Source organism: Ambystoma mexicanum, chromosome 9 (genome assembly GCF_040938575.1).
Source record: "Ambystoma mexicanum isolate Mex_15411 chromosome 9, UKY_AmexF1_1, whole genome shotgun sequence".
NCBI lineage: Eukaryota > Metazoa > Chordata > Amphibia > Caudata > Ambystomatidae > Ambystoma > Ambystoma mexicanum.
Window position 1 is genome coordinate 30,046,230 of NC_090931.1, and position 72,089 is coordinate 30,118,318.

Here is a 72,089-nt window from a genome sequence, read left to right on the forward strand (position 1 = left end):
AAACATGCATAATAACTAGTCCAGTTAGGAAGCTTGAATCATTTCTTTTCGAATGCACCAAGCACTATGCATAAATGTTGTCACGTTATGTAGAAAGGACACATGCTCTGCTTGCCGGACCAGGATCAAGGCCTGTTCTATGCAACGTGCATTAGTCGCATTAAGTAGAGATCTCAGCTATGTAGCCGAGGTATCCTGTGGCTGGTGCATAAAGACATGAAGTGAGCCGGCGTTTCATTTCCCAGGCCACAAGCTGGACAGTCATCAGTACCTTCAGTGTTCCATTTGCAAGTGCAAGGAGGCTGAATCGCAGCTTAACAAAGAGTGCGCGTGCAAAAAGCGGATCCATTTTGTCCAAATATGACTCAAACCCCAAAGATGGCTTCCCTGAGATAAAGGTTGGACCTGTGGACGATCTGCAACATGCATTCAACAAATTCCTTCCAGAGGTCTCGGCAGCCGAATTCCTCACCGCCATTCGACTTGTCTTTGTAATGGATGCAGGGTCATGCCACAAAGTGTCAAGGTTCAAAGGTTGCAGGTCTCCTTTTCCAGGGATGAACCAGGGCAGTTACGTCCCTCCATCTAGATTTAATACATGGGAAATTGATTCCCAATAAACAATTAGACTCGGACATGCCCAGACCCTGAGCCACCAAAGGACTGGTCTCAGATTTAAGTTGTCAACAATTGGTTTCAAGTCGAGTTCTAGAAAGAGGGTAGAATTGGGGCAGCTGGTAGGTAGACTGAGTACACTTTCAGGATGGCCTTTTCAGCCCTTGCAAGTTTCTTCAGATGTCTGATCCGTATATGGCAGCGGCTTTGACATGGGCTCTATAGACCACAAGGGTCGGGGCGAGGCTCCCCTACTGTGGATATCATGGCATCTCTTAACGCCCCCACAATGTTTTCCTTGAGTGATGTTTGATTTCTCTATTTGGAAGGTCCATTGGCACTACTAAGAAACCTAACCCTCAAATCATAAAATGTAACTTGCTCAAGGATATTACCATTAACTTCCACAGATATTCTTTGGGACTTTCCTTCGTTTTCTCAATATTAACCTCAAATTGCAGCGCTATGCATTTAACCAAAAACACGTTCAATGTCGCTCTCAGCCCTTCAGGTGACGTGGCTAAAATGACTGCGTCATTGGCAAAGAACAGAGCCGGCACAGATTCCCTTCCCATCTTCGGGTGGTCAGAGCATTGATACGCAATTATCATATTAATTCATCGACCTAAATAAAAATAACGGGGGGGGCGAGGATACAGCCATGGGAAAGACTCTGTGTTCTCACCTCCCAGGCCCCAGCGAACGGCTGCTGTATTGTACGCATAATGTTATTGTATAATGCCAAGCAAGTTGCTCAGCATCGCTCTCTTGGCCAGGGTCAGCCACAAGAGCTTCCTGGAACACCATTGAAGGCCATCCTGTGATAAACCAAAACAGCGGACAGGTTCATTTTTCTCAGGACGGTATATTTCTGGATCAACATAACGAGCCGAAAATCCTGGCCCACTGTGATTTTCCCATCGTGCAGGGGGTCAATGATGTCATTATCTGTGGCCCAGGATTCTAAATGTGCATGGATGGTGTTCACTGTCTACCGAAATGGGTCTGTAATTACCTGGGGCTCCCTAGCCCGCTTTTTGCTTTTTATAGATCAGGGCAATAGTAGCACTTTGCCAGGAGGGCGGTATATTGTTAGAGCAGTACAGCATTAAAAGAGTTCAACAATAAAGAGGCCCACATTGAGAGTTCATCTCAGTAAAGGTCTACGGGGATAATATCTGGGCCCGGGTCTTTCCCCGCCCCCAGCTGTACACACACAGGTCTTTCAACCTCCATGTGGCTCAGCTGTAAAGAACACATTGTAATGCACCCAGGTACTTGGTCCTCATTATAGATAATAAAGTCATGGGGCAAGAAGCAAAGCCCCGACAGGCAATTCATGTATTGTACATGATGATGAACTCTAATCTTAGTGTCATGTTCTTGTCATGGTGTTTCTTTCTAGAGTGTCCCTGTATGTGCCCCAGATCTGTCTACATTAATGCTCTCCATATGTATATTGTTTGCACTAACACATGTGTGTAGTCAGTCTTGTATAGTTAACTGTTGGTTCCAAGTTTGACATTAGTCAAGATTCTGATAGGCTTGGATTGATGGTTCTGCGGCCACTATCACCAGATTACACATCCTCTACTTCTTTGGTGCATGCTGCAGCCATCGCCTACGTGTACGTATGATTGCATGGAAATGTACCACAATGCCGCCCCCAGAATTCCGGCTGCAGCCATTGCCTACGTGTACGTATGATTGCATGGAAATGTACCACAATGTCGCCCCCAGAATTCCGGCTGCAGCCATCGCCTACGTGTACGTATTATTGCATGGAAATGTACCACAATGCCGCCCCCAGAATTCCGGCTGCAGCCATCGCCTACGTGTACGTATGATTGCATGGAAATGTACCACAATGTCGCCCCCAGAATTCCGGCTGCAGCCATTGCCTACGTGTACGTATGATTGCATGGAAATGTACCACAATGTCGCCCCCAGAATTCCGGCTGCAGCCATCGCCTACGTGTACGTATTATTGCATGGAAATGTACCACAATGCCGCCCCCAGAATTCCGGCTGCAGCCATCGCCTACGTGTACGTATTATTGCATGGAAATGTACCACAATGTCGCCCCCAGAATTCCGGCTGCAGCCATCGCCTACGTGTACGTATTATTGCATGGAAATGTACCACAATGTCGCCCCCAGAATTCCGGCTGCAGCCATTGCCTACGTGTACGTATTATTGCATGGAAATGTACCACAATGTCGCCCCCAGAATTCCGGCTGCAGCCATTGCCTACGTGTATGTATGATTGCATGGAAATGTACCACAATGTCGCCCCCAGAATTCCGGCTCCTGAAAATTCCAACTTTTATTTTCTGATCCTCCTTACACCACATATATATGTGTGGGGGGTATGGTATTTAATAGTAGTATGGGGAGAGGGATGCGAGGGGACTCCCCACGCATATGTATGTGGTGTAAGGGGGGTTGAAAATAAAACAAAAATATGCATTTTCGGCCGTCGGACTTCTGGGGGTCGCAGTGATCATATAGATCCTTATTACATCGCTATAGTAACAACAATTTTCTCAAACGTTTCTGTTTCAATCAGTACATTTTGTGATACATGGATGAGTTCATAAGACGTCTCCTGATCACTCATCGTATGGTGCTAGCAACATTCTAAACAGAACCCCTTGTAGGGACTTTTCATCAAAATCAATCTCATATGTGATGTCATCAGTGATGTCATCAATGATGCCATTTGTGATGTCATATTTGATATCCTGGGTGTTAGTCTTAGCAGTGCGTGACTTATGATTGCTTAGCTTACCATAACTGGCACATTCTCTGGTTTTTCGGTTTACCTGTAACCATAATGTCTCTTTAACAACGTTTTTCATTGAATATATGTTATATATATTATGCCTTCATGGTAGCGCAATAGTTAAGGTTAAGATTAATTCTTTATGCAGTTGTAATAAAATTAATTTTTACAATATATATGATATGACATTTATAACGCGCATGTACACAAGTGTTTCTAGGCGCGACAAGACAAGGAGGGGAAACAAAGGGAGGACAAAACAATGATCTTACTATGCCTTGTGTCATTCAGATCATGCAAGTGCAGGGAAGAGTCAGGAGGAGGGGAAGGGGGAAGTGCAGTTAACTCACAAGGGCAGCCAGCGGATGGCTCATAAGTGCAGAGAGAAAGGACTGTAGGGTTGTAGATACAGAGCCTTAAGAGCTGGGGGGACCCGGATGCACTACGAGGGCAACTGGACATGCAGGAGCCTGGGCCCGAGTTCAGAGGGTGATCAGATGACCAGCGCGTGGAGCAGTCAGGAACATCAGCAGGGGAGAGGGAGAGAGAAAGTGGAAGCGAAAAAGAAGTTCTCGAGTTGATTCCGGAACCAGAGGTGGCTCTGCTCAAGTTTGAGAGAGGCAGGGAGGCTGTTCCAGAGGGAGGCCACAGCCGAGGAGAGAGATCTGCCCCCAAATCTCTGCAAGGAGAAGCGTCTGACCCTCAGAGAGTTGGAGGTGGATGAGTGAAGAGGTCAAGAAGGAAGAGGTTTAGCAAGAGAACTTTGGAGGTACACAAGGCCCCAAAAAACATTGTGTATGATGGAGAGGGTCTTGAACTTGATCCTTGCAGCCATGGGAACCAGTGAAGAGATTTCAGAGCTGGAGAAATATGATCCCTGGGCTTTAGGCCAACGACAAGTCGCACCGTCCTGTTCTGGATAAGTTGTAAAGGTCGAAGAGTAGAGGCAGTCAGATTTAGAAAGAGGCTGTTGCAGTGGTCCAGCCTAGAGAGAACCAGCGCTCTAGAGATAGTGAGCTTCTGGGGAAAAGTGAGGAAAGGAGGAATACCTCTGAGGAGGTGCAGCTGGTAGTTCCACTTCTTAGAGACATCGGACATGTGATTAGAGAAGCAGAGGGTGGAGTCAAAAATGACACCAAGGTTCTTAGCCTCCAAGGAAGGAGCAGGCAGAGGGCCCAGAGTGGGTGGTCAGAGCGAGAGAGAGGAAAGGAGGGAGCAGGTGTACCGATGAGGAGGATCTCAGTCTTACTGGCATTAAGGAAGAGATCATTGGTGGCACACCATTCCTGGATAGCAGACAGACAGTCTGTCATGAGAGAAGGAGCAGAGGTGGCTGAGGGGAGCCTGAGAGAGAGCTGGGTGTCATCCGCATAACAGTGAAAATTGGAGCAGGCAGTCGTGATGTGGTAGGCAAGAGGTGCCAGGTAGTGATTGAAAAGCCAGCCAGGGAGAAAGTTTAGAGCCCTGTGGAACACCACAGGTAGAGAAGATAGATGCAAGAGAGGAAATACCCCACTTGGACCTGAGAGGGTTGGTCGGTGAGAAAGGAGATCAACCAGGCTACAGACTGATCAGTGATGCCCAGGTTATCACAGAGGTGATTGAGCAGGCTGGCCTGTTGACAGTATCAAAAGCAGAGGATAGATCAAGGAGAATGAGTACAGATGGAAGATCAGGGTCAAGATTAGACAGCAGGACTTCACGGGTGTTCAGGAGAGCAGTTTCTGTGCCTCTGGCAGCTCAGAAGCCAGACTGGTGGTCATGGAGACAACCAACAGATTCAGTATGCAGATTAAGCTGGGAGATGGCCAGCGTCTCCAGGAGTTTGCCAAGGAAAGGAGTGATGGAGATTGGGCGATAGTTACTTGGAGAGGGAGGGTCAGCAGAGGGCTTCTTAAGAAGGGGGTGCACAAGGGAGTGCTTGAGGGGAGAGGGGAAGGTTCCAGTGGCAAAGGAATGATTGCAGAAATTGGCCAAGGCTGGAGCAAGGGTGTCAATGTGGTCATTGATGGTTCTGGGTGAGCAGGGGAGAACCTGCTTTGATGAGATGTTCATAGATCGAACTTGGCTAGAAACATTGTTAGGGGTGAACAAGGGAAAGGAGGATAAAGGAGGAGGAGAGATGGCCACAGACGGGCAAGGAGTGGTAGAGGAGAAGGAAGAGGAGCTAGAGGAAGAGAGGGTGGACAGGATGTCCTGAGATGTAGTGGTGAAATGAGAGGCCAAGGCCATGCACAGGGTTTGGGAGGGAACATGAGAAGTAGAGACTGCAGCAGGATTGGCCAGCTCCTTGCAGATTTTGAAAGGTTCGACTGAGTTGGTAGATGCCGCAGGGACGCAGACTTGAATGTAGGCTCTCAGAGAGGATCGAGAGTCTGTACTACCTTTGGAGCAGGCGGCAGGCCAGTTTGTCAGGGGATGCGCCTGATGCCCTCCACTTCCTCTCAGCCACCGTGCACTTGCATTTAAGGGAGGCGAGGTCGGAGTCGTACCAAGATCTGTACTTGAATTTGGGCTTCAAGCGGATCCTCATGATAGAGCAAGGACATCCAGAGTGTTAGAGATAGAGAGATGAAGGTTAGAGAGGGCTGTGTCAGGGTGTGTGTCAGCCAAAGGTGCAGGAGAAGGAGAGAAAGTGGTGGAGAAAGCCTCAACTGACACACGCTTCATGGGTCGGATGACCGAGAAGGTAGATGGCAATGCTGGAGTCAGCTTAACCTGAGGGGTAGAGAAAGAGAGGTGGGAGGAAAGGAGAAAGTGGTCACTCGAAGAGAGAGGAGTGGTGGAAGGGTTAGGGAAGGGGAGGTCTGAGGAGATCAAAACATCCAGGGTGTGCCCTGCAGATTGAGTAGGGCCAGGAGGAAGAATAGGGAGAGAGAGAGAGTCACAGATGTTGCAAAAGACTCCGGAAGAAGGGCTAGTAGCATCCAGGTGGATGTTCAGGTCACTGAGGAAGAGTAGCTGAGAGGTAGAGGCAATGAGGGAGGAGGTGATGTCAACCCACTCAGAGAGGAAGAGGGCGACCATGCACTGATACTCTAGTGCTTGCATGAGTGAGTCTCTGTTGTGCATACGAGGCAATGATACTGAAGTGCTTCCTGGTGTGAGTCTCTTTTGTGCTCAGGCGGCACTGATACTCTAGTGCTTCCAGGTGTGAGTCTGTGATGTGATCAGGAGGCATTGATACTATAGTGCTTGCGGGTGTCAGTCTCTGTTGTGTGTAGGAGGCACTGATACTCAAGTGTTTCTTGGTGTGAGTCTCTGTTGTGCTCAGGAGGCACTGATACTCCAGTGCTTCCTGGTGTGAGTCTCTGTTGTACTCAGAAGGCACTGATATTCTAGTCCTTCCAGGTGTGAGTCTCTGCTGTGCTCAGGAGGCATTGATACTCCAGTGCTTCCAGGTGTGAATTTCTGCTACATGCACACGACATTGCTACTCAAGTGCTTCTTGATCTGGGTCTCCGTTACTTGTAGGAGGCACTGATACTCAAGTGCATCCAGGTGTGAGTCTCCGTTATGCGTAGGAGGAACTGATACTCAAGTACTTCCAGGTGTGAGTCTCTGTTACATGTAAGAGGCACTGATACTCCAAGTGCTTCCTGTTGTGAGTCCCTTTTGTGCTCTGGAGGCAATAATACTCCAGTGGTTTCAGGTGTGAGTCTCTGTTGTCCGTAGGAGGCATTGATACTGCAGTGCTTTCTTGTGTGAGTCTCTAATGTACTCTGGAGGCATTGATACTGTAGTGCTCTCAGGTATGAGTCTCTGTTACATGTAGGAGGCACTGATACTCCAGGTCTTCTTGTGTGAGGCTCTGCTATGTTCAGGAGGCATTGATATTCTAGTGTCTCCAGCTGTGAGTGTCTGTTATGCATAGGAGGCACAGATACTCAAGTGCTTCCTAGTGTGCATTTCTGTTGTGCGTAGGAGGCACTGACACTGCAGTACTTCCTGGACTGAGTCTCTGTTGTGCTCAGGAAGCATTGATACTCTAGTGCCACCAGGTGTGAGTCTCCTATGAGGAGGAAGCACTGATGTGTCAGTGCTCCCTGTTGTGAGCGAGTCTCTGTTGTATGTGGAAGACACTGATATTCTAGTGCTTCGAGGTGTGAGTCTCCGTTACATGTAGGAGGCCCTCATAGTCCAGTGTTTCCTGGGGTAAGTCTCTGTTGTGCTCATGAGACATTGATACCCTAGTGCTTCCAGGTGTGAGTCTCTGATACATGTAGGAGGCGCTGATACTCCAGTGCTTCCTGGTGTGGGTCTCTGTTGTTTGTAGGAGGCACTGATACTGCAGAGATTGCTGGTGTGAGTCTCTGTTCTGCTCAGGAGGTATTGATACTCTAGTGCATCCAGGTGTGAGTCTCTGTTACATGTAGGAGGCACTGATACTCCAGTGTTTACAGGTGTAAGTCACTGTTGTGCTCAGGAGACATTGATACACTAGTGCTTCCAGGTGTGAGTCTCTGTTATGTGTAGGAGGCACTGATACTCGAGGGCTTGCTGGTGTGAGTCTCAGTTGTGCTCAGGAGGCATTGATACTCCAGTGCTTCCAGGTGTGAGTCTAAGTCGTGCTCAGGAGGCATGAATACTCCAGGGCTTCCAGGTGTGAGTCACTGATACACACACAAGGCAAGGATGTTCAAGTGCTTCCAGGTGTGAGTCTCTGTTGTGTGTAGGAGGCACTGATACACCAGTGCTTCCTGGCGTGAGTCTCTATTGTGCGTAGGAGGCACTAACACTGCAGTGCTTACTGGTTTCAGTCTGTTTTGTGCTCAAGAGGCATTGATACTCTAGTGCTTCCAGGTGTGAGTCTCTGTTATGAGAAGGAGGAACTGATACTCAAGTGCTTCCAGGTGTGGGTCTCTGTTACACGTAGGTGGCACTGATGTGCAGTGCTTCCTGTTATGAGTTTCTGTTGTGCTCTGAAGGCATTGATACTCGGGTGCTTCCAGGTGTGAGTCTCTGTTGTGTGTAGGAGGCATTGATACACTAGTGTTTCCAGGTGTGTGTCTCTGTTACACATAGGAAACACTGATACTCCAGTGCTTTCTGGTGCGAGTCACTATTGTGTGGAGGAAACACTTATACTCCAGTGCTTTCAGGTATGATTATCTGTTACACGTAGGAGGCAGTGATACTCAAGTTCTTCCTGCTGTGAGGCTCTGTTGTGTTTAGGAGGCACTGACACTCTAGTGTCTCCAGCTGTCTCTGTTATGCATAGGAGCCACTCATACTGCACTGCTTCCCCATGTGAGTCTCTGTTGTGCGTAGGAGGGACTAATACTGAAATGCTTCCTGGTGTGAATTTCTGTTGTATGTACGAGGCGTTGACGCTGCAGTGCTTCCTGGTGTGAGTCTCTGTTGTGCTCAAGAAGCATTGCTACACTAGTGCTTCCTGGTGTGAGTCTCTGTTATGCGTAGGAAGAAGTGATGCTCCAGTGCTTCCTGTTGTGAGTCTCTGTTGTGTGTGGGAGACACTGACACTCTAGTTTTGAGGTGTGATTATCTGTTACACGTAGGAGGCACTGATACTCTAGTGCTTCCTGGGGTGAGTCTCTGTTGTACTTAGGAGGCAATGATACCATACTTGCCAACATTCTGTGACCAAAAATGATGTAGGATTTTTCAAGTTTCAAAAATAATACTTAGCATAACAATGACATCACAGGAAATTATAAAACATACATTGTTGGGACCACTGGAGCATTCTAAAATGCACAACCCATCAAGCAGCACAACATGGAAAGATGCTCACATTTTTAAAATGTATAATTGTGAATGGTAAATTAACACCCAATTCAATTACCAAACTTTACAGAAAATAATCACACAGAGCTGGTAGGCCACGTTTGCCACTGCTCTGTAGCAGCAGCCCGGGCAGTACATATGTATTCCTGCAGTGCAGGTTCAACACTGAACAATATGGAGACTGATACCCACCTCAGTCTGATAGGCAGATGCTGTGTGAGGGTGGTACGCTCTGCCACTTGCCTTCACTGGTGGTTCATCTAAGGTCTGTCCCGGCAAGAGTGCAGGGCAGAGTCATGTAGCTGTTAGGTCAGTGGAGTGATCTGAGCCATCACTCAAATGTATCACCCGCCCACCGCACAGACAGATTCATTGCCTTAAAGTCACATAAATTACCTGCCACTGTAAAAAGCAGTAGTATCTGACACCCAAATCTGTAGGCGGTAGCACTGTTTAAAAAGCAGTAGCCTACTGCCTAAATCAGTAGGGTTGGCAAGTATGTGATACTCTTGTGCCTTGAGGTGTGAGTCTCTCTTACGCATAGGAGGTACTGATACTCCAGTGCTTCCTGATGTGAGTGTCTGTTGTGTCTAGGAGGCAATGATAATCCAGTGATTCCTGGTGTGAGTCTCGGTTGTGCTCAGGAGGCATTGATACTCTAGTGCTTCCAGTTGTGAGTCTCTCTTACATGTAGGAGGCACTGATACTGCAGTGTTTCCAGGTGTGAGTTTCTTTTGTGTGTAGGAGGCACTGATAATCCAATGCTTCCTGGTGTGAGTCTCTGTTGTGTGTAGGAGGCAGTGATACTCTAGCGCTTCCTGGTGTGAGTCTCTGCTGTGCTCAGGAGGCATTAGTACCCCAGTGCTTCCAGGTATGAGTCTCTGTTGTGCTCAGGAGGCACTGGTGCTCTAGTGCATAGAGACAGTAATGCTGCAGTGCTTCCTATTTGAATCTCTTGTGTGCTCAAGAGGCATTGATACTCTTATGCTTCCAGGTGTGAGTCTCAGGTACATTTAGGAGGCACTGATTCTCAAGTGCTTCCAGGCATGAGTCTCTGTTATGCGTAAGAGGAACTGATACTCAAGTGCTTTGAGGTGTGATTCTCTGTTACACGTAGGAGGCACTGATACTCCAGTGCTTCCTGGTGTGAGTCTCTGTTGTGTGTAGGATGCACTAATACTGCAGTGCTTCCTGGTGTAGGTCACTGTTGTGCTCAGGAGACATTGATACTCAAGTGCTTCCAGGTGTGAGTCTCTTTTGTGTGAAGGAGGCACGATACTCCAGTGTTTCCAGGTGTGAGTCTCTTTTGTATGTAGGAGGAACTGATAATTCAGTGCTTCCTGGTGTGAGTCTCTGTTGTGTGTAGGAGGCATTAATACTCTATTGCTTCCAGGTGCGAGTGTCTGTTACGAGTAGGAGGCACTGATTCTCAAGTGCTTCCAGGTGTGAGTCTCTGTTACGCGTAGGAGGAACTGATACTGGAGTTCTTCCTATCGTGAGTCTCTGTTGTGCTCTGGAGGCATTGATACTCTAGTGCTTCCAGGTGTGAGTCTCTGTTACATGTAGGGGGCACTGATACTCCAGTGCTTACAGGTGTGAATTTCTATTTTGCATAGGAGGTTATGACACTGCAGTGCTTCCTGGTGTGAGTCTCTGTTGTTCTCAGGAGGCATTGATACTCTAGTGCCTCCAGGTGTGAGTCTCTGTTGTGCTCAGGAGGCATTGATACTCTAGTGCCTCCAGGTGGGAGTCTCTGTTATACGTAGGAAGCACTGATACTCCAGTGCTTCCTAGTGTGAGTCTTTGTTGTGTATGGGTGACACTGATACTCCAATGCATCCTGATGTGAGTCTCTGTTGTGTGTAGGAGGCACTAATTCTGCAGTGCTTCCTGGTGTAATTTGTTGTTGTTCTCAGGAGACATTGATACTCTAGTGCTTCCATCTGTGAGTCTCCTATACACGTTGGAGTCACTGATTCTCCAGTGCTTCCAGGTGTGAGTCTCTGTTGTGCCTAAGAGGCACTGGCACTCTAGTGCATCCATGTGTGAGTCTCTGTTACGTGTAGGAGGCACTGATGCTCCAGTGTTTCCAGGTTTCAGTCTCTGTTGTGTCTAGGAGGCACTGATACTCCAGTGCTTCCTTGTGTTAGTCCCTGTTCTGCATAGGAGGCACTAATACTTCCTGGTATGAGTCACTGTTATGCTCAGAAGGCATTGATACTCTAGTGCTTCATGGTGTGAGTCCCTTATACATGTAGGGGCACTGATACTCCAGTGCTTACAGGTGTGAATTTCTGTTTTGCGTAGGAGGTTCTGACACTGCAGTGCTTCCTGGTGTGAGTCTCTGTTGTGCTCAGGAGGCATTGATACTCTAGTGCCTCCAGGTGTGAGTCTCTGTTATGCGTAGGAAGCATACTCCAGTGCTTCCTAGTGTGAGTCTTTGTTGTGTATGGGTGACACTGATACTCTAGTGCTTCAAGATGTGAGTCTCTGTTACACGTAGGAGGCACTGATACTCCAGTGCTTCCTGGGGTGAGTCTCTGTTGTGCTCTCGAGGCAATGATACTCTAGTGCCTCCAGGTGTGAGTCTCTCTTACGCATAGGAGGCACTGATACTCCAGTGCTTCCTGATGTGAGTCTCTGTTGTGTGAAGGAGGCACTAATTCTTCAGTGCTTCCTGGTGTAAATCACTGTTATGCTCAGGAGACATTGATACTCCAGTGTTTACAGGTGTGAGTCTCTGTTGTGTGTAGGAGGAACTGAGACTCCAGTGCTTCCTGGTGTGGTTCTCTGTTGTGTGTAGGAGGCACTAATACTGCAGTGCTTCCTGGTGTAATTTGTTGTTGTTCTCAGGAGACATTGATACTCTAGTGCTTCCATCTGTGAGTCTCCTATACACGTTGGAGTCACTGATACTCCAGTGTTTCCAGGTGTGAGTCTCTGTTGCACCTAAGAGGCACTGGCACTCTAGTGCATCCATGTGTGAGTCTCTGTTACGTGTAGGAGCCACTGATGCTCCAGTGTTTCCAGGTTTCAGTCTCTGTTGTGTCTAGGAGGCACTGATAATCCAGTGCTTCCTAGTGTGAGTCTCTGCTGTGCTCATGAGTTATTGATATTCCAATGCTTCCAGGTGTGAGTCTCTGTTGTGCCTAGGAGGCACTGATACTCAAGTGCTTCCTGTTGTGAGAGCAGGTTCGACGGCTGAGTGTGCAGATACCTGGCTAGTTGTCGCAGTGAGTGCTAGCTGAGCGTTCTTCATTTTAAGTGACCATAGCTGTGGTGTTGTTGCGTATTTCTCAGATTGGCTTCTAGAGAGTTCGGGAGCATCTGGGACGTGCACGCACCATCCCCCGCGTATTTTCCTGGGGTAATGAGCACTTTTTTAGCAGTGCTTTGCAGGCCTGCACTCCCATTGGGAGTAATTACATCCTTGCTGTGTCCGCAGCGCGGAGGTAGCGCTCCTTGTTAGAGTTGGGAAGCGCTGTGTCTCATTAGCGTTGGGATCCAGTTGCCCCCGGTGGGATGCAGCCTTCAGCGCAGGGGCTGCTTGGTAACTTGTGATAATGTTTCCTTGTCTGCCGCCATCACTTTGAGCCGCTTCCAGGATTATGCAGCCAATTCAACGACTCCCAGAAGGCCCTGCTCCGGAAAGGAGGCAGACGAACGACCCGTCTCTGCAGGGAATTCATGCCTTTTGCTCTCTGCTGAAAAGCCTAGTGACAAGCCAAGGGCATAACTCAGTCGGAGGCAAATGGCCGCTGCCTGACAGAGGCCCCAGGCGCCATGAGGCCTAGTTCAGAGCGGCTGCATGGCTGGGTATGACTTCCGTTTCACCTTAGTGCCTTTACCCTACACACGTCCTCCTCACGCCAACAAAGGCAAGCCGTCGCATTTATACATACACTGCCTGCAAATAGCCCTGGAAACTGCATAAAGACACATCAGAGGGGAGGCAGGCTGAGGGGAGAGGCCAAGATGGAGCAAGAGAGGGGGGAGACCCGCAAAGGGAAACGCGTGCAGCCTGAGAATAAGGAGACGGAAGATATGGGTTTTCCTGGGATTTAAACCGTGCTCCCCTTTCACTCTGCACTCTGCTTTTGGTGAAAGGGAGGGGGCCGGGTTGGTTATTGAGGAGAGACTGAAATTCAAGAGAGCTGTGTTGCTGCGTTCATGCATGCAGACCGGAAGTACCCTGAGCGTTCCTAGAGCATGATTTAAACACTGCAAGAGAATGAAAACTTGTAAAGATAATGCAAAAAGGAGAACTTAATGGGACATCATACTTTAAAAGTATGGGGAAAAGAGCCTAGTTGAATATAAATCAGACCTTATGGTGGGTTGGTAACTTGCTTTAGTAGTAACATGAGCAAAGCATCTTGAATATATATGTAAGTGACAGTTGTCTTCACTGTCTTGGGCACACACTAGTCTCTGGCAAGCTTATGAGTCTGGTAAATTGGGGAGCTGCTTTTCTCCTGTTTAAGGCGGAGTGCCGGGAGCTGCTTGATGCTCCGCTGCTCTCTATCTGTCTCAGTCCCGCAGGCTTCCGTCAGGCTCCGCGCTTCACGTAGAGCAAGTCTTGCGAGAATTCAGCAGTGCCCAGTGTCGTCAGTGCGTTCTACAGGTGGTTACATGAATGGGCAGAAGCTTGGGGGCAACCTCATATAAATCACCCCCTGGAGAGCAGTAGGATGCCCCTGCCCTTGAAATGAGACAGGGTACTTAAAATGCATCAAATGTAGAGGCACCACAGGAGGTGGAAATGGTGGACCCGCCTGGCCGCCCGATCTCTGCTCTTTTGAAAACAATGAAACGATCTAAGAGGGATAAACCAATGGGGGCCAGCAGGTGAATTCAGGGAAACCAATCAACTAATTTAATACATAACCCAAGAATTCAATGCCAGAAGTGCTGCGGGTGAGTCTTTCACAGTCTTCTACATAGAAGGTCATGGCTAAGCTTTGGTCAATTTGGAGTCTGTGGCAAGTGGAGAGTAGCAGGTTGAGAAGGAGCCGAAGAACGGGCAAAGTAAAGATGACTCCATAGCGAGCGGATGGCCTATGAGGGACTGATATTGATCGGAGGATTGATACCGATCACTACTTGAATGCATCGTGTCACTGAGCAATCATGTCGAAGAACTTGGAAAGAGAGTATGCCTTAGAGATGGCACAAAGATTGTTAACTGGCACTGACCAGCAAAAATGTCCTTGAGGTGAACTCCGCCGCCAACTACCTTCAGATGACGGACATTGTCCAAGCTTGCCAAGATTTTATCAAAGCAGCGCTTGAAATTAGCAGGCCACTGCGCATCTGTCCCTAACACCACACTAGGCTTATAGAACGCCCACAACATGCCCACAACACATATAACATGTGTAACAACAGCCGCCGTCAACGACAACAATACCATGGCTACCATGGCTCCACCTTGCTCTTGCCATTCAGCGTCCTCAATATTAAGCTATCACACGCCCACAGCTCAGAGTCATACAAGCCAAACTTACCCCGTGCCTATATTGCCTCCCTCTACCTACTTCCTACCTGTGCTAGTCCTAGCAGGCATCCCCGCCTGCTCCCCAGCCTCATCTGCACCATGCCTTGCCTGCTCTCCAGCACCCAAACCCATCTCTCCGGCTATAAAGCGGCCGCCGCACAGTTCACCACACCAGTCAATCCTGGCCCCACACTACACCAACCCAGACCTCGCTCTTCTCCCATGCCACCAGCAGACTCCTCTGTCAGCCTCTGTCAGCCTCTGTTGGCCTCCGAGCCATCATCATGCCAAACAGTATGCTCTGCCAAGCAATGGCCACTTTGATACATACTGGTTCAGACCGACACTAACATCTTGTAATCCATACCCATTCACCAGCCATCCCCACAGAGACCTTGCCTTGTGACACTCGAATTCACAACTCCTTTCTAAGCTATCGCAGTTCAGCCCCTTGCCCTCCTCAACTCCACACGTCATCATGCATCATTCAAAGAACTAACTCAAACCCTGACCCAATTCCCTTAGCCTGCTATCCACCTCCTCATTCTCGTGCATCATGATCAATGCCAGATATTTTGTTGCCCACGCCACTGAAATCCATGGTCTGGCTGTGAGGATTTCGACCATACGTGAGCGTGCGATCGCCTGGTCTTTTTTGAAATTTTAAATGAAATTGAATGATGGTAGATCAACCTCTGGAAAATATGTGGGGCTAATCCGCACACATTTGCCTATGCTCGCTGCATGACATATGCATAGACACGTGTACTCTAGGTGGACACAGCCTACAGGCGCAGCCCCCCCTGTCATATTTAGTTGGGATCTGACAGGTGAAGTACATGATGCATCTCCAGAAGGGAGAGGGTCACCTTGCCCCTGCCATGGCCAGCCTAATTAACTAAAAACGGCTCCATGGATCTGCCCTGTCCTTTATTTAGCCATGTAGCTGGTGGCATAATTTGCATACTAATCAGGGTTTAATTCAAACAGGCCCACATGGGGCCTGGCTGCAGAGGCTAACAAAGGAGACAGGAAACCATAACACCTTTCATAAACACTGTGTCAACCTGAAGCCAGCTCCCACACTCAGTATCGATTGACAGTGAAATGTCATGTCTGAGAATGTGTGTTTACAGTAGTCATCCCTGTAAGGGGACCTCATTCAGAAGGTAATGTAAGAAGCCTGAAGGTGTCCCTCTAGCTAGTTTCCGGGGATCAGTCATCCAGGTGGCTAGGACATGGCCATCACTATTGGTTCCAGTTCCTGTGGGTGGACCAGTGAGGGAGGATCACATGTATGGGGGTCCTTGGGAAGTGGGAGAGGGACACTGATGGGTGAAAAGTGGAATTCCCCTTCTTGCAACACATTTTCACAACACAAAAGACAATGGACTAACACCAGAGCCATTTACCTGACATGTCCCAATACAAGGGTCAGGCAAAGTCAGGCAACCAACCAGAATCACACACACCTGATGGCCCTTCCCCACAGGCATAAAAGGTGGAGCACGAGAGCACAGGATGAGCAAGGCAGACCGTACCATGTGAGAGCTAACTCAGAACGGCAGTTCAAGAGGAGGAGAATGACAGCGCATACCAAGGGCGTTACAAGGAGAGGAGCGACCTTGCCTTTTACGACCAAGGCCCGTGAAACCTCAGCAGAAAGAATCATAAGACCGCAAACAATAACCAGCATGTGTTGCAGCAGATGTCTACAGTACACAAGACCCTCCTCCACTGATAACCAATCCAGGGAAGGACGCTGGTCTTGGTGCTACCAACCTTGACTCAGAGGATAAAGAAAGCCAAGCGGTTCATCGCAGCTGGTGAGTCGAGGGGAGAATCGATAAGAAACCAAACTGTGCTGAATGAAAAGTAGCAAGTGGCTAATTTGAACTTTGGAAGATTTGAAAGACACTATTGAGAAAAGAGGGGGAAAACCCGCAACAGAGGCGTCCGGCACCACGTGGGTGCTCACGCAAGAAACTCTGTAGAGACTACTGCAACCAGAAGTCCTTGGGAAGAGGGGAAGAGAGGTCAAACTGGTCATACATGGGTCTTGTAAAATCCTCTGTACCGTTGAAAGTCTTTGACCGACAGATTATTGAGAAAGCTAAGGGAAATGAATCCTGCAAGGTGAACATTAGTACATGAACAGTGTGTTGACAGGAGTGAACCTGAAGGAGGGAAGCCAGAATTTGAAAAGGAGTCCAAACCCCGAAGAGGGAGATCCAGGGGTGGAAAGTCACCACCCAAAGTTCATTGAGAAAAGAACTGTTTGATTGATTTGTTGAATACAACTTGTGAGGGGTCTGCGTCCAGAAGAGGGGGACCCAGGGATGAAGCCCTCACTAAAGTATATGTGGAACAGAACTTTGTATTTGTTTGTTGAATGAATCAGACCCTCGAAGGCAAGAGACTTTTTATTGGAAAGAGACTTAACCATCGAAGAACCTGATAGCTGGTACAGAACTGTCGACTCCTGCTGGGAAGGCTCGAGCGTGTGCTGTACTCAGGAGATCCCACCTTGTCCTGTGCTAAAAACATGGGGAAGGAAGACCCCTGGCAATCACATTATTTGGAACACTTCTTTCTTTATTGAAACCTTATCCCACATTCTTTCTGTAATTAGTTGTAAGGAATTGGCAATATGTTTTTCTCTAGCATAGGCCCCTTTAATCTGACAAAACGCCACAAGGACTGCACTGCCTTATTTTTCATTTAATGGTCGAAGCTTGCTCCCATCTTAAATTTAGGTTTAGATTAGGTGTTTTTCCACCCTGCTTTTTCAGTTTAATAAACACCCTTGAACTGTGATCGCTTGTGTCTGTCTTTACTGTTGCCACTAGGAGTTCCTTACATATGGAGTCAGTGGTGGGATGTGACTCAATTGAAACTAATTGGGGAAACCTACCATTTCAAAAGCTTAAGTCAGAGAGCCGCTAGCCCTTACTTTGCCACCAAGGAATCAATTGTGTTTGATATCTGTAGCAGTGGAGAAGCTATTATTCCTTTTGGGAAAAGAGGAATGATTCCTACAGACTTGGTTATGATACCCCCTCCAGGGGTTACATTCGACTGGCACCAAAATCTGCCTTTTCGTGGAAGTTCGTTATAGATGTCTTAGCAGGCGTTATTGATCCCGACTTTTGGGGAGATGTGAAGGTTCTCTTACGTCATGGTGAGATCCCATTTGAGGAACGTCGGGGAGATCAAATTGCCCACGGAATTTTGGAAAGAACTCTATTTCCTCAGTTTAAAGAAAGAGAACCAGATCAAATGGAAAGAGGTAACTTGGGCGTTGGGGAAGCTGAAAAATTGATCAACATTGATGAAAAGAAGGGAGAGGAGCCCACCATCTATCCCGACCTAGCCTTCACCCAGCGAAACGATCCAGCCCTTGCTGAAGCATTTTTACATGCACTTCTGGAAGAAGAAGGCTTAGAGAAGTGGAGTCCCTTTTTCTTTCTAAGACAAGGATTATTTTACAGAAGAGAAACCTCCACAGAAGGCATGGTAAAAACACAATTAGTGATACCCAAAAGCCACCTAAAGGTTGTACTGGCAATTGCGCATTCCCATCTTGCTGCAGGGCATTTAGGACTATCTAAGACACAGGTGCATATTAGTGGTAAGTTTTACTAGTCAGATATCCACACCAATGTAAAGAATGTCATCCAGACGTGTGAAATATGTAGACCAGCACGCATATCCCAACACCTGCCCCTCTGAACGCATTGCTGATCATAGAAATCCCCTTTTGGAGAATTGGTATGGACATAATTCGACTGCTTGAAACATCCAGATTAGGTAATAAATATGTTCTGGTGATCGTGGATTATGCAACCCGATATCCTGAGGCATTCCCAATGCAAAATAATACGGCCCAGGACATCCTTAAACATCTTCGACCGTATTTCTCCAGGGTAGGTTTTTCCAAGGAAATACTAAGGGATCAGCATTCGAAATGTTATGAGTAAGCTGATGGCCGTAGTCAAAGAGCTACTCCGCATTACCACATTGCAAACTTCTGTGTACCATTCCCAGACCAATGACTTGGTCAAAAAATTCAATAATACCCTAAAACTAATTCTACAAAAACTGGTAGACAAGGACAGGAAATACTGGGACCGAACGATCCCATGGGAACTATTTGCAGTGAGGAAAATCCCCCAAGCTTCCACAGGCTTCTCTCCCTTTGAGTTGCTCTACGGAAGAGAGCTGAGAGATGTCCTGGACACGCTCCGGGAAATCTGGAAGAACACGAGGAGGCCCCTATTCCCATCTCGCAAACTGCCACCCGAATGCGAGAACATATGAAATTGGTCCCAGACTTAGTTTGTACTCATATGGAAAAAACCCAGAGCCAACAAAAGACCACTTATGACAAAAACGTGAATTTAAGATCATTCTCCATAGGACAGAAAGTACTGGCCTCTTACCAACCTCAGAGAATAAGCTTGTCTCCAAATGGCATAGACCTTATGAAATAGTAGAAAGAACGCAAACCTGTACTTATAGAGTAGCCCAACCGGTTAGAAAATAGAAAATCCGAATTTCCATTAGAGGACTTGTTTCATCGTTTACCTAATGCCTATGTCCTCCTAGAGGTGACTTTAACTCGTCCTGCCTTAATATTTCCAATGCCACAAGGGCACCACCTCTATCTAAATATCAAAACCTGTTAAAGCAGAGAGGACACTTGTGGTGTGAATATCTTGATAATTGGGAAATGCAAGTGGTTGACATGCGTTCAGGCACCCATGGTGGTACTTGGCAACACAGCAGGTCACACTCCTATATTGATTACTTCTTTGTGTCTGACTAAATGCTTGGACTTTGTAAATTGGTCACAGTTGAAAATTTGAATATAGGGTATCACAAGGCTATTACATTAAACATAAATAGATCTCTTAACATGCATCAAATAGAACCTGCACTTGTGATGACAGAAGTTGATCGGCACAATATTTCTGTCAAATAGAACCCCAGGCTCTATTGAGTTTTAACCTACAGAGTAAGCAGGGAGATTATGTGTCCTGATGATCTAAATTCTAGCAAGGCAGATGGGCAATATATAGAAGCATGGGATGCTTCAGTAATAAAATTTCATGTGAATCAACTTGCAAACATAGAAAAAGATAAACTTAAAGTCCATACTCACTTGCATAATAAGGAAGTGGCAAGTCTCAAGTGTGGTAAAAATAAACTGATCAGGTATCTGAAACATCAAAGTCTCTCAAATTGGCAATACAAAAACTTCAAAAAGCGCATATGTCAATCCCATAGAACATCAAAGTCTCTCAAATTGGCAATACAAAAACTTCAAAAAGCGCATATGTCAATCCCATATAACATCAAAGTCTCTCAAATTGGCAATACAAAAACTTCAAAAAGCGCATATGTCAATCCCATAGAAATAAACTAAAAATCCTCAAACAACACCTACATAATATAGATAACCAAATAATGATTGCCAATTTGTGCAAAAACAACTCCAAAAATGTATGGGCAGTCTTCGGAGAAGCCACTAGTACAACAAATGTTTTCAATACATCGATAACGGCCATAGAATGGCACCAATTTAACGACCAAAAATACCAGCTACCTCCAAATTTTAGAGATGTGGAATTTAATATTGCAAACTTAGCTCCCTTAACGAAGTGCCCTTGGAAGAATGAAGGGATACATAGGGCAATCAAAAAGCTCAAGTATTTAAAGCGGCTGGCCCGGATTGCATTCTTGCATGCATCCTAAAAGCAGACCCTACATTCTGGTCTCCCTACTTAAAATAAAATGTTAGCATATTTTTCAAACTAACAGTATTCCGGAATCCTGGCTTAGTGCTATTATAATTCCTATTTGTAAAAAAGGGGACCCCAACGTGCAGGACAACTACTGGCATATAGCACTAACGGATGCAGTCTCTAAGGTCTTCTCTATTCTAATTCTGATTGAACTTGAGCAATTTATTAGGAGTATCAACATACTATTGTGATTCCAAATTGGCTTTCGCAAGTTTATGCATCGATCTTAGCTCACATATTAGAGAACTCTAAGCAAGTAAATGCAGGTTCCATCTACATGGCATCGTTGGATGTGTCTTTTGCATTCGACAGTTATTAGAAACTGTTGGGCCGCCTAATAGTAATGTTACACCAAAGTACTAACTTTCAAGTCTGTATCACTCAAGAGGGTGCTCTTACTAACCCCATACCTACATCTACGGGGTGAAACAGGGGTGAAACCTAGCTGCAACATTATTCAATTTGTATCTCTGCGATCTGGATAGCATATGGCAGCAACACAACACATTTGCGCTTAGACTTCGCCCACTCCGAGTTCATTGGATGGGCTTCGCAGATGATCTCATTTTTTTTTACCAGACCCCATTTGGGCTACAGAATAAACTATACCAATTTGATGTCTATGCTTCCAAATACAACCTACTATTAAATACCATCAAATCAAACATAATAATTTTTGCTAATAGAAAAAGGACAAAAATTTGTAAATGGACTATTGCAGACACACACATTGAAAGAGCCATAACATTGAAATATCTTGGATACACAATCTCAAGCACCTCTGTGAGCACGTGGGAATCAAATATCAAACAGAAAATGGGGCCAGTTCTATCACAGCTCAAAATTATAAGAAGCAAATACTGTAAATATTCCCTGATGCCAGGGCTTGAATTTTATTTATTAAAAGTCGAACCCATTATATTGTATGGGCTAGACTTCTATTTGTTGAACATAGACAGATAATGGACAGAGTACAAGGGAAAGCATGGTGACAGGTATTGGGCCTATCATTGGCCATCCCTAATTCCAACATAAGGCATGAGCTAGGGACAAGCTCATTATCGTTTAAATTTCATTGGCGAAAGCTTAATAATTACGCCAAAATGCTGAATCCCCAGCGCAATTCAATGTATCAGGACCTGGCTTACATGCTTAAGGAGGGCCATCCCAAATCCATTGTGAGGTTTGAAATGTGGATGACAAACCTACTAACAAAAATACATGTAACCCCAGGAGATCTAGTCTCCGGCTTGACATACATTAAAAACAAAAACATTTTGAACTACATTGGTTAGTCATGGGTGAGGCCAACAACACCTACAAAACGTATAGCGAACATGCGAAATTCGCTAAAAAAAAGAAACCACGCGCAAAATATCTTATATGCTTGCAATGCGATAAAGCTTGTGACTTATACCTCCGATTTCGCTTGAACCAATTTCATACCCAGGAGCATTCCCACAACTGGCAAAAACACCCAGAGAAAGGGAACATGGGTGGATGACGATTCTGTATAGAAAACGACAATCAGGAAACTCTGAAACACTTAGGTCTTTTCTGTCCAAAATGCGAACTGAACAGAATGAATTCAATTGGCAAACCGAGCATTGGTGAAACGACCCAATCAAGAGAATGGTTATGGTTAAGGTTAATGTGCGGTGAGAACATCTCCCTGATACTAGCACTGACCATGTTACTCAGACAAATACATGAAGCACTTGCAGCATTTACAGATGGCTAATGAAACAAAACAATAATCCCAATTACTAAATAATGGCTGGCCTCTGGTAAATACATTGAATGTGATGAATGTTTACTAAAACAACTTGGTCAGTAACCAAGAAGGAAGTATAAATCAATAATTTTGAAGAAAGGTAACGATAAATTGACTCCATTTTGTGCTTGCCCAACGTGCGGAGAACACGCTTCTGCTTTACATATTGTTAATTGCATTACGAATAACGAAAATATAAAGAACTAAGGTAGAATCAATATACTCGTTTGATTAATTTAAAATGTAATATACACAACTGCACACTGTCAGGCTTCGGGTCGATGGCCCCTCTAGTATTCGTCTCTTCCTCCCCCTCCTCCTCACCTATGTGGTCGCTCCAGTCTGGACTGATGGATCTCCGGGTCCAGTAGTCTTTTCCTCTCTTTGTAGGTCGACCGCGTCTCCCACGAGACGAAGCCACAGCGGAGGCCAGGTAAAGACACCGCGCTGGGACTCCGGTCCCGGGAGGGACAACTAGGGGAAAAAGCCGCAAGCGGCAGAAAAAACCCCTGCTGCAGGCACCGAAGCCCTGATGGAAGCTGATCTCCGTGGGAAGTTGCTCGAGAGGAAATACCGGCTACAGGATGCAAAGCCGACCGGGAGAGGAGAGAGGTAAGCAATGCTGGCAAGGCGCCGAGGGGCACGGCAGGAGGAAGGGAAGCAGAGTACAAGAGAGAAAACCAGAAAAGAGGAGGCTGAGCAGAACTAGAGAGAAGGAGAGTGTTCACAACAGCGGCAGCGAAGAGAACAGCTGACGGAAAGGGTTGCAACGCGAAGCGCTGAAAGAAGGCGGGGACTAAATAGGAAGCATGAGCCAAGGGAAAAGACTATGCGCTCGGCTATGGTAAACCCGGGTCCTTGGCCAGAGACGCCAGGAAGGAACGCGGCGCGTGACACATACTAGCACACTGAATAAGAGGGAGGTTCTGACATTTGTAAATTTTAGTTGACATTGGATAAATGTATGTAGTAGGTACCTCGTAAAATGTAATATACTCAAAATGAAACGAAGCAGTCACAATGTGGTAGCGAAATCTAGTGTTATCACTATACAGAAGACTCAATCTAACTATATTAGTGAATATGTTGTTTTGCACTGATATGCACTGAACACATGAATGTTATTGACTTGGCTTGGATACCATCATGTTGTACCTTTCCATTAAATTATATGTGTTAGACAATGTAATCATTTTAGATCTATACTTTTAAAATGTATATTTATAAGTTTTGTGAAGATTCTATCTAATTGTTTGGAAATGTTTTTGTATAAACCAAGAACAAATAAAATAAAAAAGAAAAAGAAAAAAGAAAATCCAATCATATCATGTAAACTTCTTGATAGAGTGGAAAGAGAACCTGTCGGCCACCCTTGCCAAAGTACTAGCCTGTCTGGTTCCCGAAGATATAGATAACTTCCGAGTTATCCACTCAACACCAACAAGATCTAAAAGATCTTTCCCAATGTATTCTCCGAAAAACCAGAAAGAGTAAAAGGTACATACCACCATATTAGAACACCGAAAGGTAAAGTGGTTCACTTAAAACCATATCGACTTCCGGAAGCCCATAAACAGATGGTGATCGAGGAAGTCAACAAAATGTTGAAAGCTGACATCATTGAGCCCTACTCAAGTCCATGGTCCTGTCCTATCGTATTGGTCACTAAACCTGACCGTTCCTGGAGTTCGGTATAGACTGCTGTGAAGTTAATGTCATATCCGATTTTGATGCCTATCCCATGCCATGCATTGACAATCTCATTGATAAACTCGGAGCAGCCACCTTTCTATCGACCCTAGACCTAACTAAGGGGTACTGGCAAGTTCCCGTATATGGACCAGGTAAGGAAAAGACAGTGTTTTCCACACAGCTAGGATTATTCCAATTTAAAGTTCTTCCTTTTCTGTCTACACAGTGCACCAGCCACCTTCCAATGCCTCATGGATCAAATCCTGCAACCCTATTCTGATTTCTGTGGGGCTTACATTGACGATATCGTCATTTATAGTAAAACTTGGGAGGACTATCTCTTCCATCTTTATACCATCATGAAAGTTCTCAGAAACGCTGGCCTAACTGCTAACCCAGCAAAGTGCAGATTGGCCCAATCAGCCATAAAATATCTTGGCTTCTTCGTAGGGAAAGGGAATGTACAACCCCAACATGAGAAGGTAAAAGCCGTCATAGATACACTAACTCCCAAGATCAAAAGAGACTTTAGAGCTTTCCTCGGGTTAATGGGATATTACTGAAAGGTTTATCTCTAACCGTTTGGACAAAGCAGCCGGCTGAAAGATAAACTTAAGAATGCCGAACCGCAGAAACTTCATTGGAATGACGAAGATGAGATATGTTATAACACCTTGAAGCAGACGCTGTGTCAGACCCCAATCCTAAAGGTAGTTAACATCTCTAAAGAGTTTGTCTTACAGACAGATGCCTGCCTTACAGGGTTAGGAGCCATCTTGTCCCAGGTTTGTGATGGATTGGAACATCCCATACTATTCTCCAGTCGCAAGCTTTTCTCAAGTAAACAAAATTACTCTGTGTTGGAATTGGAGATCCAGGCCATCATGTGGGTCATTATCCATTTAGGTACTACCTATTGAAATTAAAGTTCACACTTGTTACAGACTACTCACCCCTAGTTTGGATTAGCCAAAGCACAGACTCCATCCCTCAGGTTATGCAATGGTTTCTAGACCTACAACCCTATTGTTTCACTGTGGAACACCGGAAAGGAAAAGACCAGGGAAGTGTAGATTTTCTTTCCCTGTTCCTCTGTAAAACAAATGTGGCTACATCCCATGGAGGAAGGTTATGTGAGAAACCTAAAGGTGTCTCCCTGACTAGTCCCAGGGGATTTGTCATCTAGGTGGCCAGGACACGGCCATCGCTATTGGATCCAGTTCCTGGAGGTGGACCAGTGAGGGAGGATCACCTGGATGGAGGGTCCGTGGGGAGTGGGACACTGATGGGTAAGACGCGGTATCCCCCTTATTTCAACATCATGCCTCATCCTACCACTTAGGATATTCCAAAACACTGCTCCCCTTTTTGGGCACAAACACTTTCGTACAACATGAAAGTCAACAGACTAACACCAGTACTGTTTACCTGACATGTCCCAATACAAGGGTCATGCAAAGTCAGGCAATTGGCCAGAATCACACACACCTGATGGCCCTTTCCCTTCCCCACAGAGATAAAAGGTGGATCACGAGATCACAGGACGAGCAAGGCAGACCGCATGATGTGAGAGCTAACTCAGCACAGCAGTTCAAGAGGGGGAGAAAGATGGCGTATACCGAAGGGGTGACAAGGAGAGAAGCATCCTTGCCCTTTCAAACCAATGCCTGTGAAACTTCAGCAGAAAGAAACACAAGACTGCAAACAATAACCAGCGTGTTGCAGCAGATGTCTACGGTACACAAGACCCTCCTCCAGTGATAACCAAGTCGGGGAAGGATGCTGGTCTCGGTGGTACCAACTTTGACTCCAGGATAAAGAAAGCCAAGCGGTTCATCACATCTAGTGAGTCAATGGGAGAATCGATAAGAAACCGAACTGTGTTGAATGAAAAGTAGCAAGCAGCTAATTTGAATTTTGAAAGATTTAAAAGACACTATTGAGAGAAGAGAGGGAAATCCCGCAACAGAGGCATCCAGCAACACGTGGGTGCTCACGCAGGAAACTCTAGGCAATTACCCAATGGTAGAGACTAATGCAACCAGAAGACCTTTGGAATAGGCGAAGAGAGGTCGAACTGGTCATATAGGGGTCTTGTAAAATCTTCTGTAGCGTCGAAAGTCTTTGACCGACAGATGACTGAGAAAGCTAAGGGAAATGTATCCTGCAAGGTGAAAATTAGTACAAGAACAGTCTTTTGACAGGAGTGAACCCGAAAGAGGGAGAAGAGCTTTGAAAAAGGAGGTCAAACCCTGAAGAGGGAGATGAAGGGGTGGAAAGACACCACCCAAAGTTCATTGAGAAAAGAATTGTTCGATTGATTTGTTGTTGAATACAACTTGTGAGGGGTCTGCGCCCGGAAGAGGGGGACCCACAGGTGAAGCAATCACCCAAAGTATATGTAGAACAGAACTTTGTATTTGTTTGTTGAATGCATCAGGCCCTTGAAGGCAAGATACTTTTTAATGGAAAGAGACTTAACCATCGAAGAATCTGGCAGCTGCTATGGAACTGTTGACTTGTCCTCGGAAGGCTCGAGTGTGTGCTGTGCTCAGGAGATCCCACCATGTGCCGTGCTAAAAACGTGGGGAAGGGAGACCCCTAGCAATCATATCCTGACCTATTACTTGGAACACTTCTTTCTTTATTGAAACCCCATCCCATACTCTTTCTGTAATTAGTTGTAAGGAACTGGCAATAGGTTTTTCTTTAGTATAGACCCTTTTATTTTGACACAACGCCATAAGGATAACCTTATTTTTTATTTAATGGTTGAAGCTTGCCCCCATCTTAGATTTAGGTTTAGATTAGGCCGCTGCATTTTCAGTTTAATAAATACCCTTGAACTGTGGTCACTTGTCTCATGTTGATGCCATGCCTTCCTTACAGGTCCGATTGGCTTTAAAAGAGGGCTGAGCCCCTCTTTTGGGCAGATCATCGAAAAGACTTTGCAAGGAGTAACAAGAAGAACACATTTTGACCGTGGCTGAAGATATAGTCTGCATTACAGCTTCCACCAGTGAAGGAAGGCCAGCATTTCCAAAGAGGAAAGCAAGATCCCTCCCCTAAACATCACCGAGGGAACAGAGGGAGATACCGAATCCAGAGGACCCTTCAGCAGCTCGAGGTCTGGTACCCAGCCAGCACACAGCGTGCCCTGCTAGGCTCTGCAGCAAGCTTCCTAGCTGGTGCCAGAGAGTCTCTGAACCAAACCAAGGACAAGACAGCTGCCTGCAACACTCTCCTCAGCTTTGGCCCGTACGCCTTAAAGGATGACATGAGCCCAGAGAAGAAGCTAGAAGTGCATCGACTAGCATCTACGACGTCCGCCTTAAAGGACTTTTTTGAGCCAGTTGAGCCCCTCGAGCTGCAACTGACTGAACTGCTGACTGTTGTTATGCTGCAGTCTCTAAAGTCATCCGCGATGCCTTGATCATCACTTTAGAATGGCCGACCAGCACTGAGAAAATGATTCCTGACCCCGAGCCTCTGTGTAGGCCAGCCTGCAGTTGTCCGTCGAGCTTCGCTCCCTGGACTGCTTGCTTCCTTTTAACCACAGCTATCTCCCATTTTGAACTCTGTCTCAGAAGCTGCAAAGTGCCCTGAAACCGGCTCGACCCTGTTGAGCACCAAGAACTCCTGCAGAACAAGGTACATCACAGTTCTTTCCCCCTGGTCCTTCTCCGAATGCCCCTAAGGCAGTTTTACGACCCATTGCTCCCTTTGTGTTGAAACCAAGTATCCTAGAACTATTGTGATCAATTACTATACCGACTACCCTCCTGTCAGTATCCAGAGTGCATCCCTTTTCCTTCTTTGAAACTGACTGTCCTCTGCATTCCTTTACAAAATGGGCTGTATGTTGTAGTGTGCTAGAACTGTCTGTTGTGATCCTAATAAAGTCGATATTTTATACAATCTTGACTGGACAGTTCCTTTTATCATTGGGTAATGTGAGAAACCAGAGGGTGTCTCACCCGCTAGTCCCTGGGGATCTCTCTCTCAGGTGGCCGGGGCACGTCCATCGCCTTTGGATCCAGTCCATTGGGGTGGACCAGTGCAGGAGGATCACCTGGGATAGGGGTCTTCGGAGAGTGGGGGTGAGGCAGCCGATGGTGAGATGTGGTATTCCCCCCTTTTTTGTATGTTCAACCCCTCCTATTTTTAGGATCTGATGTCTTAGCCCCCCACCCTTTCTGCACAAACACTAGGCAGAGGAAGAGGGTGACTCGGAGTAATAAAACAAACTCTTCTACATCATACTGGACATTTCCTGCTAATCAGGTCAGGCAAAGTCATGCACTTGACTTCAAGTGCAGACACCCGATTCCAATTAGCTCTCCTCACATGGATAAAAGGCGGAACCTAGAGACACACTCTGAGCAAGGTGGAACACCACTGCAAGCAGAAGTTCCGGGATGAAAGCGAACCTACTGGAGCGAAGCAACGGACCGGGGGACAAGAGAAGCTGGTCGAGGACCCCAAGAGTTCCCTTTAGGAGGTTGTAGTCTCCACAAGGCCACAAAGGACACATGGAGAAGGCCAGATACAAATATCAAAGAATGCATTGTGTTTCAATGATGCCAGCAACCCTTCTGGGTGAACAAAAATGTTGGGGGGCGAAGCCAGGCCTGTGGTACTAACCTTGACTCGCGCATTGGAAAACAAAAAGCAAAGAAAGAACCGCACACAGCCGGTGAGTTGGCAAGCGACCTAATAGACCGGTGTGTGCTAAGAAAGATTGAAGTTTGCAACAATGTATCATAAGTGAAGGCTGCATTCGTGTGGATGAGACGAGAGGAAAGGCAGACCTGCAAATTAACTTTAAGATGAAGACAGCTGTGGAATCAGCGATACTGAGCAACGGAGTTGTCTGGCGAAGAGAAGTATCTCACTTGAAAGTCTCAATGAAAGGTACATTGTTTGAGGCGATAAAAGTGAATGAATTGTAAAAGTGAAAGTGAACAAAGTTAACCCTGAGAGAAGGGGAGAGGAAAAGCTGAACATTGAAGTTTGAGTCGAAGTGGTCCTGCCGTGGTATGAGAATGAAGCCCTGCCCATTCGAAAGTCTTCAACATCCGAAAAGCGGTCTGAGACTGACTGAGGGTGACCCAACGAGGTATAAAAGGCTTGGGCAAGGGAGCCCCAGCAAGTGCTGTTGAACTGTGAAAGGTCTGAGCCCAGCAGAGGGGGACCAAAGTTGAATTGTGAAAGGTCTGAGCCCAGCAGGGGGGGACCAAAGTTGAATTGTGCACGGTCTGAGCCCGGCAGAGGGGGACCAACATTGAATTTTTGTTTGTTTTGAAGAGGTCTGACCCCGACAGAGGGGGGCTGGTGTGAACTTTTTGTTATCGGTATTTGGGGAAGACTGGAACAAGATCCTTTAACGTGGAAGGCCAGCCGGGCCTTGATCCACGCTCCAAACTCTTTCAGCGTTAAAGGCTGAGCCAGAGTATGTCATTCTGCCTATAGAGACTGCCTTATTCTGTGCTTTCTAACCGTGGGGAGGAGCTGATTCTGCCATATTCATTCTTTGTCTAACACTGATTTTCCTTTTATATACATACCTCCTTTACACACTTTTTTGTACAAGAGATCGGGCAGGCACTAGGTTTTGTTAGCAAAGACCATTTTGATTTGACAGACATGACTAAGACTGTTTTCTTTATTATTTGATAGTCAAGAGCCCCCACCCCCATCCCAGTTATAGGGCAAAGTAGGAGTTTTTCCAAACCCCACAAAGTGAATAAAGGTTTTACAAATTGTATCTTTTGTGTCAGTGTCATACTTGTGATACCATGCCTCCCCTACCGTAATAATTGTATTTTTGCTGTGTTGCAACTACCAACGATCCACGACCTTTCGGAGATAAGCCTGACGTTCTGTCCATGTTAGCAAAATTGGACAAGGAGGTTTACAATTTGCTTGTGTTTCCAATCTGTTCAGATCCCTTCAGGTGTACGAGAGGTGTGGGGCTGATTAATGGTTTAGAAACTGATATTCATCCTGGACCACTGGTGCCCCGGAAGTTGATTCATCACTTTTGTGTCAAGCGGTTAGATCTAGTTGGAGCCTTGCGCACAGCTTAGTCACCCAATGATAAAAGTACTGTTGCAGGCAACATTTAGTAACTGCTAGATATTTTTAATAATCATGGATCTTGTCATAGAGACTGTGAAAGGCATGACCAAGGATGTCCTGCACGTCTGCTGTCAAGAGAGGGGACTTCCCCACAGCACTATGGTTAATAAACCTGAGTTGCTGACCAGCCTCCAAGCTTGGGTAGAAGCGAGGGCGGTTGGGGAGAATACCCCATGGGATGTGTTAGACCTTGTGAACCTGAATGAAGAAGACCTTCCAGGAGGGGAAGTGGAAGATGACAAGGAATACAGCATGAACAGTGTTTCACGCCAACCATCCCGCCAGGGGGCAAGCATGGTTTCTCAACACTCTAGAGTATGACAGAGGTCAGGGGCTAGTGCGGCATCCCGCAGGTCCCAGGCCTCGGCACAGACTCTAAGTGGCCCAGTAATTGTCCCTGCTGTTAACGATGTAGTAGCTAGAATTCTCCTTTTGGAGAAGAGGAGACTAGTGCTGGAGGAACAAAAACAACAGGACAAGGTCATGATGAAGAGAGACAGGGCCGCCATCGAGCTGCGCAGATTTACACTCAATGTGAAAAAGGAGGCCAACAGAACCGTACCTGTAGCATAATCAGCTGTAGTGCCTCAAACAAGGGTGCCCGGGATACATCCCGGGACCACATCCTCAAAGACTTAATGCAGGCTTATGAAGCGGGGAAGGATATTTATGACTGGTTTGAAGCACTCGAGCTGGCTTTTCAGCTACAGGAGGTGGACAAGGTACTGTGGAGTGCAACCCTGATGAGTAGCTTATCGACACCAAGGACTGATGCAATTCTTGAGTTAACTCCTGAGGAAAGGCCCATTCATGAAAGCGTTAAGAGAGCCCTCCTCTGGAAGTTCGGTAAAATCCCAGAACAGTACCTCAAGAGCTTCAGAGAGCTCATAAAGAAAAGTGTGCAGACATTTAAAGCGTTCACACACTTGCTGAAATACATGAGCGCGTGGGTGGCTGGAAACAAAGTTGATGCATTTAAAGGGATGTACAGTTTGATTGCATGTGAGTGTGTACTGAAGAATTGTAAGGTTGACCCAGACCAGCATCTTGTGGACAAGACAATCACAGACCCTAGGGAGCTTGCAAAGGCTGTTGACAGGTTTGCGAGTACTCAAGTCCAGAAAAAGGTTTGGGCGAGCACACACCAAACCGGAAGGGAAATCGGCGGACAAAAAAGTAAACAAGGATGGGAAGGACAAAGGTCAGACCCAATACTCTTTGAAGTCAGGTCTCCAAAAGAATGAAGGGAAACCCCCAAATTGTAGTTCAGCTGTGCACACTGAAAAGAAGCATGCAGGCACCCCTAATACTGGGACACCTGCGTTCTCACCACCCAAAGGGTGTTTCGCGTGGAAGGAGCTGGGCCATGGGAAAGGGGATCGCGCTTGCAAGGTTTTACCCATGCAAGCCATAGTGAAAGTTGGACTCGTGGAAGAGGCCATCATTAGTGTGGGCCTCTTAGAGGATGACTTCCCACTAGGCCAGAGAGTGGCCGAATGTGTATTGGTTACACTGAGTGGGAACGGTACCGGGTCTCCAGAAGAAATCCCAGTTTCCAATAGTACTCAACTCTATCTAGAGCACGTGTACATCAATGGACACAAAACTCCTGCAGTCTGAGACACCGTGGCTAGCATCACCTCTGCCATGCGGCAGTAAGTACAGCCAGGCCAGTATATTGATGGGCGTAAGTGGATTTGATGGAAAGAGTAAGTGCCCCTTGGTGATAGTAGAGTTCAGATGGCGAGGTGTAACGACTCAGCGCCATGTGGCGGTGAAAGACTCCATCCCTGTCCCATGTCTGTTGGGTAATGATCTTCCTGATCCTGCGATAGTCAGGGCAGTGAAAGGTTCGAGGGCCCAAGAGGTCACCAGATTTAATACTCTCAGAGCCTTAGGGCATGGAGTGCTGCCAGAGGACTTGGAGGGTCCAGTGTTGCTGGTAGCCCCTAGTCCAATTCCATAGACTGCTGATTTGCTTACTCCTGTGGGAGAGGGGCTAGTAGCCACGGAGGACCCTACTTTGGTAGCAGGGGATTCAGTGACTTCAGAGTTGCCTGGCGACGTGCAGGGCCCTGAGATGGTGGGCCAGGTGAGCGCAAATCTGAAGGGCCTGCCCAAGCTGGATGAGTTTGCATCAGATGGGGGCCAGATCAGACTGACATCTACACAGCCTAGAAAGAGTGTGCCACTCTGGCGGGTCTGCAGAAGCAGGCAGAGGAGCAGGCTAAGGGTGAGGCCCCTGGACTGTTCAAAGTGTACTGGGAGGATGGACTCCTGTACAGTGAGCCAAAGGATTCCGAGGGTGAGGACACCAGAAGGATGGTGGTTTCCCAATGCCACAGAATGTTCCTTTTGGATTTGGCTCACCAAATTCCTTTAGCAGGTCACGTGGGAGTGACTAAGACATGAGCAAGTATGACCACATCTCTGATGCCAGAAGGTCTGTACATTGGCTCCCGGTCAGAGAAAGAATGACATTCACAATCCTTTCAATCGCTCACTGATGCCTGGCCAACAATACCCCAAACTACCTAGCCCAGAAACTTGCCATTCACATGTCATGCCTTTCCTATCATCTATCGTCCTCTCCACTTGTGGGGTTCCCCAGAGGTCTAACCTCTCACCCTGGCTTTTCAACCAATACCTGGCAACTCTCGCTCACTGCATTGCCATTTTCTGCTCAAATTTCCAGTGCTACGCTGATGACACTCAACTTATTTTCTGGCTGTCCTCGGCCACCTCCTCTCCCTCTCTTATCTCTACATGCCTCACTGCCATTCAAAATTTGTGTTCCGCCAATGATCTTTGTCTGAATGCCAGCACGACGGAGATCCTCCTCATCGGCACACCATCTCCATAATTTTTCCTCACTCTCTGGCCGGCCTCCCTTGGCCCTCCTCCTACCCCTACCTGCGAGGCTAAGAACCTTGGCGTATCTTTGACTCCACACTTTCCTTCTCGGCCCATATCTCTGATGTCTCTAAAAAGTCAAACTTCCTACGGTACCTCCTCAGAGGTATTCTTCCTTTCCTCTCCTTCCCTCAGAAGCTCACTGTCTCCCAAGCTCTGGTTCTCTCTCGGTTGGACTTTTTTAACAGCCTCTTTCTAAATCTACCTGCCTCTACTCTCCGCCTCTACAACTTATCCAGAACAGCACTGCAAGACTTGTCCTTGGCCTCAAGCCCTGGGATCGTATCTCTCCAGCTTTGAAATCTCTCCATTGGCTCCCAGTGGATGCAAGGATTAAATTCAAAACCCTCTGCATTGTCCACAAGGCTTTCTGGGGCCTGGGTCCAAAATACCTTCAGCTATCCCTCTGCAAATACCTCCCCTCTCGAGCTCTTCGCTCCTCTACCTCTAACTCCCTCAGGGTCAGTCGTTTTTCAAAGAAACGAGCTCAGGGTAGATCTCTATCTTCGGCTGGGGCCTCCCTCTGGAACAGCCTCCCTGCCACTCTAAAACTTGAGGAGAACCATCTCTGGTTCCGGAAGCACCTCAAAACCTTCCTCTTTGCTTCTGCCTTTGCTCCCCTTCTCCCCTGCTGATCTGCTCTCTTGGCACTGTGCACCTGGCACCCTCTGCCCCCTGGGCTCAGGTACCTGCTCACCCTGCCAACTTCCTGCGCTGCCTCCTGGCCACCCCTTGCACTGGGGACTGTATCTGTACCCATACAGCCCCCTCCACCCCATTTTCTTCTTTTTCTGCACTTATTCAGACTTACCCAGTCTGCTGCCTTAAACACAGCACTTGCCACTTGCTGGCTGCACTACCACAGTTTGCCTCAATTTTCTATTTATTTTATTTATCTGCGCTCCTCGGCTTCTGCACTTTCCACTCTCCCCCTTCCATGCACTTTTTCCCTTTTCCCTTTCCCATGCACTTGCGCATTCTCAATGTCACTGGGCCAAGTAAGATCATTTTTGTGTTGTGCTGTGTTCTCCCTTGTTCCCCTCCCTTGCCTAGTCGCGCTCTGAAACACTTGTTTGTTTGTTTGTTTTTTATTATTTATAATGCGCGAGCGTACCGGGGGGTATCAAGGCGCAGCCTTTACAAGAATATTCGAAACGTAGTTACAGTACACAGAAAATACATATTACAAGAATAAAGTACACCAATGTTATATACAAATCAGTAGTAGGCCAGCAGGCCGTTATATACAGGTGATTATATACAGGTAAATAGGAGGCACACGGCCAGGTAAGCAAGAGGGCACAAGTGGTTTCCATATGCAGTGGCGCTAGGCGCTTCAAATTTAATGGGTCTCACGATTCAACCATGCGATTACCAGTGAGCGGAAATTCTGGTAGGGCATGTCAATTCTAAGGTTTGGAGGCAAGGAGTTCCACAACAAAGCAGCTTTTACTGGGAAGCTGTTGCCCCCTATGGTGGCCCGTTTGTAATAGGGAACAGATAGACAATTTCTGTATGCGGTTCTGGTGGGTCTTAAAGAAGACTGTCGGTTGAATCTGTTGATCAGCTAAGTTGGGGCAGCATTGTTCAAGGACTTATGAATGAGTGATGCTGTTTTTAAAAGGATTTTATCTTTAGTGGCTAGCCAATTGTTCTGTTGGCTGAGATTTGTAATGTGTTCCATTCTGGAAATGCCCATAGCTGCTCTTAAAGCATTGTTCTGAAGGGTTTGCAGTTTGCTGGTGGTAGCCTTGGTGGATCCCAGATAAAGGGCATTACAGTAGTCAACACGAGACAAAATAAGAGCTCTGGCGAGTGTCAGGCAACTAGAATCCGACAGGAAGGGTTTGGCTGTGCGGATTAATTTGCATGTGTAGGCCGTGGAGGATGCAAGGGAGCTCAGTTGTCTTTTGAAGGAAAAATTGGAATCTAGGTAGAATCCCAGTGTTTTGACCTCCTGTCCAACTTTGATGTTGTTTCCGTCAATCATGAAGGAATTGTAAGCTGGGCCAAGTTTCTTTATATTAAGTGTAGTACCTAGGATAATGAGTTCTGTTTTATCATCATTCAGGCATAGTCCATGAGTGGCCATCCATGCCTGGATGATGATGTACACCCTATTTAACAAGGCCGAATCCTTTCCATAATCTCCAGAAAGCGGAAGGAGGATCTGGGTATCATCTGCATAATTAGTGTAGGTGACACCGAGATGATCCAAATCATCGAAAAGGGGCTTGGTAAATATGTTGTACAGTGTGGGGGAGACACACGAGCCCTGGGGAACACCGCAGGTGATAGGAATGGGGTCTGCTGCGGCCATGGGAGAGAAGACCCTCATGGTCCTACCGTTGAGGAAGGATGTGATCCAAGTGATGGCCTCTGTTGAGAAGTGAGCTGCAGTATGGAGATGTGAACATAGGACAGAATGATCGACCAGGTCGAAAGCTGCAGATAGGTCAAGGAGAAGGAGTAAGGCAGCTTGCCCGTTGTCTCTGATCGAATCAATCTGGGCTTTTAGGTCAATGAGAGCGGTTTCCGTCCCGTGTTGGGGCCGGAACCCAGACTGTCTAGATCAGAGGTCGCCAAACAGTCGATCGCGGGCGACTAGTAGCTCGCCTGAGCCTTTTCAGTCGCCCGTGTTCAGGATCAGAACCCTAGTCGGCCCAACTGCAGGCAGAGAGCTTGGCTACTGTGCCACTTGGAACTGCTTGTAAATCCACTGACAAATGTCAGTATCACGTTATGCTTCTGCAGGCCGCCTGTAGTACCACAGTTGGCCTTGTGCGACCTCACGACAGTCTTTCTTAAGCAAGCTGCTCTTGTTTGCCAGAGATGTTGGAGGGGCTGGGGCAGGATCAGGATCATTGTGACCACGCAATGAAAATATCACAGTAGCACTGCTGCTCGCCTGGAAATGTTCAAAATAATATTTAAAAAAATGGTGCAATTTCTTTCCAAATTCCACACCATACATTTCCACTTTAAATCACTTCCATGACACAAGTACACCCACTTTTAGTACATTAAGCAATCCATAGACACGCTGTACAGTGAAGCCTACCAGGGTAGTTCAGCAGGTTGACAGACCGATGCTGAGATGTTATATATTCAAAACTACAGGTTGTTAATCGTATGACTTTTTGCAATGCATTATAAACAAAGTGCTATACAATGTGTTTGGCCAGGGTATGGGTGGGCTGGTTGCTTGCTTATATTCAGGGCTGAGGTGAGGATATTTCTGCCCCAGTGAAAATCAAAAGTTGGCACCCATGAACCCACAGTTTAATTTCCTAAAAACTGCTGTCAGCATAACAGAAGCATTTGTGATTAACCAGTTTGACAAGCATATAACATCTCTATAAATATAACTTGTGCTAAAACACAGAGGGGCTCACAAATAATGGTAATGATGTGTTATTTATATATTGCCTTAATCCAAAGCGCTTTACAAAGCACATATTTACATGCAATATCACCCAACTGAAATTGGTACTCATGTATCAACCTCAGAAGGATGAAAGGCTGAGTTGGCCTTGCCGGGATTTTAACCTGCGACCTGCAGATCACGCTCAGATAGCAGCAGCGAGCGCTCAACGCGCTGAGCTATCTTACCGGCAAATAACAGAGTATGTGTGGTGTCTGACAAAAAAAAACATTTCAAAGAAAACTTTTTAACGCAAGCAACATTTTTCAATTTGGAAATTACTTTTTTTTTATTTGGAAAATAACAGTGTGCCTAGCATGTAGAAAGCCTGCATAAAACGCAAAGGAAGGGGCACAAAAATTACAGGATATTTGTATGGTAGTCCAACAAATATCTGTCTTTTTGAGACAGCTACTGATAAATAATAATGCAACAAAGAGGTTTTTGAAGTTCTTAATATATTCGTGAAGGCATAGGTTATTCCATCTGTTTATAGAGGGGAAATAATCGAGCCAAAAAAATATTGGTAAAAATTCCGAGGCTTATAAATATCCCCACCCCGATATCGTCCGCTAGTAGTTCTCCACTGTTGGCATCCACTACAAGTAGCTCTAGCTAACGTAAAGGTTGGAGACCCCTGGTCTAGATCCTAGGAGGTTGTGTTCTTCCAGGTGCTTCTGTATTTGAACATAGGCACCTTGTCCAGAAGTTTTAGGAGAAAGGGAACGGTCGTTATGGGTCGGTAGTTGGTGGGTATGGCAGGGTCGAGAGTAGGTTTTTTCAGTAATGGGAGTACCCAAGATTGTTTTAAATTAGTGGGGATAGATCCAGTGGCGAAGGAGGCATTGATCAATTTTGTGATGAAAGGGGAGAGGTCCCGGGCAGCATCTTTGATGAGCTGAGCAGGGCACAGGTCTCCCTGGCAGTTGGACGGTTTCAAAGATAGGATGATTTTTTCCACTTCCAGAGTATTGACTTTGGTGAACTGGAAGCGGGCTAGGTCGGTAAGGATAGGTTTGTTGTGAGTTTTTAAGTTGAGTGTGTTATTCAGGGAGGCTCTTTTGCTGGAAATTTTACTTTGAAGAGTCACAATCTTATTAGCTAGGGCATTTTGAATATCTGAGCACCAGTTTTTATCTTTGGTACAGGTGTCAGGGGGTGCTATGGGGGTTTCTATTTCTTTAAGGATTGTAAAGAGTTCTTTCATGTTCGATTTGGCTTTGGATATACGGGAGTCAAATGAGGTTCGTTTGGCCAGGTAGATTTCTTTCTTGTACAGTGCTGCTAATTTGGAGAGTTTGAGTTTGTTTGAGTCTGAAGGTTTTTTTTTCCAAATGGCCTCAGAACTTCTTTTTTGCTGCCTTAAGTTTTTGAGGAATGGTGTATACCATTTGTTGAGGTGTGTTTTTGGTTTGCTTGATCAGAGTTTGAATGGGGCGATGTGGTCCATTGCGGTGGCCATAACCTTGTTATATTCTTCGACCAAGGACTCAGGGTTCAGGTCGTCTGGCAATGTTTTAAGAGTGGGAAGTAGATTAGGGATAAGTCTTTCTACTGTAATGTTTTTCTTGTTTCTGGTAAGGGTGGGTGGGGCCTTAATGATAGGCGTGGGTGTTGGTCTATCAGTGGAAAGCATGAATGAAATCAGATGGTGGTCAGTCCAGGCTAAAGGTGAGATGTTTGTAATATTCGCTAGGCAGTTATGGTCGGCCACCCAGTCGAGAGTTCTGCCTTTCGAGTGTGTTGGTGACGTGCATCTTTGCATGAAGCTTAATTCAGATAGAGTGTTGGCTATAGTGCTGGCGGGATGGTCTTCCGTGTCATTGTAACCCAAGTTGAAGTCTCCTAGGGTGAGTGCTTGAGTGGAACTTTTAAGGTTGCTGGACAGGATGGAATTAAGGTCTTCATTGAAGGTGCCAATGGGGCCTGGCAGGCGGTAGATCAAGTAGATGTTAAGGGTTTGGGTGTTAGTGAGAAGTATTTTTACTGCTAAGGTTTCACAGGAGGGGGCTAGTCTCATGGTAAGACTGCACTTATGGATAATGGCGACACCACCTCCTCTAGAGTTGGGTCGGTCTTGTCTCAGGGTGGTGTAATTATCTGGGATTGCCAATGTGAGCATAGGGCCTGCTGCTGGGTGTAACCATGTTTCGGTGATGGCGAGGAAGTCAAGGGCTGCTATCGATATTAAGTCAGCGATTTCAATGGCATGGGCTACCAACGATCTGGCGTTGATCAGAGCTCCCTTGATCTTGGGGCTGACTGTGTTTTTGGGAATGGAATCTGACTTTTCTGAGCTGGTAGTGTGGCGCTTATCCTGTAAGGGTTGAGGAGTGCCTAAAATGAAGGAGTTATGAGGGGTGAGCAGTGAAGTTTAGGTGATATGTCACTGAATTGTGTAACGGGATTGGGTCGGAATGGTTGCGTTCTGCGGTTTTGTCTATTAGGCAATGAGCGGGCCAAAGGCTCGTGGATTTTGGCTAGCCTGGCTCTAAGTCCAAGGTTCCTTTCTGTGGTAATACGAGGGTGTCTGGAGGGTGGCAGTACCTGAGGCTCAATTAAATCTAAATAAGGTACTTGGTTGTTAGATCTAGATAAAGCTGGCATGTTGGGTAATTGTGGAGTCATCTTAGTAGGTATTGCAGTGTTGAGGCTGATCAGGATATAGGCCAGCAGGTAGGAGGTAAGTAGATACATACTGGATAAAAGCATCAAGCAGTAGTGGCTGATCAGTATAGTGCCACAGGAGGGATTACAATTAAGGTAGCAATGTCTAGGTAGCTAAAATACAGTTAGCGCCGGAGGTAGCTTAAGACACAGTTAACACCGCAGACTACAGGATCAATTTGGGCTCAGTGCAAAGTGATATCTAGATTTGAGATTGTGCAATTAGTTGGCAGAGAGCAGTTCTATCAGGTCAATAGGGCACAATGCTGCAACAAACAAATATTTGGGCAAAATGGCTAAATGCAGGGATCAGGGAGTGGGCAGTATGCAAATAAGCAGCGTAGGCAAATGGAGGAGAGGTAAGTATTAGAGACCTGTTTGTGCCACTTGGTACAGGTTATAGTATGGAGCAGCGCACAGTTGGGTCACAGTACAAGGTTATCATATAGTTTATGTGGTACTTACATCAGGTATGCAGGTACCTGTGCGTAGAGAATAGTTCAAGCAACAAAGATCGAATCGGGGTGGCCAACTGCGCCGAACCGCGGCGAACAGGGGCAGAACAGGGCCTTTTTCTTCGGCCTTCGTTTGGAGGCCGCCGGCTTCCGCCCGCCAGCGAACCTAATTGGGCAGCTGGATATCCAGCCTGGTATCTTGGCAACGGGCCTCAGCCTCGTTGTCGGCCTGCATTGCGCCCGCCATTTCGGGGCCAGGCGCTCTAAAAAGACAGGGTCAGGCGGCAGTGGAGTGGAGCTTCAGTCGGGAAGCTACTCCAATGGAGCATGTAGTGTTGCACCTTGCAGATGGATTCTCGTAGGTAGGTCGGTGGGCTGATGGAGACCTGGAGGATCAGGCAGCATCGATGCGTGCCTCGGCAAATGGTGGTGTTCGCGAGCGCGGATGGCGCGGTGCTGGTGGAGTGGCTCCTGCTGGAAGGGAGGGAGGGGCTCCTGCCCACTTCACTAGCAGGGAGTAATGCTGCTCACTGGGGCAGAACAGGGCCTTTTTCTTCGGCCTTCGTCTGGAGGCCGCCGGCTTCTGCCCGCTGGCGAACCTAATTGGGCAGCTGGATATCCAGCCTGGTATCTTGGCAACGGGCCTCAGGCTCGTTGTCGGCCTGCATTGCGCCCGCCATTTTGGGGCCAGGTGCTCCAAAAAGACAGGGTCAGGCGGCAGTGGAGTGGAGCTTCAGTCGGGAAGCTACTCCAATGGTGCATGTAGTGTTGCACCTTGCAGATGGATTCTCGTAGGTAGGTCGTTGGGCTGATGGAGACCTGGAGGATCAGGCAGCATCGATGCGTGCCTCGGCAAATGGTGGTGTTCGCGAGCGCGGATGGCGCGGTGCTGGTGGAGTGGCTCCTGCTGGAAGGGAGGGAGGGGCTCCTGCCCACTCCACTGGCAGGGAGTAATGCTGCTCACTGGGGCAGAACAGGGCCTTTTTTCTTCGGCCTTCGTCTGGAGGCCGCCGGCTTCCGCCCGCCGGCGAACCTAATTGGGCAGCTGGATATCCAGCCTGGTATCTTGGCAACGGGCCTCAGGCTCGTTGTCGGCCTGCATTGCGCCCGCCATTTTGGGGCCAGGTGCTCCAAAAAGACAGGGTCAGGCGGCAGTGCAGTGGAGCTTCAGTCGGGAAGCTACTCCAATGGTGCATGTAGTGTTGCACCTTGCAGATGGATTCTCGTAGGTAGGTCGTTGGGCTGATGGAGACCTGGAGGATCAGGCAGCATGGATGCGTGCCTCGGCAAATGGTGGTGTTCGCGGGCGCGGATGGCGCGGTACTGGTGGAGTGGCTCCTGCTGGAAGGGAGGGAGAGGCTCCTGCCCACTCCACTGGCAGGGAGTAATGCTGCTCACTGGGGCAGAACAGGGCCTTTTTCTTCGGCCTTCGTCTGGAGGCCGCCGGCTTCCGCCCGCCGGTGAACCTAATTGTGCAGCTGGATATCCAGCCTGGTATCTTGGCAACGGGCCTCAGCCTCGTTGTCGGCCTGCATTGCGCCTGCCATTTTGGGGCCAGGTGCTCGAAAAAGACAGGGTCAGGCGGCAGTGGAGTGGAGCTTCAGTCGGGAAGCTACTCCAATGGTGCATGTAGTGTGGCACCTTGTAGATGGATTCTCGTAGGTAGGTCGTTGGGCTGATGTGATGTGTACGAGCACGATACAAATAAAATATCATATCATATCATGTTGTACAGACTAATGAGACCCACCCATTGCCACTGACTGCGCAGACCAAGATTCAGACTCAAAAGAGCCGGGGGATCAAGCTTTCCAGTCGTGGCAGCTAACTCTTAGACCAACCTACCTCTTGCCTTGCGATCTTAACCATCCTAGCGTCTGTTCAGAAACAATCTCAATACACACCTGTTCTACTAACTAAGACTATATGAGCCTATGTACTGAATGCACAATGTCTATCAGTAGAGCCTGGATGCAAAAGTGTGACTATGCATGTGGAGTAGGACAGTCGTAGCAGATAAGAGGTAGGGAAAAGGAAGCCATTCCGTGTGAGAAGGATCTTACGAGAACTCTCTTAGCTCGTGAACATCAGTGGTGAGCTGGGCATGTTGGCTGGCCCGTGATGGGTACATTCAGCAAAGAAACAAAGCTACGATAGGGTTCCTCTTTAAAAGTAATAGGTGAGGGAGCTCTGGGCAGTGCTGGCATGCGATCTCGCAAGGTGAGCAAGATACTGCAAGCTATGACCAGTCCAAATGACCATCTGGAAGGTACACAAGAATCCATCCACACTGCGACCCAGTGCCCACTTCCCACTCAGACGCCACTGGTTCAGTGCTGAGCCGAAGACGCATAAGGAGGCAGAGGTGGGCCCGTTCCTAGGCACAACTGCTGAAGTTCACATCTGGGTACTGGAGGCTACCAGCCCCACTACAGAAGTTATGATGGTGGGGTCGGCCGTAAGCCCGTTTCAGTTTCTCAGCAGTGCCTCTTCACTAGTCCTCCAAGACCAAACAAATGCAAGGAGGTTCTAGGCCGAGCAATGCAGCAGCAAAGAGGTGCCTCAGGGGGTTGGCGTCAGTTTCTAACTCTGAGGAATGAAGTGAGAGCAAAGGAGAATGGAATGCCTTGTGCCAAGAGTTTGCAAAGGATGAGATTAAGCCCAAGGACTGCATCTCTCTTGCACTAAAATGTCTACACTGGCTCCCGGCTGCTGCATGGATTAAATTCAAATCCCTCTGCATCATCCACAAGGCTGTCTGGCACCAGGGACCACACTATCTTCAATCTTGTCTTACTAAATACTCTCCGTCTTGACCACTATGCTCATCTGGCTTCAACTCTCTGTGTGTAAAGCGTTTTGCTAAACAGAGGGTAGGTGGTCGATCTCTCTCCTCTGCTGGCTCCCTCCTATGGAACAGCGTCTCCCTCCCTCTGTGCCTTGAGCAGGATCTTCTCAAATTCTGGAAGCTCCCTAAGACTCCCCTCTTTACCTCTTCCTTCCCTTCGTTTCTCCTCTGCTAATTCCACAGTTGCTGCGATTGGTGATCTGGACCCCTATGCACCTTGGGACTCTTGCCTCCCCACCCAATTGGCCGAGCTTCTGTCTATCCTCTGCATTTACACCCATTGCGGCTCCAGGCCGTGTTGCACTCAACACCCCAAGCACTTCATCTGTGTGGCTCACCCATGAGCTCAGACTCCCCAGCACTTACGCCCTGCCCTCTTCCTTGCTGCACTTGCATGTTCTGAATACTCAAAAGGCATAGCAGGTTTGTTCTCTTCCCCCCTCACCCACGCTGTGCTCTTAAATATTGTGTTTTTATGTATTGCAATGTACCTCCTACCCCAGCTCCCTCCCGTGCCCTGTGGGCGCTTTGAAACAGTATTGTCTTGTTGTGTAAGCGCCTGACAAGCAAACAATAAATAAATATAAAATAAATACCACATTTTAAAGTGTAAATGATTTTTTTTTTGAGAAATGCACAGCAAACGTTGGCCATGGGAGCCAGTGCTCTGCTGTTGTCTCGTAATGGCCCCATTCCTGCTTACGGCCATTTGTAGGTGTCTTCTTTTGGGCTCAGCGGTTACAAAGTTAGGGCGGTAGGGCCTCTGATCCTGCTTCTCCTCCTAGAACTTGCTCAATAGTGTCTCACATTCCCTTCCTAAGGCCCCGAGGAGGAATCAGAGATCACGTGAAAGGAGTCCTCAACGTTCCGAGGCTTTCCCAGAGGTGGCTCTTCCTTATGTGTGCCCCGAAGCCAGTCCCTTATAGAGCTGAATCCTTCCCCAATCTCCCACCAGGGTCTGTCGACTGCAGCTGGTTTCCTTTCAATGTCTGAAGGTAATCTCCCCTCTGAGATAGGAATTTGCCCTCTCCCCCGAGAGTGCCATGAACTAAATATTATCTCCCCCAGAGATCCAATGCAGAGAGAACCCTGTGCGGTGGATAGACAATAGTGTTGTAGCGTTGTGGTGAGCTTCTGAGCTATGAATACCATTCTAGTATAGCGCCTGTATTGGTGTTTGTTGTTCTTCCGGTAACTTGTGTGTTTATATTGACGTTCAAGCAGTCCTAGCTTCTTTTCTGTTAATTGCAAGATGTCAACACAAAGGGTATCTCCTTATGGGTTCCTGTCCGCTAACCAGGGCAAATAAGGACGACACATGGAACAGGACAAGGGTAAATAAGGACCATACATGGCAAAGGGCCAGGTAAATGAGGACCACACGTGAAACAGGACCAGGGTAAATAAGGACCATAGGTAAAGGGCCAGGTAAATAATGACTACACATGGAACAGGACCAGGGTAAATAACGACCACACATGGAAAAGGACCTGGGTAAATAAGGACCACACATGGAAAAGGACCAGGGTAAATAAGGACCATACATGGAAAAGACCAGGGTAAATAAGGACCATACATGGAAAAAGACCAGGGTAAATAAGGACCGTACATGGCAAAGGGCCAGGTAAATAAGGACTACACATGGAACAGGACCAGGGTAAATAAGGACCATAGATGGAAAAGGACCTGGGTAAATAAGGACCACACATGAAAAAAGGCCAAGGTAAATAAGGACCATACATGGAAAAAATCCAGGGTACATATGTACCATACATGGCAAAGGGCCAGGTAAATAAGGACTACACTTGGAACAGGACCAGGGTAAATAATGACTACACATAGAAAAGGACTATACATGGCAAGGGGCCAGGTAAATAAGGACTGCACATGGAAAAGGACCTGGGTAAATAAGGACCATACATGGCAAAGGGCCAGGTAAATAAGGACTACACATGGAACAGGACAAGGGTAAATAAGGACCATATATGGCAAAGTGCCAGGTAAATAAGGACTGCCCATGGAACAAGACCAGGGTAAATAAGGAGTACACATGGAAAAGGACCATACATGGCAAAGGGCCAGGTAAATAAGGACTACTCATGGAACAGGACCAGGGTAAATAAGGACTACACATGGAACAGGACCAGGGTAAATAAGGACTACACATGGAACACGACGAGGGTAAATAAGGACCATACATGGCAAAGGGCCAGGTAAATAAGGACTACTCATGGAACAGGACCAGAGTAAATAAGGACTACACATGGAAGAGGACCAGGGTAAATAAGGACCATACATGGCAAAGGGCCAGGTATATAAGGACTGTACATGGAAAAGGACCAGGGTAAAAATGGACCATACATGGCAAAGGGCCAGGTAAATATGGACTACACATGGAACAGGACCAGGGTAAATAAGGACTACACATGGAAAAGGGCCATACATGGCAAAGGGCCAGGTATATAAGGACTACACATGGCAAAGGGCCAGGTAAATAAGGACTACACATGGAACAGGGCCAGGGTATATAAGGACTACACATGGAAAGGGAACATACATGGCAAAGGGCCAGGTAAATAAGGACTACACATGGAACAGGACCAGAGTAAATAAGGACTACACATGGAACAGGGCCAGGTAAATAAGGACTACACATGGAAAAGGACCGGGGTTAATAAGGACTACACATGGAACAGGACCTGGGCAAATAAGGACTACACATGGAACAGGACCAGAGTAAATAAGGACTACACATGGCAAAGGACCATACTGTCATGCGCGAGCGCACTTGGCGGGTGCTTCCGCGTTGGAGGTTGAGAGGCTGGGTATGACATTGGGTATAGCCTTTACGTCTCTCTCTCGCTTTCTACTCCTCGCGGTCTAGTCTTTTGCACTGCGGCGGCTGCTGGGAGGTACTTCACCCTTCTGCTCCCAGCAGTCCGGGCGTTGCAAGCATCTGACTCGATGCTCTATTAGGCTGTCACGCTAGTGCTCTCTTTATTTCGCTTCGCACAAAGCCTTTCTTTCTTACGTTTCCCGGCCCAAGCATCCCTTTTCTCTGGTGGCCAGGCCGGTCTTTGTTGCCTTCTCTTTCTCTTACCTTTGCTCTGGGTTTCCTCGCTCCCTCTACTGTTTTCTGCCTCTTGCCTGGTTACTTTTGGTTTCACGTCCCCACAGAACCGGCTGCTCTTCTGCCTTGGTTTCTTACCCTGCCAGTGCCTCCTCAGTTGGATCAAGTCATTTCCGGAAGACAGCCCGACGTTCTACTACTTCCCGCACCTCCATTGGACAACGCAGACATATACTTACCAGAAGGTTTGTTTTTAAGCAAAAGCTTTTTGTCCCCTTGTTTATGTGCCTGTCCTTGGGATAGGAGCCACTGTCCTGCAGCTTACAGACAGTCACTGTGGCTTCTACCCAAGGCAGAAACCTACCGCTGAAAAAACAGAAGGGCTACCTTTCACACAGTCACCTGGATGTGGAGTCAGTCTTAACTAACAGCTCAGGTGAGGAGGAAGTCGAAGGGAGTGGGTTGGTGGTTCCCTGGAAATCTGAAGCCCAAGTATCCCAGCAGAATATTGACATAGTTGACAGTTTGCAACGCCAGCAAGAAACCATGGCTTCATCGGAGCAGATCCAGGAACTCTGGATGGCTATACAGGGTTTATCTCAAGAACTACAGACGGTCAAGACAGAGAATTCGGTGTTAAAACAGCTGGTAACAGCTCGTGAGTCATTAACCCAGGAGTTACCTCTGATGACACTATCTTCAGGGAAGTTCGTCGGAACCCCTAAGAGGGTTAAGAAATTTGTGGAAGCTTGTACTATATATTTCACGTTCCACCCCCGGGCATTTGCATCCAACCAAGTTAAGGTGGGCTTTGTTATTTCAAATATGTTAGGAAATGCCCTGGCCTGGGCAACCCTGTTAGTCACGGGTGCTAACACTATTTTGCAAGACTACGGAGGGTTTCTGACCCTCCTCAAGCAAACATTTGAGTGACCAGAACTCACTTATACCGCTAGTGAAGATCTGTTTGACGTCAAACAAGGGTCATCAGATGTTCTCTCTTACATCACCGCTTTCAAGACTCTGGCTCCCGGTTGTGGTTGGCCAGAGTAAGCACAATACGCAATTTTTCGAAGGGGTCTGAGAGACGAGATTAAGGATGAGTTGGCTCTTTCTTCACGACCCGCTAACTTCCCTGACTTGCTTTCGGCGGCTCTGCAGATAGAGTGTAGGCTTCAAGAAAGACGCTCGGAGAGAAGAAGACAAAGAGGCGGTTTATCGTTTGGCAAAACTTCATCTCCACCAGACCACTACCCAGTTCTGGCTAAGGAGGAGCCAATGCAGATCGGTACAACCAGAACCCCACTTTCTGCTGAAGAAAGAAGGCGAAGAAGAAAAAGAGGTCTCTGCGCTTATTGTGGATCAGTTCAGCATTTACTTAAGGATTGTCCAGAATTGCCAAAGAAGAGATCGGGAAACGAACACCCTCGGTCCAAGTAGGGATGGGTAACCAAGGGAAATCTCCAATCAGCCCTAGTCCCTAAGTTTCTTTGTCCGTCTCGGTGACAGATATCAAAGAAGACTCCATACTAATGGTCATCGCAGTGCTTATCGACTCATTCAAGGCACCACTGAGTCCTTGGCCTTACTTGATTGTGGGGCGGCGGGGAACTTTGTAGACACTGTATGGGCAGACCAGGTTGGACTGCACCGCATCACTCGCAAGGAAAGACAAAAAGTGGAAGGGGTGGATGGCTCTCCTTTATCTTCAGGGCCGATTATTCATACCACAGAGGAATTGCGAATGACCATATTCCAACATAAAGAGCAGATTCGGTTTGACATTATTCGGGCGGCCCATTTCCCAATCATATTGGGTATTCCCTGGCTTCGCAAGCACAACCCTCGCATGTATTGGGCGAACAATCAGCTGACTTTTGAGTCCAGTTACTGCAAACAAAACTGCCTCCATTCACTTCAATACACCAAGGTTCAGGCGGTGTTCACCACTCCAGAAGACAACATCAGCATCCATACCGTATGCAAATTTTGTGTTCCCTTTCAGGCAGTTTTCAACGATTGCAAACCTGCAATCTTGCCTCCTCATAGGCCGGAAGATTGCTCCATTGAATTAGAACCCAACGCTCTGGTTCCTTTTGGGAGAATGTTTTCTCTTTCTCAAGTAGAAAGACAGGTTCTACGGAGTTACTTGGGCACAAACTTAGAAAACGGTCTCATCCAGTCTTCCAAATAACCTGCGGGGGCGTCTCTTTTCTTTATCTCCAAAATGGATTCTTCAGACCTTCGCCCGTGCATAGTCTACCGAGGCCTCAATAGAGTTACCATCCGTGACCGCTATCCGATGCCATCAAAGCAGTCCAAGGCGCTCAGTGGTTTACTAAGCTGGATCTCCGCAATGCTTATCATCTATTGAGGATAGCCGAAGGGGATGAATGGAAGACAGCATTCCGTACCCCTTTTCGTTTATTCGAATATAAAGTGATGCCTTTCGGACTTGTCAATGCACCGGCTGTATTTCAGCGTTTCATGGATCGATTATTTTCAGATTTATTATTTGTCTCAGTGATCATATACTTGGATGACATTCTCATATTTTCTTCTACCCACGAGGAACATGTGGGCCATGTCAAGGAGGTATTGAAGAGACTACAAATCAATCAACTCCTCGCTAAACCCGAGAAATGTGTGTTCAAGGTAACCTCAATTCCCTATCTAGGGTTTGTGATTTCTCAGGATGGCATTCCCATGGATTCTCGCAAGGTATCCGCCATCCTGGATTGGCCCACTCCATCATCGGTAAAGAGATGCAAATATTCCTCGGACTGTCCAACTTCTGCAGACGCTTTATTCCAGGGTTTTCTGAAACGGTTCTCCCCATAACGTCCTTGCTAAAGTGGAGTTTGCGACCCTTTCTTTGGACAGAAGAGGCTAACAAGAGTTTTCTCCTGCTCAAGAGGCTGTTTTGATCTGCACCAATCCTACATCAACCAGACCAGGAGAGACCATTCATTGTAGAGACGGACGCATCTGATTCTGCCATTGGTGCCGCGCTCCTGCAGGAAGAGGATGGTAAGGAGTTTCCCGTGGCTTATCTTTCAAAAACCTTATCACCCAGTTAACGGAACTATTCCGTGCTCGAAAAGGAGCTTCTAGCCATGAAGCAAGCCTGTGAGGAATGGTGTCACTTACTTCTAGGGCTAGACATGCATTCATACTTCGCACAGATCATAAGAATCTGCAAGGCCCTCAAGCCATGGAGTGTTCCAATTCTCGCCAAGCTCGCTGGGCTCACTTCTTTGCGCAATATAACTTCACAATCACATATCTACCTGGCTCTAAGAATACACAGGCAGATGCCCTTTCTCGGAAAGACCACTTCCTCCTAGGGCAGAGCCAACCCAGAGAACGTATGTTTCCTGAGACTAAAATTGTGACCTTGGTTAATACATTTCTACAGCAAGTGAAGGGCGCTTTGGTAACTGAAGGTCCCAGGTCTGCAAAGACTTCTGAACAGTACTATGAGGTTGCGGACAGCTGGTGGTTCTATCAGAACAGACTATATATCCCTGAAGGTCCTTTCCGGAAACAGATCATAAGTTGGTGTCACAATCACCTCACAGCAGGACACAGGGGACGATTAGCCACTACGGAATTAATAGAAAGATCCATCTTTCGACCCACTCTTAGGAAGGAAGTAAAGTCGTATCTGGAGGCATGTCCAGTATGTGCCATGGCTAAATATCAAACCGGAAGACCATTGGGTCTTCTCACACAAGCCCTTGTTCCTTCTCGACTGTGGGAGGATATCTCAACGGATTTCGTAGTGGAGCTTCCTGTGTCTGAATCATGTACTTGCATCATGGTCACAGTGGATACCCTCACTAAAATGGCCCATTTTTCTCCTCTGGCGGGTTTACCCACTGCGTCAACCATGGCTGACGTATTTATCAAAGATATATTTCGTCTGCATGGTCTTCCTAACAAGGTGATTTCCGATAAAGGAAGTCAATATATTTCCAATTTCTGGAAAGCACTGTGTAAACGCCTCGGCATTGAACGGGCGCTATCTTCCAGATTTCACCCCCAATCTAACGGGCAGATGGAATGCCTCAATGCCACCCTGGAGCAGTATCTGAGATGCTACATCAACCAGACTCAAGACAATTGGGTGAGGTTACTTCCTACCGCCAAATTCACATATAACAACTCCAAACATTCCGCCATCAGAATGACTCCATTCTTTTGTAATTATGGTATACATCATCGCTCTATGCTTCCTCACCCCAGTGGCTCACCTGCCACGGAAGAGTTGTTGGCTACCCTTTCAGAGGCACACAAGGCAGCAGCCATTAATTTGAGAGCTAGCCAGAAGATTTCCAAGACTCAAGCAGACAAATATCGCAAGGACTGTCCCAAGTGGTCGACAGGCACCCAAGTCTGGCTTTCTACTAAGTTTCTTCCCAGATGGGTCCACCCTTCTAAACTCTCTCCTCGTTTCCTGGGGCCCTTTCTCATTCTCTCTTAGATTAATCCTGTTACTTTTAAACTGAAGCTCCCTGCTAGCCTCAGCCGCATTTATTCTGTCTTTCATGCTTCTCTTCTCAAGCCTTTTTTTTCTGATCCCACTCGTAATAGGACATTCCAGCCAGATCGTTCTACGGGTATAGACCCAACAGAATATGAAGTCTCTTCCATCCGTGACTCTCGTTATTACAAAGGTCGGTTGGAATATTTGGTGTCATGGAAGGGGTATCCAGAGTCGGAGGATTCCTGGGAACCAGCTTCCTTTGTTCATGCCACCAGGCTGTTGAAAAGGTTTCACCAATTGCACCCGTGCAGACCAGGGTACTACAGCCCTAGAGGGGGGCCTACTGTCATGCGCGGGTGCACTTGGCGAGTGCTTCCGCGTTGGAGGTTGGGAGGCGGGTTACGACGCAGGGTATAGCCGTTACGTCTCTCTCTCTTTCTACTCCTGGCAGTCTAGTCTTTCGCACGGCGGCGGCTGCTGGGAGGTACTTCACCCTTCGGCTCCCAGCAGTCCGGGCGTTGCAAGCATCTGACTCGATGCTCTATTAGGTTGTCACAATAGTGCTCTCTTTATTTCGCTTTGCACAAAGCCTTTCTTTCTTACTTTTCCCGGCCCTAACCTCCCTTTCCTCCGGTGTCCATGCCGGTCTTTCGTGCCTTCTCTTTCTCTTACCGTTGCTCTGGGTTTCCTCGCTCCCTCTACTATATTGTGCCTCTTGCCTGGTTACTTTTGGTTTCTAGTCCCCACGGAACCGGCTGCTCTTCTGCCTTGGTTTCTTCCCTGCCAGAGCCTCCTCAGTTGGATCAAGTCATTTCCATAAGACAGCCCAACGTTCTACTACTTCCCGCACCTCCATTGGACAACGCGGACGTATACTTACCAGAAGGTTTTTTTTTTTAAGCGAAAGCTTTTACCGTTGCTTATTAGCCTGTACTCAGGATAAGAGCCACAGTCCTGCAGTTTACAGGCGGTCACTGTGGCTTCTACCCGAGGCAGGAACTTACCGCTGAAAAAACAGAAGGACTACCTTTCACACAGACACCTGGATGTGGAGTCAGTCTTAACTGACAGCTCAGGTGAGGAGGAAGTCGAAGGGAGTGGGTTGGTGGTTCCCTGGAAATCTAAAGCCCAAGTATCCCAGCAGAATATTGACATAGTTGACACATACATGGCAAAGGGCCAGGTAAATAAGGACTATACATGGAACAGTACCAGGGTAAATGAGGACTACACATGGAACAGGACCAGGGTAAATAAGGACAATACATGGCAAAGGGACAGGTAAATAAGGACTACACATGGAACAGGACCAGGGTAATTAAGGACTACACATGAAAAAGGAACAGGGTAAATAAGGACCAATCATGGCAGAGGACCAGGTATATAAGGACTATACATGGAAAAGGACCAGGGTAAATAAGGACCTTACACGGCAAAGGGCCAGGTAAATACGGACTACACATGGAAAAGGACCATACATGGCAAAGGGCCAGGTAAATAAGGACTACACATGCAACAGGACCAGGGTAAATAAGGACTACACAAGGAAAAGGACCAGGGTAAATAAGGACTACACATGGAACAGGACCTGGGTAAATAAGGATTACACATGGAACAGGACCAGGGAAAATAAGGACCACACATGGAACAGGACCAGGGTAAATAAGGACTACACATGGAAAAGGACCAGGGTAAATAAGCACCATACATGAAAAAAAACAGGGTAAATAAGGATCATACATGGCAAAGGGCCAGGTAAATAAGGACTACACATGGAAAAGGACCATACATGGCAAAGGGCCAGGTAAATAAGGACTACACATGCAACAGGACCAGGGTAAATAAGGACTACACAAGGAAAAGGACCAGGGTAAATAAGGACTACACATGGAACAGGACCTGGGTGAATAAGGATTACACATGGAACAGGACCAGGGTAAATAAGGACTACACATGGAACAGGACCAGGGTAAATAAGGACTACACATGGAAAAGGACCAGGGTAAATAAGCACCATACATGAAAAAAAACAGGGTAAATAAGGATCATACATGGCAAAGGGCCAGGTAAATAAGGACTGCACATGGAACAGGACCAGGGTAAATAAGGACTACACATGTAAAAGGACCATACATGGCAAAGGGCCAGGTAAATAAGGACTACACATGGAACAGGACCAGGGTAAATAAAGATTACACATGGAACAGGACCAGGGTAAATAGGGACTACACATGGAACAGGACCAGGGTAAATATGGAGTACACATGGAAAAGGACCAGAGTAAGTAAGGACCATACATGGAAAAAGACATGGGTAAATAAGGACCATACATGGCAAAGGGCCAGGTAAATAAGGACTACACATGGAACAGGACCAGGGTAAATAAGGACTACACATGTAAAAGGACCATACATGGCAAAGGGCCAGGTAAATAAGGACTACACATGGAACAGGACCAGGGTAAATAAGGATTACACATGGAACAGGACCAGGGCAAATAAGGACTACACATGGAACAGGACCAGGGTAAATAAGGACTACACATGGAAAAGGACCAGAGTAGATAAGGACCATACATGGAAAAAGACCAGGGTAAATACGGACCCTACATGGCAAAGGGCCAGCTAAATAAGGACTACACATGGAACAGGACCAGGGTAAATAAGGACTACACATGTAAAAGGACCATACATGGCAAAGGGCCAGGTAAATAAGGACTGCACATGGAATAGGACCAGGGTAAATAATGATTACACATGGAAAAGGACCAAGGTAAATAAGGACCGTACTTGGCAAAGGGCCAGCTAAATTAGGACTACACATGGAACAGGACCAGGGTAAATAAGGACTACACATGGAAAAGGACCAGAGTAGATAAGGACCATACATGGAAAAAGACCAGGGTAAATACGGACCCTACATGGCAAAGGGCCAGCTAAATAAGGACTACACATGGAACAGGACCAGGGTAAATAAGGACTACACATGTAAAAGGACCATACATGGCAAAGGGCCAGGTAAATAAGGACTACACATGGAATAGGACCAGGGTAAATAATGATTACACATGGAAAAGGACCAAGGTAAATAAGGACCGTACTTGGCAAAGGGCCAGCTAAATTAGGACTACACATGGAACAGGACCAGGGTAAATAAGGACTACACATGGAACAGGACCAGGGTAAATAAGGACTACACATGGAAAAGGACAAGGGTAAATAAGGACCATACATGGCAAAGGGCCAGCTAAATAAGGACTACACATGGAACAGGACCAGGGTAAATAAGGACTACACATGGAACAGGACCAAGGTAATTAAGGACTACACATGGAAAAGGACCAGGGTAAATAAGGACCAATCATGGCAAAGGGCAAGGTATATAGGGACTATACATGGAAAAGGACCAGGTTAAATAAGGACCACACACAGCAAAGGGCCGGGTAAATAAGGACTAAACGTGGAAAAGGACCATACATGGCAAAGGGCCAGGTAAATAAGGATTACACATGGAACAGGACCAGGGTAAATAAGAACTACACATGGAACAGGACCGGGGTAAATAAGGACCACACATGGAAAAGGACCAGGGTAAATAAGGACCATGCATGGCAAAGGGCCAGGTAAATAAGGACTACACATGGAACAGGACCAGGGTAAATAAGGACTACAAATGGAATAGGTCCAGGGTAAATAAGGACTACACATGGAATAGGACCAGGGTAAATAAGGACTACACATGGAAAAGGACCAGGGTAAATAAGGACCATACATGGCAAAGCGCCAGGTAAATAAGGACTACACATGGAACAGGACAAGGGTAAATAAGGGCCATACATGGCAAAGGGCCAGCTAAATAAGGACCATACATGGCAAAGGGCCAGGTAAATAAGTACTACACATGGAACAGGACCAGGGTAAATAAGGACTACAAATGGAATAGATCCAGGGTAAATAAGGACTACACATGGAATAGGACCAGGGTAAATAAGGACTACACATGGAAAAGGACCAGGGTAAATAAGGACCATACATGGCAAAGAGCCAGGTAAATAAGGACTACACATGGAACAGGACAAGGGTAAATAAGGACCATACATGGCAAAGGGCCAGGTAAATAAGGACTGCACATGGAACAGGACCAAAGTAAATAAGGACCATACATGGCAAAGGGCCATATAAATGAGAACTATACAAGGAAAAGCAACAGGGTAAATGTATTTATTTATTTGACATTTAATGGCGCCCATACACAAGTGTTTCCAGGCGCCACAAGACAAGATGGGAGGGTAGGGAGAATATGGGAATAACAGAGTAGAGCAACAACAAAAAAAATATTGGCCTTGTGACAATCCTACTGGGCAAGTGCATGAACAAGGAGGTTGAGTATTGTGTTGCGTGAGAAACCTGAGGGTATTCTCATGCTTACTCCCCTGGGATACTCTATACAGGTGGCCAGGGAAAGGTCACTGCTCTTGGATCCTGACCCTGGGGCTGGACAAGGGAGGGAGGATCACCTGGGTGCAGGGTCCTTGGGGATTGAGAGTTGGATGCCTTCAGGCGAGACATGGTATCCCCCTTATCCTAATGTCAACCTACCTAGCCCTCCCCCGACCTTTACGGATTAATGTAGGTCAACTCCCCTTCTTTCCTCTCTTGGGACACCTGAAAATACTGAGATGAGGAAGAGACAGCTGAGAGTAATGAACATCACACACTCTCCCCACTCTAGTACTGAGATGAGGAAGAAGCAACTGAGAGTAGTGAACACCATTCACTTTCACCACTTAGGTAATGGGAAGAAGAAGATGCATGAAAGGTATGACAGTCAGGCATGTACTCTTAATCAAAGTCAGGCAGAATTGAATGATAGAATACACCTGCAGCCCATTGAAGGGCTACACGTGTATAAAAGGCGAAGTCACAAAGGAGTGAGAGAGAGAGACCTGGGGAACTTGGATAGAGATCACTGTAAAACCCAGGGAATCTGGAGACAGCAGTAATGGGACCTGAGGACTAGAAGGGGCGCCGGCCGCGATCCACAAACCAAGGGAAGTCTCCTGTGTGCAGAAGGAAGCCTCACATGTGAAGTGGGAGCAAAGGGAGCTACGGCGAGTCACGAACACCAAGAACGCTGTACCCGGCCTTGCATAGGCATTAAATGCGCCTACACGGAACGGAGCTCCTGTCCCCATGCAAGTAGGGCTTGCAGAATCCGAACCAGCAGCCAGAGGGAAGAAGGAAAGCAGCATGGACAGCCGGAGGAAGACACCTACAACCAGTGAGTGCTGGGGAAGTTACCCACAGACCGAGGCGCTCCGGGTGGGCTGCGAAGGTTGCAAACAGCGTTGAGGTAATAAATACCTCAGTTGCGAATGGAACAATGAAGTTAAATGGATGAATGGAAAACAAGTGGCGCGCATAGCAGTAAACCTGCTAATATTGAACTGAATGAAAACAGCAAAACTTCTAATATTTGAACAACAACCTGAATGCAAATAGCGAACTTGCTAATGTTTAATCCTGTACCAAAAGAAAATAGGAAACTAAAATTGAATGAAGGACTCTGACTGCAGAGTTGAAGTGAAGTCTGAGAAACGATTTGTTAGTTGAATATCAAACTGGTAAAAGGTACTAAAGGTTCCTGGCTGCATGACCTGTAATGAGTGGATCCCAAGACCAGAGAACCCCTCTATGGTGACAGGGAATCCTACTATTGATGCATATAAGGCTTGGGGAAGGGATCTCTGAGCTGTGAAGCATTGCTGGAACCTATAGCTCAAAGAACAAGCTTCAAGATACTTCCTTTTGTGACATATTTTGATATTGAACTTGGGGAAAGGTATCCTGGCATTTAAAAGGTGTGGAACTACATAACCTTAAATCCAAAAGAAGGCAACTTGAACATTGTGGTGAACCTGTTTGAGGAGAAGCTGAGGAATAAGCATGATCTGGAAATAGATCAGAACTTTACTTTTGGAAAACTGCTTAATTTATGGTTGACATCCCTACACATTGTGTTTGTGTTAGTTGGGAGGGAAAGCATAGGTTTTGGACACAAACTTTAAAGTTGGACTTACTAACAGAGACTATCCTGAGTTTGCTTAGGCAGGGAAATCCCACCTACGCATAGGGCAATTTAGGCCTTACACCATCTTGACGTTTAAGTTAATATAGATATTTTCATTACATTGACCAGGTTGTCTATGTCTCCTTCCATGATGCTGACCTCACAGTTGCAGTTGGTTTAAGAGTGCACTCATATGTTTTCAAGCATAGTGGTTGATGACAGCAGAAGGAGGTTGTGAATAGCACATAGCACATTGGCCAGATGCTGTCAGCCCCTGGTGGGGCACAGATGTTGGTAGAGAAAAGGGCAAAAAAAATCTGTAGCATTGTATAGTGATGGTTAATGAGTGAAGGCTCGAGAGGTTGAGGGTGAAAAGGTTTGTAGTGCCATTGGGTATGTCTCTGGGAGCACTTGAAGTTTTGGATTGGCCTTTAAAGGCAGAAGTTAGAGTGTGGGAGGCTTGTGGTTTGCATCCTTGTTGAAATCGGACACTGTTGTGTTTTGAAAGAGTTGATTTACTGTTGACAAGAACTGTAAAAATTAGATTGGGGACACTCCCCTCAGACATTTGTGCAAGTCCCTTCCATGGTATAATGACAAGATATGCAAATATAATGCAGAAAGTACTCGCGATACAGAGAGAAAAATAGCAAGGCCATGGCCCCAGGAAGGACGTCTTTCAAAATATGTGGTGCAACACATGACAACATATTTGCACGCTGCGTACAAAGGAAAGAAATTGAGCAACAGATTAGCTATATTGGAGCTATGGAAGATGTTTGAGGACAAGAAGGCAGACCCACCCAAGTGAGAGTGGATGCTCCGCCAGCATGGTTTGGGGGGCAAAGTGCCCACGGCACCTCCTCTTCCTCCTCAGACAGCTGGCCCTGTGACAGGAGGACAGGGATTTTACCCCTTAAAAGAATTGAAAGCAGTGGCAGGTTATACCAATCCAACAGACTTAGCGGAGCTAACCTAACAAATCAGAAAGTAGGCACCATTACTGATGAGCACAAAGAGCTCAGTGCCCTGCGGGTGAGGTTGATGGGGTGAGGAGGTGACCCAGAGAAGTAAATGGAACAACGGGACAACAGACCCACCGAATGACTGGGTGGGAGGACAAATATTGCTTAAATTGGATGGAAGGGGTACAGCGGATCCCGGAGACCCGAGGGGCGGAGCAAACGGAAAAGGAGGATGAGGATGAGGATGAACAAAAGAGAATAGAAGATGGGGAAAGAGAATTTTTGAAATAATGGAGGCAATAAGGAGAAGAGAAAGAGAGGAGAAGATGAGGAGTGGATTAGGGAGAGTAGAAAAGGAGAGGGAAGAAAAGGAAAGGACGAGAAAGCTGAATGAAGAAGAGGAGAGGGAAACAAGAAAGGCTGAAGAAGAAAAAGAGAGGCAGGCAAAATTAAGGAGGGAGAAGAGGGGATCAGAAATTGAGAGAATGATCACAGAATGACAGCGCAGAGAGAAGGAGGAAATGGAAAAACGCAACAGCTAGAAAGAGAGGAAAGTAGGGAGAGACACCATAAGGAAGTGAAAGAGATAATGCGGGTTCCCAGTCTTTCGTAGGAAGCGGGAATACGAAGGATGATTGGGACATTGTATGGAAGCAGGCGGGATAATGCGGTGGCCCTTAAGGCTAGCAAAATCACAGTGGGATCCTCGCAGAGAGAGAGGGAAGTGACTCACTGGGTAGAGTGATGAGGGGATGCCAGAGAGAAAATGTACTGAAACGACTGAGATTCGAGGACGAAGGAGAAGAAGAGAGTTATGAAAGTGTAGGAACAATATGGTCAGATGAGGAACAAGGGGACAGCGATGACGAAGAAGGGAGAAGGAGAAGGAGTTTGCGCTAGCCCTGCGAGGGGGGGAGCCCAGAACAGGAGACTCTAGGGGGCTAGGAGGAGGAAATGGAAAGAAGGAAGCTAGACCCTGAAGGGCATACCAAGCGCTGCAAAGGTCGATCGCATAGTGCAGCTGAGGGTACCCCATAGGCACAAAAGTTGAGGCGCTATTGGGGCTGAAGAGAGCTAGCATGATGGGAGCATTTACAGTAACGAAAGACATAAGGAAGCACGAAAAGAGTATGGGACTGACACAATTTCCGCTATTAGAAAAGAGTGGAGGACGACCACAATATATACCATGGCAACAAATGACCAAGGATAATTTGAGATGTAAATTGCCATAATTGACTGCATGGGCGGGGAAATTGATTTAAGAGTTAAAAAAATTGCCATAAGGAACAAAATGAGCAGCTTGAAGAGCTTGCTCTCTGCCATTCTTGGTGAGGTAGCTGATGACATTTGGAAGTAAGCAAGGTACCTTGGTGTGACGGCATAAAACACGGCACACAGTGAAGCGCCTTTCAATAGTTGTAGGGCATCTGTATGGCAGGCCCTGAGAGTACAATACTCACGCACATCTGACATGGGCACAATTATGGGACAAATCCCAATTCAATATATTCAAAATATCCAAGAACGCTGGCGTCTTGAGACTTGTAATCCATGGGATAAAACAATGAGTTTGTTGTACAACATGCTCAGTCAGGGACTACCAGGGCAAGTACAGCAGTTGAAGAAATGAGGATGAGGATGGAGGCAAAACCGTGGTCGGAAATTCTTTTGACCATAGTGCATTATTGTAGGTTAATGCAAGCAAACACGAGAACGAAACGTGAGGAAAGGAAGCAGGAAGAAGCAAAGTTAGTTCTAAAAAAATTATTGAAATATGCAATGCAAGGGGCAATATTGACAAGCAAAGATGGAGTGGTCAGACAGAATATGCAGTATCAGCAGTAAATGGCAGGGGGAGGTTTCACAGGAAGAGGGGACGATAACCATTGGGCATGGGGAAGAGGATGCATGCGCAGAGAGAGAGAGGAGGGGGGCACTAAACGCAGCAGGTAGGGAAAGATTCAGAGGGGGACATCCCCAGCACTCAGGGACACTGTTTCAATGTTGGTGATGCGGGAAGATGGGACACATAGCCCGAGTATGTAGAGGAGGGATGCAGCAAAATTGGCAAACCCCAATAGGGGCGCAACACATTCATTAGCATACACCACAGAGCAACACAACTATTATGCCCAATATCAAATTCAGCCACTGCCTTTCACGGCACAAATGGCCCCAGCACAAAATGTACTGGCACAGTCACAACAACCCATGATACAGACACCACAAGCACCTGTGTACACACATCAACTGCAGGCAACACTGCAAGCACCGACACAACAGAACATTGTTGCCACGAGACATCACAATGCCACAGTACAGACTCCTGCACCAATGCTAGGAAATGTAGCTGTTGTGAGAGTGAGTCCCTTTCAAGGGACAGGGATGAGCTTATACCCACAATAGGACTTTCCACAGACTGACTTGATGTGTTCAATCCTATCTGTTACACCCAACTAGAATGAGGAACCACGAGTGGGGGTAATCATAGGTGACCAGACATTCTCCTTTCTTGTAGATAAGGGGGCGACCAGGTCCTGTTTAGGGATGGGAGATGCCCATGTCAGGCATTGCCATGAATGCTCAAGGTTTTTCTGGGGGCCACAGATTTGGTTCTGTTCACCGACGAATTGCCAATCTCGGCGGGAGAGCATGATCTTACTATGCCACTGTTATATTCCTACCAGACACCAGTTAACATAATGGGAAGAGGCATGATGAGTAAGCTCAACATGACCATCTGGTTCACTGACCAGGGTATAGTGTGCTCTACTCCAGGGATTCACTATATGAATGCACAAGAATTCATTCAAGCATTCTGCGTCCAGACCATACAGAGGGGGGTGCCCCTAGATCCTGAGGTATTATAGTATGGGGTGGTTATATTGCTAGCATGGCTTCCAGTGATACAGGGTAAACTACCCCAGGTATGAAATAAGGTTTTATTCAGGCTAGACATTCTCCTGGATGAAGAGGAAGGACATGTGTTGCCATCAGAATTGGAAACAGTTATTGTGAGGGAAGAGAGAGTAGTCATTTCTGGGACTGATGATACGGGGAGAGCCTGGAGAGCAGTAATTGCAGTAGGAAAAGGACACAGACTGACCGACTTGCCAGACAAATAATTTATTAGGGACGATTTTTCAGATATTGAGACAGTGTTTTCATGATTATTACTTATTGGATGAGAATAATGTACAAGGACGCCCCACAGAGAATGGCTCTGATGAAAAAGACACCACCATTCTTTGATGACGAGCTGGCACAGGTACCAAGCATATTATGGACCAACAGTCCGTAATACGTTGGCTTGTTAAAAGGGATAGCAGCAGTCAAAATAAAGCTCAAGGCAGGGGCATTTCCTCCAAGGGCAAAATAATACCCCTTATCTAAGGAGGCAGACAAAGATATTTTTGAGACAGTCTGTGCACTAGTGCAACAGGGAATCTTATTACCATCAGAGACTCAATGTAACATGGCTATGTACCCAGTGAAGAAGGCGACAGGAGGGTTGTGGGGTTTTATACAGGATTTGCGTCCTCTGAAGAACGTTGTCAAAGCAGAGTTTACCTTAGTTCCTAATCCAGCCACAATATTATGTAGTCCTATTCAATATTTATTATTTATTATTATTTATTTCTACTGCGCCATAGCCCACAGGCATCAGGGCGCAAAACAAACAACATAAAAAGTTTACAGTCTGGGGAATTGGTTTATTCAAACAGAGAGTTTTTCAGATTTTGGGCCTCATTACGACCTTGGCGTTAAGGGTTTAACGGCGCCGTAAAAGTTGTCGGCGCCGTTAAACCCTTAACGCCTCATTACGAGTTCCCTTTGCGGGACCCGACCTTAACGCCTGCTTTTAGCAGGCGTTAAAGTAGGGTGCCGCAAAGGGACCTTGGTGCTAAGTACGTTGCCGCAATTTGCGGCACCGTACTTAGCGCATTCCCCATTCCCATTGAGCCCTATGGGGCAAAAATGGGAATGGGGAAGGGCCCAGGGTGAATGGGGAATTACCGCCCCGCCAACCTTGGAATGGGGCGGTAATTCCGCCATTCACCATGGCGGACCCCGGCATGGACCATGGTGGTAATAGCACCATGGTTTAGCGCCGGGGTCGTAATGAGGCCCGTCTCAAAGCAACATAATTTACCTCTAATGGCATAAATACTGGGAGTTTGTTCCAAGTACTAGCAGCATTACTGGGGAAAGCTCTTCCTGATCCTCTGGCTCTTTTGACATGAGCTATAGTCAGAAGGTGTGTGTTGCTTGAATGCAAAGTCCTGCAAGGAGAACATGTCCTCAATATTTGTTCCAGATATTGTGGAGCGTCTCCATACAGACACTTTTTAGTAAGAGCCAACGTCTTAAATAAGATTCTTTATCCTGCGGGTAGCCGATGAAGCTCCCTGCAGTGGTGTGCAACGTAATCCCTCTTAGTTGTGTTGTAGATTATTCTCACAACATTGTTTTGAACTGTCTGCAACTTTTGGATGTTCCCTTTACGTGCTCCGGCCATAAGGGCATTGCAGTAGTCCAGCTGGGGCATAATAATGGCTCTGACTAAGGTTTCACAATTGTTGCGAGATACCAGAGGGTTTATCTGCCTTAGAATTCTGAGATGATATTGTGCATTTTTTGTCACATAGTTGACATGTGCTTCCATATGTAGGAAGGCATCAAATATAGTGCCTAAGGTTTTTACCTTTTCACCTATCTTGATGGCACAGGTATCAATCATGAAGCTAACATAGGATTGATCCAATCTTTTTCTAGCCTGATAAGAACCAAAAACCATGATTTCTGTCTTAGAACTAATTAATCTCATCCAGTTTTCAATCATCCACTCCTGGATGATCGATGTAGATGTGGTTCAGAGTTGATGTGTCTTTTGTGTGGTCACCTGTAAGGTCCATGACAAGTTGGAAGTCATTGGCGTAGTTAGTGAAATGGAAACCCATCTTTTCCAATTTATCACACAGGAGTCTTATATAGATATTACACAAGATGGATGAGATACAGGCCCCCTGTGGTACCCTGTATTTGATAGCAATAGGGTCTGAGCACACTGTACCCCAGCATATCTTAGATGTTCTTTCACATAGGAAAGAGTGGATCCATTCCACGGCTTGGTTTGAGCATTTCCCAGTATGCCCTAGTGTTTCCAGGAGTCTGGCGTGATCAATAAGATTAAACGCCGCCGAGAGATCCAATAAAATAAGGAGGCCCGTTTTACCCTCGTCCACACATCTTAACATTTGAGTCTGCAGATCTAATAGCGCACTTTCAGTTCTGTGATTCGGACGGAAACCAGATAGTGAAACACAGCAGCGGATTCAAAATGAGCCTGAAGTTGGATGGTAAAGGCTTTATCCAGTATCTTTAATAAAAAACGGGGTGTTTGTTATTGAACATAAGTCGTAAGGGTCTGTAGCACTGAGCCCTGTTTTTTTAATAATAGGGGTAACAGCCACTTCCTTTATGGTGGTACGTACACTTTCATGGGAAAAGGAAGCGTTTATAAAACGTGTGAGGAATGGCACAAAGATGTTAGTATGCTTGAGTCTAATCTTAGATGGGAGGGGATCCCCAATTCAAGTAGTGGGTCAAATGTTTGCCAGCATTATCAAGGTGACAGCCGTAGTTATTGCTTGAAAGCTATAGATTTTTCTATACAGATTGCTCCTTCTTGTTTTATAGGTGTTGTTATGTTCTTTTCTGATTTTATTTTATTTTTCCTCCGGCCAGTAAGACTTTATTTTTAAAGGCCTCCTGTACCTTTTTGCAGTCTTCCTTTTTAAGGTTGATGCATTGAATACGGGTGCTGGGTTTTCCCGAGATCTTTAAAGTTAAAAGAGCTTTTTTGTATTTTGACCTGCCTGTTCTATTTGAGCATCACAGAATGTTTTTTTAGACTCAAGATTCCTTTTCTTGTAATCTCTTTCTATGATTTTCCATGTATTGCTATTGTCAATGGTAGGATCCTTTGTCCATACATGCATTGGGGAATGGGAAATGCCCAAATGAGCCAAATGGAGGGTGAGGAGGAGAAGGGGGAAAGGTGGGCCTGGTGGAAGGGTAAAAGGGTAGGAACAGAATTCCCGTTATGTGACAAAATGGTGTGGGTGCTGATGTTTCATTTGTATGCTTGGTTGAGGGCCGCCGCCTAGTAGTCACTTGACACACGCTTCAAGGAATGGCGGTTAACTCAGAAGCACAGAGGAGAGGTCTCCGCAGGGTGGGGACTCTAAACACAAAAGGCCTGAACTCCCCTACCAAAAGGTCCCTGGTATGTAGAGAATTTCGCAGAGCAGGACTTGATGTCCTGTTCCTGCAGGAAACCAAAGTTGCCCGTGCAGAAGAACGAAGGATTCTTAGCACAAGAATGGGGATGAAGTATTGGGGGTCAGGCCCTCCGAGGAAGGGGGGAATGGGGATACCCATTAGGAAAAGCTTAGGCTTCACACTTACGAAGATATGGCTGGATGTAGAAGGGAGAGCTCTACTTGTAGTAGGCTCCATAAGAAAAGCAACCATCACATTTGCCACAGTATACTCCCCGAACTCTGGTCAGTCCTGATTCCTTACCAAGACGATCCCCAAAATCATGTTAGAAGCAATGGAACATGTCCTCCTCGGAGGGGACTTCAACTTATGGGCTGACGCCAGATTGGATAGTAGGGCGGGTAACCCCAATGCAAAGGAACCAGTAGAAGGGGATCGCACAGGGGTGATGGACATGATGGAAACATACCGGTTACGAGACTCATGGAGGGTGCTCCACCCGGAGGAAACAGGGTACACTTTCTATTCTGCCTCTCACAATGCGTTCACCAGGATAGACTATATGTTTCTGTCCGAGGAAATAAATGATGCAGTCGGAAGTTCAAAGATTATCCCGGGTTACCGGTCCGATCACAATCTGTTTACGGTCAACATCCGCTGGGACGACCTATCTAAACAGGGGGGACGATGGAGGTGCAGTGAGTCTCTTTGGAAGGACCCTGTCTTCAAGACTGAGACGGAACATGAGATTAATGAATATTTTAAAACCAATAATACGGAAGAGGCCTCAAATTGATGGTGTGGGAAGCAGAGAAATCAATGTTGCGGGATATTCTAATCAGAGAAGGTGCGGATATAAAGAGAGAAAGAGCCCTTGCTGAAGGCACACTTAGGAAGGAGATATGTCACCTTGATGAGGAAACAAGGGGAATTGAAGAGGGTAGGTCGGACAAGATTCTGGAGGCCAAGCAGAAAAGGGATGAGCTCAGACTCCTTGAGGAGAGGCAAATAGTCCGGAAGTTACAACTTCTGAGACAGAAGTTTTACGAAAAGGGGGACAAAGCAGATGCATTATTAGCGGCCAAACTAAGAGAACAACATGCAGAACGAAGGGTTGTGGAAATAGAGCAGTGGGAGAGCCCACGAAGTGCAATGCGGGAAGGCATTCCAGAGGCATTCGCTACCTTTTATGATACGATATATTGATCAGAGGTACACCCCAGACAACCGGGAACGTAACACTATCTTACATCAGTTGAGATGCCGAATCTCTCGGGCAACGAATCTCTCACCTTGGATGCCCCGATCATGGAAGAGGAAATCAAAAATGCAAGAGGCCATCTCTTGGAAAAGCCCCGGGAGAAGATGGATACACTGCAGGGTTTTATAAATCCTTCCTATCCCCTCTTCTCTCTTTTATGGTCTAACTCTAATGAGATCCTTGACACTGGGAAGGCCCTCGACTCATTTGTTCCTGACCTCGTCTCGGTGATCCCCAAAGAAGGGCGGGATCCTAAACATTGTGGTTCATACCGCCCCATATCCTTGTTGAATATAGATGTGAAGATTAACACCAGAGTCCTTGCCACGAGACTAGAGACACTTATGCCCCGCCTAATAAATGCTGATCAGGTAGGATTCATATTGGGCAGGAAAGGTGCTGACACCATGCGAAAGACCCTACATTTGATTAATGAGTCCCGAAATATGGCCAATGACCCAGCCCTCTTGTCGGCCGACGCAGAGAAGGCCTTTGACAGGGTCGAATGGGGCTTTCTAATGGCGGTCCTCCAAAAGGTAGGAATAGAACTGGAATCTAGAAAGGGGATACAAGCAGTATACATGTCTCCCAAAGCCTCAGTATTCGTGAACGGGTAATACTCCCCTTGGTTTAGACTGGGCAGGGGAACATGACAGGGGTGTCCCCTTTTGGCGATACTCTTTGCACTCTCCTTAGAGCCCCTTGCCCAGAGATTGAGGACTGACCATCAGGTTGAAGGACTCCAAATGGGGGGAAAGAGTATAAGGTGGCCCTATTTGCCGATGATCTACTCTTGCACATATCAAACCCCACATCATCCATACCAAGAGCAGTCCAGTTAATTGAAGAATACGGTGCGCTCTCAGGATTCAAAATAAACAGAGCCAAATCCATCTTGTTCCCCCTGCACGATCTCTCACAAGACGAAATGGACATGTTTTCCCCATTGGGTCTTACAGTGGAAAAGTTCATGCTGAAATACCTAGGAATATATGTCACGAAGGACATTAACAAACTATATGAGGCCAATTGACCCCCCCACCCACCTTTTATTAAGATTCCAGGTGGATCTGGCTAGATGGGTGAAACATACAATATCGTGGCTGGGTAGGCTCAACACAATTAAAATGGTATGTCTCCCTCGATTCCTTTACCCGTTTCAGATGCTCCCTATACGGATAACGAAACACTTTTTTGAAGAGGTTAAAAAAGCAATGTTGAGGTTCCTCTGGCTGGGAAAGAAAGCAAGAGTGTCTTGTAACATTGCCCAAAGATAAAGGGGGAGTGGGTCGCCCAGACCTGAGGAAGTACTACGAGGCCACCCAATTAAGAATCCTGATTCCCCATCTAAGGAAATACAAGGAACCACAATGGATTGCCCTAGACAACCACTACTTAGCCCCAGCAACGGTCTCTGAATGGCTTTGGGTACCGAGGAACAAACTGATACGGAGACTAAGGGATCATCCAATACTGTGGACGATGTGGGAAATATGGAGGGAAAGGGACGGGTTGCAAAAGGTCACTTCATGGCCATCCCCTCTTAGCCACATATGGTCCCAGCATTAGAGAGGACATCCACAACTTAGAGAGATTTCAGTCCTGGTATGAGGCTGGGTTGGAGAGAGTGGGCTAGCTGTGGAGAGACAGCTCCTTTATTACAATTACGGAATTGAAAGAATCCCTGGGGCTAGCCCCCTACCCGTCTTTCACTTCCTGCAGCATAAAGGCATTATGTCTAGGGACAAGTGGAAGGAAAGAGTCAGTAGAGATCTCACTCCATTTGAGAAGTTGTTGAACTCCAGAACAGAAATATAAGGGCTGATATCTGCTATATATAGAGAATTGATAGACGCTGGGAAGGGATCTACCATGCATTTGAAGAATAGGTGGGAGGGTGACTTTGGCCACGAGATTGATATGGATATGCGGGGAAGGATGTGCAGGGCCGCCTCCTAGGTCTTGATTGCAAATCAATATAAGTTGCACACCATTACATTACTACATAAATGGCAATACAACCATCACAGACTCTCCCATATGTTCCAGTCATTATGTTGGCGTGAATGTGGAGAAAATGCCAATTACTGGCACATGTGGTGGAGCTGTCCCTGAATTAACATTTTCTTGGACGAGGTCCTGGGGTGGATCAAATACCTTGATAGAATTCAACGGGTAGCATAACCCCTATTGACTCTATTTGGGTTTGAAAGGTACGAAGATGAATGGAGAAGGATCAAGGGTCTGGCCGCCCCCCTTCTGTTGGCTCCCCGCACTGCCTTGGTAATGAAGTGAAAATCTAAGTGTGTACTGAACAAGAGAGAGTGGGTCAATGTAGCCAGGAACATTTGTGTAATGGAAAAGATCACTGCTGCCCTACATGCAAAATCAATGCAATGTGATCCGATGTGGAGGGTCTTTGCAAATAAATACATGCCTGAGACAGTATGAGGTCTATGGAAAGAGAAACTGACATTCTCTACCACTCTATTATGGTTGCCATGTGATGTTCACCTCCAGAGGAGACCTTTATGTTTGTTCCAAAGAAGATACAAAGGGGCAACCACGCTTAATGTAATCTGTAAAGTACAATCTCTATGCACCAATCACAACCTTATGAAGTATTCTAACGTACACGACAAAAGGGTACACTGTTCCAGGGGGAGGGGGGGAGAGAGGGAAAAAACTCTTTTAAATGTTTAACATATAAGATGTTGGAGAGAATGGGAGAGACAAACGTACATTGCATTGATATGTCCCTAATATCCACATGTACTGTTTTTTTGTAATGTGAAAATTTCAATAAAACTTACATAAATTAAAAAAAGAAAAAGGCAATTTGCACAGCACCAGTTTTAGGGATTTCAAATTATTCTGAGGAATTCTTTTTATTCTTGCACACAAATGGAATAGTTATGACGGCAGTGCTCATGCAAAGAATTACATTGGGGTACAAGCCTTTGGCATATTACAATGGTATTTTGGACCTAGTAATGAGGGGTCACTTCTCCTGTGAACAATCTTTGGCAGCCGCCACATTCGCTATTGAGTAGTCTGCCAGTATAGTAATGGGGTGTTCCATGACAATGGGCCTCATTCTGAGATTGGTGGTAGCCATGGCGCTATTATCTGGCACCGGTCTTGTTCAATGGGGACTTACCTGTGCATTCCGACCCTGGAGGGACCAGTAAGTCCCCATTGAACAAACCATTCCCCATTCCCATTTGAGCCCCAATAGGGCTCAATGGGAATGGGGAGGGCGCTAATAACGGGCTCGCGACTAGCAAGCCCGTTATTGGTGCCCTGGTCCCTTAGAGGGACCCGTAAGGGACATGTGGTCAGACCACACATTCCTTACGGATCCCGCTAAGGGACCTCAGAATTGGGTGGTAAGGGATTACCAGCACCGGTCTCCTTGCCGTTGCCGGTAATCCCTTACCGCCCAACTCATAATGACCCCCAATGTTTGTTGAACATGCATTATTTGCCGTTTTGGAAAAATCTATGTGGTACGCTGATGTCCCAATGAGCTTCTGCTTACGAGGTGGTCATATCGAATCCAGGGATTAAAATAGTCAGATGTAAAACAGTGAATCCTGCCATGTTTCTAGCTGAACCACTGGCAGACGACGAGAAGGCACATGATTGCTCCAACTATGAGGAGTTCTATGACGAGATTCCAAGGTGAAAGAAAATGCTCTGGCAGCTGGGGAGATTCTCTTTATTGATGGTTCTTTGAAAATTGATCAAACTGATGGGTAAAGATATTCAGGTGCTGCTGTGGTAAGGCACATGCCTAATGGGAAATTTGAAGAATTGATAAGGGCACGACTACCGCCTCACTTTTCAGCACAGGCTGCAGAATTATTGGCACTGATTGTCGAGCTCCAGAAAAACGCAGACCAGGAAGTAACTGTGTACAGTGACTCTGCTTATGTTACATCAACAGTGCACGCAGGGATAGCACGTTGGAAAAGGAGGGCTACCTCCGAGCGGACAGAACTCCAGTGCAACATGCCACCTTATTGGACAGACGTATTAAAGCACTACAGCTCACAGTAACCATCGCAATTGTTAAGTGCGCAGTGCATACTAAGAGAGCAGACTTTATTTCTTGCGGAAACCAAGCCGCAGATGAAGAAGCAAAACGAGTTGCATATTCAGAGGATATTATGAGCTTTGATACGCCTGATGTGAATGAAAGAATGGTGGTGATGATGATTATAAATGAAAGTTTTAACAACTTGTCAAAGACTCAATTAATGGAAGTTCAAGGTGAAGCACCACAGGATGAGAAAGCTCTGTGGACATGCACGGGGTGTTCTTTATCCCCTTCCGAGGCATTGTGGTGACAGGAAAGCACTGGTAAAAAAACTGGTGATGCCTCTAGCCTTATTAAGGGTGGCGTTGGACAAGCTACACTACCCTGCACATGTCACTAGGGAAAGCCTCACAGCAACTATTGTGGAGGAATGGTTCGCACTGTAGAGGAGGAGCCAAGGACCCCTAGTCCAACCGCCCCACCCATATTACCTGTCTGTTGGAAACCAGAGTATGAGACATACACAGAGCAGTTGAACAGACAAAGAGAAGAGTATGGACTCTTTGCAGTGCCAGTAAGAGTACCAATACCTAATAAGATCTGGGAGGCAAGGTAGCCATTGAGAAAACCGTACCTGCATACAAGAAAATATGATGGACAGTCTGGAAAGCGCTTAGAGTACTGTATCTGGACACGTCTGATATGGGAACTATAATGACGAAAAAGATGCAGGACAAGGATGACCCGCTTGTTTACATTCAAAATGTTCAGAAGACATGGAGTTTGGAAATGTGCAAATCTTGGGGAAAATCTATACCCATATTGTATCATATATTATGCCAAGGGCTGCCAGAGTCAGTACAAAAGCAGCTAAAGAAATGATTGGGTATAGAAGCAAAACCGTGGTTGAAAATTCAGCTGATCATTGCACATTACTGCAGACTCCTGCAGGAAAAGAATCACAAAAAAGACGATATTAGGAAGGGTGAAGAGGCAAATCTAGCACAGAACAAAATGTCCATGTACGCCATTGAAGGGGCAATGTGGACGAGTGTAGATGGATTGAATTCACAGCAAACAGTGAACATGCCGCAGGTGAATAATGAAAGGGAGTTCGATCAAAACAATTGTGGATTTACTCCATGGGGAAGAGGATTTCTGAGGACAAGGTTGGCAAGGTAATCAAGGGAATTGGTAGAATAATCAGAGAAGCTTTCAGAATAACCAAGGTGGTTTTCAGAATATGCAGGATGGTAATCAGAATATGCAAAATGGGCAGGTTGGGAGACCACCGCCTATATGTTGGACTTGTGGAATGACAGGGCACTTTGCTCGCATGTGTAGAAGTCAAGGGTTAGTGCAAAAGGGCCAGTTTTTGAGAGGGGGATGTCAAAGCCATCTGTATATTCGCAGCAGAATGGAGATGGATCTGCTCAGAATCAAACGATGCAGCAGCAAGTGCCGAGAGTGCAGCAAGGCTTGCAACCACAGCAGGCAACAGTTAATCCACCACACGGACAGTCACAGCAGTCACCTATGCAGCTTCAGCAAAACACAAGCACAGGACAGTTAATGACTCCTAGGATAGGGGGTGTCACTGTCGATGGAGGGAATACTTTTACGAGTGATGGAATGAGACTGTACCCACAATAAGACAGCTCACTGGGAGACCTGATGAGTTCAATACTATCCGTGATGCCGAATCCTCACAAGGAACCAAGGGTAGACGTCCGTATAGGAGGCAAACGTTTTTTGTTTTTAGTAGACTCAGGTGCAAAACGCTCATGCATATGAGAGGGAACATTTTCAGTGTCTGGCAATGCCATGAATACTCAGGGATTCACAGGAGCTACAAGCAGAGTTCCTTTCACTTAAGAATTACCAGCCTCTATAGGAGAATATGACATGAAGGTGCCATTGCTATATTCGAGGCAAACACCTGTTAATATATTGGGACAAGGTTTAATGACAAAGCTGAATATGACGATTTACTTTACTGATGAAGGCATAGTGTGTTCAACACCAGCAATGCATTATTTAAACGTATGCAAAATTATTATGGCTTTTTCAGGACGGATAGCTGGGAGAGCAAAACTGTTTTTTTTCATGGAGTACGCATTCTGTTGTCATGGCATTCATGGCATTCTGTTGTCATGGCTACATGAGAACACCCGATCAATTTCTGTTCAGAGCAAGAATACCTATGCTTGAAGAGGAGGGACAAGTCTTTCCCTTAAAGCTACAAGCAGCCATAGTGCGAGGAGAAATGGTTTTGCTTTATGGAAATGCTGATGAAGGCAGACAGTGGTGCGCAGTAATCACCATCAGGGAGGGTTACAGATTGACTGACGTCACTGATGAAGATCTATTTGGATATCATCCATCTGATGATGAAGTAATATATAACATACACATCACTTACTGGGTGAGAGCAATTAAAAGAGAAGTTCCTCAGAAGATAATCATAGCACAAAGGCGTCCTGAGTATTTTGATGACGACATGGCACAAAAATGTACCTGTTTCATTATGCACCACTGGCCCCTATGACGTTGGCCTTATGAAGGGGGTTGGAGAAGTGAAGATTAAATTAAAACCAGGAGCAATTTTACCTCAAGCACGACAGTATCCTATGTCTCGAGAGGCATATGAATGTATTTTTAAGACAATTTCCGCCATGATGGATCAGGGTATTCTAGTGACGTCACAGTCACTCTTTAACACAGCAATCTCAAATGTCACCCCCCAAATCTACTTGGCACAATTTTCACTGTTTTGCAACATTGGATTATATCTTTGTTAATGCCAAATTTCTGAACAACATATCCAAATTTTCTATTAAGCAGACCACTTGAGTGATCATAGTTGGTTACAACTAACATATGAGTGGCCTAAAACAAAATCACTTCCTTTAAATATGAATGCGGCAAATTTACGGCTCAATAATGTAGGTAATCGTGTACATTGGTCCAAGTGGAAACTGCACCAGCTTAGAGACACCTTGTCGCCACAATATGCTGATGACGCTGACTGTCTTAGCGGTTGCTACGTTCATGCCATCCAACGTTTTGCAACTCAGAGGTCTCGATATAAAGGTTCTACTCAGTTACATCAACATGTCTTTAATTTAGAAGTAAAACGTAAGAAATGTGAACTAAGAAGGGATATCAAAGATCTGTTAAATAGGCACGCTGACGTCCCAGGAGCTAACCAAGATCAGATTAAACAATTAAAAAGGACGTATAAAAACTGGATTAGAAATCGGCGTGCGACCCAATATCAATATGATGGGGAGGTCATGTTAAAGCAAATTATCCTTAAGTCAACAGCAGGTATTTGGGCATTATTAAATAATACTGGGTTGAAAACTCAACATTCACTACAAGTTAACTCCATCTCACATGAATCTTGGAATTATTTTTATGGCACTATATACACTTCACCCTTTACTGATCTTGGTTTAACATGGGACGGCAGTGTGGCCAATCATATTGTCAACTTTGATCGTGAGGATATATTGTTTCTTATATCCAAATTGAG